The sequence below is a fragment of the Pholis gunnellus genome (genome assembly GCF_910591455.1).
Source record: "Pholis gunnellus genome assembly, chromosome: 2".
NCBI classification, from domain to species: Eukaryota; Metazoa; Chordata; class Actinopteri; order Perciformes; family Pholidae; genus Pholis; species Pholis gunnellus.
In genome coordinates, this window is record NC_136536.1 from 12,338,034 (window position 1) to 12,398,981 (window position 60,948).

General features: G+C 40.7%; 6 protein-coding genes across 10 annotated transcripts; 1 reads left to right on the forward strand and 5 right to left on the reverse strand.

Moving 5' to 3' along the window:
* Nucleotides 1-680: 680 nt before the first annotated feature.
* pkp1a (plakophilin 1a) lies at nucleotides 681-16,820 on the forward strand. Its single transcript, XM_079175340.1, has 15 exons — nucleotides 681-985; nucleotides 3,800-3,912; nucleotides 6,942-7,121; nucleotides 7,267-7,457; nucleotides 8,054-8,195; nucleotides 8,476-8,683; nucleotides 8,899-9,067; nucleotides 9,556-9,673; nucleotides 11,383-11,550; nucleotides 11,662-11,838; nucleotides 12,220-12,373; nucleotides 12,462-12,648; nucleotides 13,660-13,744; nucleotides 14,443-14,557; nucleotides 14,706-16,820. The coding sequence occupies exons 1-14, from the start codon at nucleotides 802-804 to the stop codon at nucleotides 14,515-14,517; spliced, it is 2,151 nt and encodes a 716-aa protein (XP_079031466.1). The 5' UTR covers nucleotides 681-801; the 3' UTR covers nucleotides 14,518-14,557; nucleotides 14,706-16,820.
* Nucleotides 16,821-18,213: 1,393 nt separating this feature from the next.
* tnnt2a (troponin T type 2a (cardiac)) lies at nucleotides 18,214-25,401 on the reverse strand. 2 transcript variants are annotated; one of them, XM_079170232.1, is made up of 12 exons: nucleotides 25,343-25,401; nucleotides 23,803-23,859; nucleotides 22,586-22,615; nucleotides 22,268-22,292; nucleotides 20,705-20,768; nucleotides 20,471-20,587; nucleotides 20,294-20,371; nucleotides 20,058-20,168; nucleotides 19,856-19,965; nucleotides 19,619-19,709; nucleotides 19,483-19,523; nucleotides 18,214-18,408 (listed from the first exon to the last, which is right to left on the reverse strand). In XM_079170232.1, the coding sequence occupies exons 5-12, from the start codon at nucleotides 20,756-20,758 to the stop codon at nucleotides 18,375-18,377; spliced, it is 636 nt and encodes a 211-aa protein (XP_079026358.1). In that variant the 5' UTR covers nucleotides 20,759-20,768; nucleotides 22,268-22,292; nucleotides 22,586-22,615; nucleotides 23,803-23,859; nucleotides 25,343-25,401; the 3' UTR covers nucleotides 18,214-18,374. The 2 variants fall into 2 exon arrangements, with proteins under 2 accessions (XP_079026358.1, XP_079026357.1); XM_079170231.1 differs by lacking the exon at nucleotides 25,343-25,401 and adding an exon at nucleotides 21,341-21,432 and having other exon boundaries at nucleotides 23,803-23,843.
* Nucleotides 25,402-27,898: 2,497 nt separating this feature from the next.
* On the reverse strand, nucleotides 27,899-34,891 carry lad1 (ladinin). The gene is made up of 14 exons (XM_079172266.1): nucleotides 34,739-34,891; nucleotides 33,812-33,997; nucleotides 33,032-33,314; nucleotides 31,645-31,718; nucleotides 30,903-31,074; nucleotides 30,471-30,563; nucleotides 30,015-30,058; nucleotides 29,887-29,929; nucleotides 29,630-29,673; nucleotides 29,440-29,506; nucleotides 29,186-29,320; nucleotides 28,992-29,081; nucleotides 28,507-28,617; nucleotides 27,899-28,412 (listed from the first exon to the last, which is right to left on the reverse strand). The coding sequence occupies exons 1-13, from the start codon at nucleotides 34,774-34,776 to the stop codon at nucleotides 28,534-28,536; spliced, it is 1,353 nt and encodes a 450-aa protein (XP_079028392.1). The 5' UTR covers nucleotides 34,777-34,891; the 3' UTR covers nucleotides 27,899-28,412; nucleotides 28,507-28,533.
* Nucleotides 34,892-36,388: 1,497 nt separating this feature from the next.
* Nucleotides 36,389-38,860, reverse strand: tnni1a (troponin I type 1a (skeletal, slow)). The gene is made up of 5 exons (XM_079167215.1): nucleotides 38,719-38,860; nucleotides 38,328-38,459; nucleotides 38,009-38,098; nucleotides 37,741-37,917; nucleotides 36,389-37,093 (listed from the first exon to the last, which is right to left on the reverse strand). The coding sequence occupies exons 1-5, from the start codon at nucleotides 38,773-38,775 to the stop codon at nucleotides 36,989-36,991; spliced, it is 561 nt and encodes a 186-aa protein (XP_079023341.1). The 5' UTR covers nucleotides 38,776-38,860; the 3' UTR covers nucleotides 36,389-36,988.
* Nucleotides 38,861-42,189: 3,329 nt separating this feature from the next.
* phlda3 (pleckstrin homology-like domain, family A, member 3) lies at nucleotides 42,190-46,070 on the reverse strand. The gene is made up of 2 exons (XM_079174537.1): nucleotides 45,429-46,070; nucleotides 42,190-44,349 (listed from the first exon to the last, which is right to left on the reverse strand). The coding sequence occupies exon 1, from the start codon at nucleotides 45,862-45,864 to the stop codon at nucleotides 45,439-45,441; it is 426 nt and encodes a 141-aa protein (XP_079030663.1). The 5' UTR covers nucleotides 45,865-46,070; the 3' UTR covers nucleotides 42,190-44,349; nucleotides 45,429-45,438.
* Nucleotides 46,071-47,089: 1,019 nt separating this feature from the next.
* csrp1a (cysteine and glycine-rich protein 1a) lies at nucleotides 47,090-59,724 on the reverse strand. 4 transcript variants are annotated; one of them, XM_079180951.1, is made up of 10 exons: nucleotides 59,678-59,704; nucleotides 58,553-58,634; nucleotides 58,215-58,412; nucleotides 56,753-57,006; nucleotides 53,137-56,571; nucleotides 50,811-50,920; nucleotides 50,097-50,265; nucleotides 49,885-50,017; nucleotides 49,697-49,793; nucleotides 47,090-47,645 (listed from the first exon to the last, which is right to left on the reverse strand). In XM_079180951.1, the coding sequence occupies exons 6-10, from the start codon at nucleotides 50,917-50,919 to the stop codon at nucleotides 47,569-47,571; spliced, it is 585 nt and encodes a 194-aa protein (XP_079037077.1). In that variant the 5' UTR covers nucleotide 50,920; nucleotides 53,137-56,571; nucleotides 56,753-57,006; nucleotides 58,215-58,412; nucleotides 58,553-58,634; nucleotides 59,678-59,704; the 3' UTR covers nucleotides 47,090-47,568. The 4 variants fall into 4 exon arrangements, with proteins under 4 accessions (XP_079037077.1, XP_079037074.1, XP_079037075.1 ...); XM_079180948.1 differs by lacking the exons at nucleotides 47,090-47,645; nucleotides 49,697-49,793; nucleotides 49,885-50,017; nucleotides 50,097-50,265; nucleotides 50,811-50,920 and adding an exon at nucleotides 58,027-58,113 and having other exon boundaries at nucleotides 53,142-53,328; nucleotides 55,424-55,559; nucleotides 55,695-55,835; nucleotides 56,449-56,571; nucleotides 59,678-59,724; XM_079180949.1 differs by lacking the exons at nucleotides 47,090-47,645; nucleotides 49,697-49,793; nucleotides 49,885-50,017; nucleotides 50,097-50,265; nucleotides 50,811-50,920 and adding an exon at nucleotides 58,027-58,113 and having other exon boundaries at nucleotides 53,142-53,332; nucleotides 55,424-55,559; nucleotides 55,695-55,835; nucleotides 56,449-56,571; nucleotides 59,678-59,724.
* Nucleotides 59,725-60,948: the final 1,224 nt, after the last annotated feature.

Sequence of the window (60,948 nt, forward strand, 5' to 3'; positions counted from 1 at the left end):
GACAAACTTTCAGAATGTAAATGTAAAGTGTAAAGTAGAAGTGGTCCATAAAGTAACTTAAAACACTCCAGTAACAGTGGTGGAGGAAGTCTACACATCCTTTACATACACATAAAAGTAAAAGTCCTGAACCATTTTGTATTTTTATGTAAAATATGTAAAGTCTTAACAATGGCTGTCTATGTAGAGGAATAAAAAGTACAATATATCACTTTGAAATGTTGTGGAGTATAGAAAGTAGCAGAAAATGTAGTACAAGTATCTCAAATATGTACTTTCCAACGCTGGTTATGATTATTAAAAATGTGCTATTTCAGCTTTTGCTATTTCATTCTACTGTACGTTGCCTATTGTCATAAGTATATATTGTATCTCTGTATTGTGTAGTCAGTTGTGACAGGTGAGGCACGGAGAGAGAAAAGACGCTAAAGCTCTAAATGTTCATCCGGAAGTTTTCCATTGATCCCTACTCTCAAACCTAAACGTATTTATGCTAATCACTTATTTCCCCCCTCAGTCGTGCAGACATAGCATTCTAATGCGTGCACTTCTCGGCCTCTCCCTTCATTCCGCACCTCTAGTGAACTTTCTCCGGTCCCACCTCAACGGGGCGCGGTCCCGAGGGTGGAGTTCGCCGCTGCTGCTCCAGGAACATTGAGCCTACTACATACTTGGCGTCTTTCTGCTGCTGCACTCCTCGCACCGCTGAGCCCGAGCCGCACGTCTCCCTCCGGGTCTGCATTTTATTTGGAAACAGATTTTAAACCGAAACGTTCTCGGTAAGGGCACCGTGCTGGGAAGATGATGGCTCCGGATCCGCTGCGTTCCGCGATGAGAATCGGGGGTGCTGACGACACGTCGCTCGCGGTGCCCTCCGACGGCAAGCTGCACGCGGGCCCGCAGCGCGTGCTGGATCAAGTGCACACCATCAAGAGGAGCAAGTCCAAATCAGGGAAGAACGGCTCACAGTCGCCCTCACCAACAAGTATGGAAAATTACTTTATACAACATCATAATACCAAATAATAGGCTACCGCTTTATTAATAGGCGAATACTAGGCTACCTCTTTATTTGGACAGTGCTGTTGAATTCCAGTACTTCCTAATAGGCTATTAGCGCGTTTGCACTTCTTGTCTAATATCAAGTTATAGCTGTTGTTTTGCTGAGAATAATACTTCATGCCACTTCCCCAAAAGTTGCATCCTTTTTTCTTTGTAAACTTGGTTCAAACTGGGGATAAACACTTCTGCGGTTAACTAGTAGCTACACTGTGCGACAGAGATGTTATGGGAAGAACCGAGGGAGGGGGGGGTCACCTTTAAGGTGACAGTAACCTGCCCATCAGAGGTGTGTTGGCAACGCCAAAACAGACATATCACCGTTTAGAAATGTGGTCCCTTGTTATTTATGAAGAAAGTGATTTTTGCTTGTGTGATGTCTGTGAAACTGCCAGAGACACATCCTACTGAGCATGCCACAGCGGTTTCTTTCCGTCATTTAGGAATGCAGCCCACGGGCTTATACGCACACACGTTTGGAAAACTAAATGCAAGTCTTTCAAAACAACTCTGGTATTTGGCTTTTGCTGCAACAGGCATTACAGCGATCCACCAAAAATTGAGAAATGAAATATTTGAATCTTGTGAAATGATTGCAGGTCTTCGTGTTGCGTTGAGATGAAGTGCATGGCTGTTAGATGGAAACGCAGGGATATATCAGTAGATTATGTTATCTATAAAGTAGGCCACACTTGAAGCACACCTTTGGCCAGTTTAAAGGTGGCCTACATTAATGATTGCATTTTACAGTGCAGACATAAAATGTTTGCCCATATGAGAGGCTTACAGCCAAACCAGCTAACATGTATTGCAGAAGACAAGATGTTTTACTTTAAACCTTAAAGGCTGTTCCTGAAGAATGCGTTATCATTTGTAGTCCACAAAGTGATGAACGTCTAAATGACCTGTTTGTTGGTTTGTCTCATAGGTTTTAATTTGTCATTCTGTCTTTTGTTCTACAGTCGTTATTTAAGAGAAACTCAATGGTCTAAAAAGGAAGTTACGCTAAAAGTAAGGTGACGATCTGACAATCAATACTTAGCCCAGGGCAAACGTCTGTCAAACACATGACAGTGGTCAAACACTGAAAATTAAGAAATTAACAACCACAATGTTAGTCTTCTACTATCAGTGTTGGAACATCCCAGACCACTTCTGTTCTGTCATGTTTTAAGGGGCAGGTTAACCAAATTACAAAAAAAGGCATATGTTATATTACTCATCCAGAGTGTGCCCTGACACTTCTGCTGCTGCCCCCAGCGTAATGGAAGTGATGGGATGTTTGTTCCTGGTGCTCAAAATAATTAAAAGGTAGAGGAAAGATAATATAGGCCTATACAAGAAGAGACTGGTCATCTATCTGTAAAACTGTCTTATGGATCAATTCTTTCAATTTCTAAGTTCAACACAATGGAATAGAAGGTTCATGATTTGGCTAGAGGCAGCAGAAGTTTCAGAGGCAGACATCATAAAACCTCAGCACATAAAATTGAAACAATCTGCGTGGCTAGACAGTTCTAGGCCCTTTAAAGCCTTTTTATTTAAGGATATGGTGCATTAGTCACTTTAGGAACATCTTTCCATAACCTGCACAGACTAAATAATGATAATGATGATGTGTGTGCCATTGTTTTGACAACCATAATCCTATAATGGTGAAGTCACAGACAATATACAGCCACAATATAGCAGCGAGTCACGTTCCTATGAATCACCCGACAAGACAGACAAACGAAGGTGCTAAAGCATGTTGGCTATGTGTAAAGGTTGGATTCCCCTAAGCTCACACACAAGGTGCAATGCAAAGCCTGTGAACTGTGACCGACATGTCATGTATCTCTCACTGTTTGATGAAAGGATTGCCAATCATTCATATAGATCTTTACACCTGTAATATGTGTGTGTAAAGGTCTTCTCAGCTATTTTTGATAACACAAAGAGTACAATTATTATTTCCCATTCATTACTGAACCACTAAAGAATGATTGATAAAATATGCTTTCAAGTGAATAATTATTTACAACAAAGCTCAAATGATTAACCATTTTAGCTTTTGATATTTTAGACAGAAATGTAATGAACTTAACTTAATACAACATATTTTATATTTCAAACTCAATCTACCAGTACATTAATTCATCTGATTATTAATAAGTTACTGACAAAACAATCATGGTACTATTATATGACGGTACATTTATTGCCAAAACAAAGCCATAAAAGATATACCTAATAACACAGTTGGAAAACCGAAAATGTAAATGTATTAAAATGACTCTATTATTGCTTCATACATTATTTGAGTATCGTGTTAAAGTTAGATTTATATATTTATGATGTATTTAATTAATTCATAAAGTCTTCAAATCCCATCTTTAATTGTCCAATTGAATAACATTGATTTAAATGCTTTCATACAACAATGGAAGGCTCTCTATTTATTTGACATACATTATAAAACACTAGTAATGAATAGCAGGTAAAACACACTTTGCGAAACAGAATCCCGCGAAAAGATTCACATTCTCAGCGACACTCTCATGCTTTCTGGCCTACGTGTTTGATGCTCCTTGAAGGGCTTATCACCCTGACAACATGAATCTGTTTAGGCGTGTTTCCAATGTCTTTCCTATTTGTCATACTGGCCTTGGTAACATCTTGTGGTTAATAGAGTGCCGATCTTCTTCTCTGTATGACTCTGTTGTTTATTTCGGCTCTCGTACTTCTTCTCTTTTAACAGGCCTGTCTCCCCAGACTTCGAAGACATATGAGTTTGGAGCGTTCAAGTTTTCCCCAACCAAAGCAAATGGCACCTTCAGCCGCTCCACTGTGTCAACAGGCTACAGCAAAGTGGTAATTGTTTCCCTCATGGATAAGCCCTGATTGTTGTTTTACAGATAGTCACAGCACAAGCGCTTTTTCCTTTCACAGACTCAACATTGAAGGGGCAGTGTGTAGCATTTCGGGGGATCTATTAGCAAAAAATATTCATAACTCTGTTTTCATTAGTGTATGAAACTGAAACCTGCAGCTAAGAATCCCTCATATCTACATCAGGAGCAGCTCTTCTTCACAAGGTCCTCCATGTTGTACCGGCTTGTTTTTACAGTAACCAAGAACGGACAAGCCAAACGCTGGCTCTAGAGAGGGCCTTTCATGTTTTTATGCTACCTGAAGGCCACCGTAGTTCTCCAACACGCTTGAGAAAGGTGAGCCACAAAGTACAAAAGCTGGGTACCGCCATCTGACCTCTGTTGCTCCTGAAGTATAGGAGCAACAGGGGATGGAGGCTCCGGGCTCCCTTATGACCAATAATGTCCGTGGATTTCAGCTGGGGCAGATCGGACTGAGTATGCTCCTGAATGAGTGGCGGGGTATTCTGTTTGTTGCAATCTGCATCCACACCACTAGTCACTAAATCCTACACACTGTCTCTTCCACATCAGTGGCTTTACTATAATTACTATGGCACATGACCGTTGATCAGTGTTTAGGTTTTGAATTCATTTTTGTCAATAGAAATAGTTACTTTTGTGTTGTAATGCAAATTAGGCTACTTCAATGAAAATAAGAACTACTTTACCACTCAAAGATTACATAACTTTCAACAATAAAACGATGAATGCTTTTAATTGCATAGAAGTAAAGAACAATTTCAAGAAATAATCAGTTGTTGATGTGAGCTTGTCAGAAAGACTGGAGACAGGGAACAGCTAGCTATGTCCAACAGCTAAATAAGCCTCCCTGCACCTCTAAAGCTCAATAATAAACATGTTGTAACTAGGCAAGAGAGCAAATAAGCATACTTACTACAATGTCGAAGTATTCCTTTAAGAAAATATCAAACACTGGATTCTGCTTTGATAAGTTATTGGTGGAAAACGATGTATACTTTTGTTTTTGTCGATTTTGTCAGATATTCCTCCCTGCTCACTGTTAATGTTTTGAAACTTAACTCTGAGAAGTTTGGTTTTTGGTGAAATAATTATAAGTAATAATGGAGTCATGGATGGTAACAATAGGCCTATTAAACTGGGAGAACTGAAAATGGGAGGCACCTCTCAGTCACGGGTGATTTATGACATAATCTTATGCATTTTCAATTTCAGTCTTGTCACGAAGAGACAGGGTGAGTTCAAATTCCACACAGGAGTAGTGTTGACTGTAACTGTGTGCGTGTGCGTGTGTGTATGTGAATATGCATTTACTCTGGGTTGGTCTGGCCTGACCTACTGACAGTGAGTTGAGGCATGTCTAGAGAGTGTGGCGACCCTAACAGTCTGTCGCGTTGTGTTTTCATTGTGTTACTCTGATAAACTACTAAAGTGTACAAACGACAAGTTTTGGTTTTACGGTTATTTTTTGGGTCGCTTGTTGCATTGACCAAGAACGGATTGTGTAGCTGGAGAGGTGCGAGTTCATCTCCTGGCCACTGCTGAGGTGCTCTTGAGCAAGACACCGGACCCCCAAAATGCCCCCCTGGCGCTGCATAGTAGCTGCCCACTACCCCTACTGATGGGTTAAATGTCATGTGTCAAAAATAACGTTGAACACTAAATTTAGTGGAAATGCCATTAGGTTAAATAACTAGATGGGAATGTCTGTTAGATACTTGAAAACATTTATTTATTTTTACATTTTTGTTCCTAAATGAAGCGCATCATGCTCTGCTGCTTCTTTTTGCTCTGCTGAATTTACATCTGTCTTTCCTGTCCGTCCTCTGACATAAGGAAGGTGGCTCAGTCGGGGGCTGTAGCCACTAAAGGAGGCATTTATCACTTTGAGAGTAAACACGCTGTCAGTTCTTATCAAACACGTTGTTGACAGAGCCCTCCTCCATCATGCTTTTGCTGCTTAGTAGCACGGCTGGCTGGTAACTGAGCAACCAGTCCGGTTTGAAACGGGAAAGAGTCACACAGAACCTACTGTGTGTGTGTGTGTGTGTGTGTGTGTGTGTGTGTGTGTGTGTGTGTGTGTGTATGTGTTCTTCTCTGCCAGACTTGTGATTTTACTGTAGTTATTCAAATAAACCAATAAGAGAACACGGTTTGAGAATGACTCATCATTAAAGCATTAGCACAGCATGTTCTGTCGTTTTGCTCTGGCCCGATGCCAAGTTTCTTTCTTCCTCTCTCTTTTGCGGTAAAGCTTGAAAAGCGTGCTTTGTACTCACAGACAAAGCCAAAGCGTTAAAGTCAAATTATATTGATACATAAATACGGCGTAATTACGTGGGATTAAGTTGCTTAGTGACGTCAGGATTGTGAGGAACGGTTTAATGGGTGCTGTGTCTGACTTGCACACACAAAGATCCTCTGTGAGAAACTGCTCAACTGTGCCAGCAGTCTTTTAACACAACAGCTTGAGTTGGTCTCCAATGACGGATCTTATGTTGCTTTGGTTTGTGTGATGGTTTGGTGCATTCTGTTGCTTTCAGCATAAACTGAGGTAGAGAGAAGTCATGCAGGCTTTGAATCAGATCAGATTCCTCTGTCTTGGTTTACTTGTTTGAAAATGGTTCTAGTGGAAAGTGTGTTACCTGCTTTCTGTTTTTTTTCCTGTGACCTGGATTTTTGTTACAGAAAAACATGAAGGTGATTCAGTGATGTAGCATTCAGTGGTATTTCTGTTTGTCATTGCCAGCAAAGACAGTTTTCCACGACTGGCTAGTGTATACTGATTTTGTCTTTTTCAATCTAATCTGTCATTACGTATATCCACATTACTGATGATTATTTATCAAACATATCATTGTGTAATTGTTTTGTGAACAATGGTTAACCCCACCATATTGGTGCAATGTCAATATTGAGATATTTGGTCATTAACTTTGGATGTTAACTTTTTTGTCCATTACTGAGCCATTCATCTCTTCGTTTTAGGTAAATGCTCAGAAGAGTCGCAGTCAATCAACTAAAACCACGGGAGGAAGACATGTCAGCAACTCAGGCGCATGGGAACAGCAAATCAACGCTTCCAACTGGTCCCAGGCTCCCAATGGGTTGAAATCCGCTCGCAGTGACCCTGCTTTGGCTCGTTCATTATCTACTTTACCCGTTATGGTGATCAGTTATTTTTATGTTAAATTATAGTGTCACTTTCATGTTGTTTTTCAGGAACCAATTCCTCAAACAAATAACATAAAAGTTCTCCACAGTGCCATACTATACAAGCATTGTAAAATGCTCTTTATTTGTATTTTTTTAGAGAGCCAAAGGGCAGGTGGTCCAGAGCCAGGGCAACGTCCAGAATCGAGGAAATAGACACAGCTCCTACTCTATGGCCAACAGCACTCAGATGACCGGCAGCCAGACACGCATCCAGCCGCCCTCTGCCCAGATTCACACTGAGGGCAGGATGGGCACCATCAAAATGTCCAACATAAAGCAGCAAGAATCGTGAGTTCACCCACTCCCCTGGCTTTCATCGACATTTTCGGGCAATATGAAGAGGTTGACATGGATATGGGATAAGAGTGACATCTGAATGGGTTACATCTTATAGGCACATGTATAGTACATTTTTCCAGTATTTTACATTTTTTACATGTCTTAAGGTGTCACCCAATTTCAGCATAAAGTTTATTTCATTGATAATTGCAGCCCAGTTATCTAGAGCCTTTCACAATTGTTATTAATCAACAGATCAGTAAAACTGAGTTTCTCCGCAAAGAATCACAGAAAAGCTAGCTTTAAAAATTGTGTTTACCAGAGATGTGTAGAAAATCAGTTGTTCAGCTTAAAAAAAAGCATGAAAAACAACTCATCGACTAAAAGAAAACCGATTAGTTTACTAACTGACTAAGAGTTGCTGGAGGGTTCGTCTGCAGCCTTTTTGTTCTGTGCTTCTACTTGCAGCTGAGCCATGAATTTATCTGGTATTTTGTGGTATTATGTGACTAAAGAACATCTCATTACCTTTTAAATCCATCGAAAACTAACTCCTAGTATCTAATTTCCAACTTTCTCTTCTATTTCTGTGCCTGTTACTGCAGGATGAACACTGCTGTGAACATGTCAGACATGACACTAGCTCAGGCCGTAGAGTTCCTGTCTCACCCTGAAGAGAATTACCAGCAGTGTGGAGCCACCTTCATCCACCACACCACCTTCAAAGAGGAGGGCACCAAACAGGAGGTCCGAGCACTCGCACTCAAATAAACTGTTCAGACACGCACCCTCCAAACATGCACACATGGATGTTGTCTATTTTTACATCACATTTGTGTGACGGCTGTCTTGTAATTGTGGTGCAAGCACTCGGTGAAGACCTTTGTGTAACCTGTCTTTCCCTCAGGGAAAGGGAGAAGAACGCATTTATTACGCACTTGGCAGCTAGTTCTGTTTGTAACGTGTAGTGTTGGAAATACATTGCCACATTTTCAACAAAGATTGCCTCCACATTTCCACATTACAGGTTTTCGAACTAGAAGGTATCCCCGCTCTTGTGACCCTGCTGCGGAGCCCCAACCATGGGGTGAGCCAGGCCACTGCTGGAGCTCTGAGGAACCTGGTGTTCAAACACAAGCTGAACAAGCTGGAGGTTCAGCACTGTGGCGGCATAGCTAAGGCCCTGCAGCTACTAAAGGAGACAGATTCTACTGAGACCCAGAAACAAATCACTGGTAGGATATTGTTTTTGGGACAGGCCCTCAAAATATTGGATAGAAGACTGACCTAGTTTACTAAACCAGCATGTCCTATCCCTAAATATAACATAGACTGAGCAACCAAGAACAAATTCAACCTCAAAGGGCAACAACATGACGCATGGATGAAATACTTCAATCAGAAATATTTATTTCAATGCTTGTACTTTTACTGTTCTTGCCATATGAAGGCCTGCTGTGGAACCTGTCCTCGGCCGATGAGCTGAAGGAGGAACTCATAGCTACAGCTTTGCCTGCCCTGACTGAGAATGTGGTGGTGCCATTCACCTGCTGGTCAGAGAGCTGTGCCAACAACAACATACACCCCGATGTCTTCCACAGCGCCACAGGGTGCCTGCGGTGAGAACATTCTCATGATCGGTGATTCTGATGAAAGACGTTTTGGCTATTAGAATAAGATAAAATGATGACAATTTGGACAGACATGGATGTAAACTGCAACCGAGTGGTTGGTTGAGTCATACAACTGTGAAGCTGTAATTCTCTTTCTTTTTTTGGACCCATTACCTGTTCAAGTTTTTGACTTGATATGCGTGTGATACACAGCTGAAGAATTGACTGAATTGAAGAATTTGCATCCTCACTGACAAGTTGGCAGTTATGTAATGTAAATGTGTACACCATAGTTGTGACTACTTATTATTGGCACTGCTCTTGGAACTTCTGTGCAGCTCGTGCCTCATCTCCTTGATCAAGTTTGCTAACAGGGTGTGATGGTTCAAGACATGTTTGCCCTCATAGTCTACTCTTATAGTTTAGACATGTTGTGTCTAGAATGTAATAAGTGTTTCCTTTCGGATTGCAATGAATGATTTCAATGTGTGTAGGAACCTGAGCTGCGCCAAGAAGGAGGAGCGGAAGGCAATGAGAGAGTGCCGTGGCCTCATTGACTCCCTCATGAATTATGTCGAGTCCTGTGTGGCGGAGGAAACCCCCGATGACAAGGTAAGGTACCTTTTCCCATCCACCACTAGTATTTGTTTAAATTCAAAGGCTCTGCACACAGACTACATCAGAGTTGGTCGGTAGACTCATTTTTAACCCAACACCTTTGCCCTCTGATGTACACCACCACTAACATTACTATTGATATAATTGATGCTGTCTAGTATTGACGGAAATTTAAAAAGCAACTTTATTGATAGTCAATGATTGTTTGTGTTTATTTTCTTTCCAAAATGGTTGGCTCCACCTTCACAATTCACTGATTTTCTCTGTTTTATATCTTTGTAGACCGACTATCTTCGGTTTTTGACAAAACAATCAATTGAAAGACCTAGTTTTCCAATATGTTATAGAACAATTAACCAAATAATTAACGAGATAATCGTCAAGGGCTACAGAGAGCAATTGTCATTTTTATTACATTACTAACAGAGAGACCTGAGGTTTAATATTGAAAGATGAAACTTTGTTATTTTAACAATTTCTTCACTGGCCACTGGATTATTTGTCTGTTTATACTTGTTTATCAGGCCAGCGTCTCAGCGTTGTTGTTTTTTCCCACATTGTCCCTCTAACACTGAATTGTGGATGTGTGAGCAGGCGAGAACAGCTATGGTTGGATTCTGGTGACATATTCTGGTTCACTCATTAGAGCATGTGTCTCTCACAAAGAAATGTGTTCAGTCCAAATACTAAAAATATTCAGCACATGTGCACACACACACGCAAATACAATGCAAGTACACAAACTGACTCACACTTCTGTAAACACACAAAATGTATGAGCAGGTCAATTCAGGCTGAGTCAGCATGTTTACAGAGTCAGCCGCCTGCTCGTATGTTTACCCGCTCATTTGTAGAAGGTGTGGGTGTGACTGTGTGCTTAATTAATTCTATGTCTGTGCTAGTACTCTGTAACACATGCTTCTTTTAATGAAGTAGTGGAGTATGACTGGTGTTGTCTGTGTGAGAGGCAGAGCTGAGCTCAGTAAAGTTATCTTCTTGTAGTAATTATGGTTGAGGACATTTGATGAGCTTTATGCATGTTGATGCTGTGAAGGTTTCAGTAATAGACACTGTATTTATTAAGCTTTATCTCTATTTTCATCCTTTCATTGTGTTTCATTCACTTTTTGACTAAGATCATTTTACTGTTAGTCAAGCCTCATTAACTAAGCTCGACTGAATTAACTGAAACTTGTAGAAGTGAAGTATTACTTGTAGTAAAATAAACATGCAAACTGACTCTTAAGACCTTGATCGATGTTTGCTTAATTAATGGGAAATATGAGCCATAAATTAAAAAGACAGACAGTTAAACGCGTTTCCTTTGTGGGCTTAACAAATGGACTTCAAGGGAAATTTCAGTAATTGTCAATGTGGGTATTAACTTTTTTGTCCATTGATTATGATAACATTTCACTCACTGCCTCCATTGTAGAGATTTGGGATACCCAGAGTTCAGATTTGTTTTTACATCAATTTTTAAATAGTTTCAAACGTTTGGCTTTGAGTTTGAATGGGATTAAACCCAGATATTAGTACCCTTGATATCCAGATAATAGATAGAAAATAATCGCATTTGCTAAAATGTCTCTCCAAGCACACTGGCAAATGTACATAGATATGGCAGGTAAATTAGAGCATAGATCTGCTGTGCTATGAAGTGTCGTAACAGTATAGTTAACCTCTCCTTCCCTCTCCTCTAGTCTGTGGAGAATTGTGCATGCATCCTCCATAACTTGACCTACCAACTGGCGGAAGAGTCCCCTGAATGCTTCAAGAAGTTTCAATCTCTGACAGAGGACCAACCTGGGGGAAGGAAAAGCCCCACAATCGGATGCTTCAGCCCCAAGAGCAGCAAGGCTCAAAAAGAGGTGGCCATCGACCACCACACCCTCCACCTCATGTTTTTGACTAAATCATGATGTTCCTTGAATCGAGGCAGCCTTCCCCTTTCTCACTTCTTTCTCTTCCTTTCTCCTCAGTTTGCATTTGACGCGGTTCGGGGAATGCCGGAGGACGGCCCCCCATCAGGTGTGAAGTGGTTGTGCCATCCCACAGCTATGCAGACCTACCTGTCTCTGCTGGGCTCGTCCCAGAACGATGCCACCCTGGAAGCCTGCTGTGGTGCCCTGCAGAACCTCACTGCCAACAAGGGACCGGTGAGTACCAAGGAGATAATTATTAGGCTTACCATTTGTGCGTGGTGCCAACGGACATTCAGGATTACCTCAGATGGGCTTAAGAAATGGGAGAAGCAACAGAGACGGAGATATGGTGGGCGTAATGACACAACGGCACAACTCATAATAAGAACTGACTTGTTTTGTCAGAAAGGGTGGAGTTCTGTTCCCAAGGATTCAGAGGTTACTTGAGAAAGAAAGAAGAAGTTAGAACAAGAGAAAGTGGGATGCATACAAAGTCAGCTGGATTTAGTGTCACCATGCATTATATTGATACTATTAATATTGACTGCTACACTGAAGTGGGAGATACAGCTAATGTGTTTCCCTCCCTCTGTATTGTTTTTGCTTCCATTCCAGGGGTCGAGTGCCATGAGTCAGATTCTGGTTCAAAAGCTGGGGGCTCTGATGCACATACCCCGTCTTATCAAGTCTCCTAACAAGAACCTGCAGAAGACTGCCATGTCCCTGCTGGGTAACATGTCTCGGACCAGCAGTCTGCAGACCTCCATGGGTAAGGAAAAGCATGAAATATTGATGCTGACGTTTGTTTAGTCCACATAAAACTGATTAAGTGTATGTTTCCTTTGTCTTCTCTGTAGCAAAGCAGATGCTGCCTGACCTCACCAGCCTCCTCTCCTCTGGCCCCCGACAGATGGGAAACTCGGACGAAACTATAACGACAGTTTGCAACACAGTGAGGAGTCTAATGTTGGCCGACACTGAGGTCAGCAAGAAGCTCATCAATAAGGACCTGATGACATCAGTGGCTGACCTCAGCGAGAACAGGTGAGTTTTTATTTATTCATCTCTGTGTTAAAGATTAAAAAAAAAGAGACTTCACTGCATTTGTTTGTGTTCGAAAGCACTTTGAACAGCCTTTGTGTCTGCTACACAAATAAACTTGCCTTGCTTTGCCTTAAAAGGAACAGTGTGTAGCGTTTAGGGGATCTGTTGGCAGAGATAGAATATCATATTAATAAGTATCTTTTCTTTAGTGTATAATCACCTGAAAAGGTTTCATTACTTTAGAATGAGACATTTATATCTACATATGGAGTGAGACCTCTTCACAGAGCCGGCCCCCATGTTTCTACAGTAACCCAGAACAGACAAACCAAACACTGGCTCTAGAGGGCTGTTGATGTTTTTGGCCACTGTAGTTCTACTGCATGTTTGGCACAAAGGAGAATTTTCAGTTGGTTGCGATCTGAAACCGCAGGGCTGGATGCCGCCAAATCCTACACACTTCACCTTTTAAAGGGTGGGTTCATCCAAATTCCTCCCTCAAAAAAACAAAACAAATGCAAAGGATATATTTCATATTATTTATTTTAAACAGACAAAGGCAAAAGGCAAAGGCAGACAACATCCTCTAGCTGGGGAACAGAGTTGTCATTTTATATTGCACTGTACAAACACTTTCCCAAATAAAAAAAATAAAAAAACTTGCCCATTAGGAAGAGTGTTTCAATTACATCCTCTATGTAAACATTCAAACCAAAACATTTATGTATTTCTGTATTAAAATATCAACAGACATCTCTTATCAGAGAAAATCTGAAATAAATTTCAACTGGAACAAAAAAAACAAACAAAGAGATCCTGGTGAAAAGAATGTAGCAGCATGTTCTGTGGATATGTAATGTAATGTCTGGCACAGGAAACAGTTTCTGGCATTCTTCCTCTCACCAATAATCTTTAGTGCCTAAATTGCCCCATTTCCTTACAATTGTGTGTGGTTTGCCTTATTTCTTCTGCTCTTTTTTAATAACCTCTGCACTTCTCTCTGCCCCTTAGTTCTTATCCCAAAGCCAACAAAGCAGCGTCCGTGCTGCTCTACAGCTTCTGGAACGAGAAGAATTTTCAAGGTGCTGTGAAAAAGGTAAATCAGAAAGATCTGAAATGCTGTGTGACTGACTATGTGTTTGAATCTGTAAGGCAGACACAAGACGAACCTATTGTATCCGTGTATCGGGTTTAAGCTTACCACCTGCACACGAGCAGAAGGAGGGCCCAGCTGAAATGAGTGTGTGTTTATTATTACGCCTCTGGCGCACACAATCACTTTCCCTTCCCTCTTGCCACACCCAGAAGTTTAGCGGCTACAGCAACAGTCACAATGGAATCTTGGCGGACTGGTTTTCGATACTCACTGTCTAATATGGGAGGAGCAAAACATGGAAGATTTGAAGAAGAGTTCAAGACAGTGAGAGTCATGAAAAGAGTGGAGGATAGTCAGAATACATGAAATATGTACATATATATTGTACAATATATACATGAAGTTTGTATATGAGTATGAGCAAGTGTGCGTACATGTATGACATGAACGGTAACAACACAGGAACTAAAAGTGACAGCTGGCAAGAGAGGGAAAACCCCCCAGTTTTCACACTGCCATGATTGGCCCATGGCTCCTCTAAGTTGCTGACACAGTACATTTCCTTTTAATTAGAGCAGTGGTGTCCGTGTGTGTGTGTGTGCGTGTGTGCGTGAGTGAGTGAGTGTGTGTGTGCGTGAGCTTGCTTGCATCTGTGAGACACTTTTAACTGAGATTCTTTTTAACTTTTCGATCAACAGCTGGGGAAGGTCAAATCTGATTTTGTCAACTACAGGACCACAGAAATGCACAAGTCAATGCAAGATATTGAGTGAGTGTGCTGGACGAGTGGAACGGCAGCACAGAGTCTGAAAGGTACGATTTGTTTCTGAATGCTTGTATCTGGATATTTTCAGGTTTAAAGGCTCAAAATGAACAGAATTTGTGTCATGTGGATTCAAACTTTTCCCTTTGTGTTTCTCTTTTCCTGCATGTTCTCGTGTGTGTGTGTGTGTGCTTTCAGATGGAAACCAGCATGTTAAGACACTTCTGTGGCCACACCCTTGCAACCAAAAGAGTAAAATTACATTCTTCACAGAATGACTTTGTTGAAAGAGCATATCAATTAAGAGTGAATCATACATTGTATATACTTTAGTGAAAAGAGAGCTTTTCATTTCATGAGTAATCCTGCAGCGTTTTATGTATTTAATTTGGATATGTTTCTTCTGTCTGTGTATATAAAGGGGTGAGTGTGTTTTTGTTAGGTGAAGTGTGTGTGTGCTGCAGTTTTTGGGCCTGAGAGCTGCAATACACCAGACAATGTTATCTGCAGTGAAAGTTACTGAAGGCATGCAGTGATTATTTAGATTCATGAATGGCATTGTCGTCAAACGTGTCTACAGTGGCTAAAAGATCAAATATCTTTTGTGGCCTTGAAGTCTGATCAGCCAAAATTAAAGTAATGAGAAAAATATATGAAACGCTAAAAACTAAAACGAGAGCTATTTTGTATTTGTGAAACTTTCGCTACTGGATGAAAACTAGATTTCTTTTTGTATTTTGTTCTGTTATCTGTTTCATTGTGTGATTCAGAGTTTAGTTTTATAAAAAAAAAATTAACAAACAGCTTTCTACTCCAGTGCCAAACTAGTTAAAAGAATAGTTCCACATTTTGGGAAACAGGCCTGTTTGTTTTCTCGCTGAGAGTTGATGAGAAGATTGATACCACTGTTGTGTCTGTACATTGAATGCGAAGGTGCAACCAGCAGCCAGTTAGCTTAGCTTAGCACAAAGACTTGAAACGGGGAAACAGCGAGCCTGGCTCTGTCCAAATGTAACAAAATCCACCTGCACCTCTAAAGCTCAATACATAACACATAATACCTTCTTTGTTTCATCCCCTATCCCTGAAGTGTTACAGTTTGTCGTGTTACAGGGTTTACAGGCCCTGGAAAACCACAGTGTCTCATTACTGCACATTTGTTTTTGTGTGGATTATACAAACAAGATATAAGGTGTTAAGAACTGGAAATATGTTACCTTTGGACAGAGCCGGACTATCTGTTTCACCTGTTTCTAGTCTTCGTGCTAAGCTAAGAACCAGCTGCTGGCATTAGCTTTATATCAGACAGACATGACAGTGGCATCAATTATGTCATCTGACTCTCAACAAGAAAGTGAATAAGCATATTTCCCAAAACATCAAACTATTCCTTCACAGTGCAGTACTAAAAACCTTGGTCTTTTCTGTTGCTTTGTCATAAACTTGACTATTGAAATGTACAAACTGTATGCTCTGTTTGTTTCGTTTTTTTTTCATTATTGTTTGTTTTCTTGCATAAACTGAGGAATTGGAGAAAGAGAAGTATTGGGATAGTGTACACAACATGTAACACCAGCTATGCCCATTCACTTTGACTATGTATAGAAATATGGAGTAGTCATCCCCCTGAAAACCATTTTTAAAGTCTAATTTTAAATGTATCATCAGTTGATATAGCCTGTCTGGCCACACACTGATAGTCTTTTAAGTGTTCTTTGATGTAATTTCACAGAAGTCACCACGGAGATAATGAAGGGGCTGCGCCCTTGAACATACGTCTAATGAATTATGATTTGTATGCACCACCTCAGGCGAGATGAGCAGTACATTCCAATATACAGTATGTTCAAATGTTTTTTTAATATAAAAACAAACTGATACAAAAATGTAGTTCTTCAGCTAAAACTATTGTATTTTTGCTACTTTACATACACAGTTTTAAAGTCGTATTACGGGGTTTCTGCTCTCATAACCAAACTACAGACTTATTTACTGAAAACCGGTTTTAAATCCTCCTAAAACTCCAATATATTTTGAAGACAGCATTACAAATCACTAAAGCAAGGACATAAGATGGTTGGCCTCCGTGGGGATTCCCCATGGCTCCAACAATACACTGCAGCGGACTGTTTTTACAGTTGAGACATATACAGTCTTACTGTACACATATTCCTGCTGAGGCTCATTTGCCTCGGGGAAGGTTGATGTCAGTATTGCTTCGAATGTATTTTTGGAGAAATGTTTGTGTCATATAATAAGGAGCTTTCCCTGTCACTCAGTCTGTACATAGAATAAATAACAGATATGAAGACAGATTGTAAGTGGTGGTCTTTTCTTCAACAGCACACGTTAAAGTACTATGTGCATACTATGTGTACATACTATGTGCAAATATGCAGTATACGAGCCATTTTGGAAAATATTGGATTCTCTGTTCATCATTTCTTGTATATCTCTTGAAGTAATTAAGCTCCAAGTTTTCATTCCAGCTGGGTTTTTGTGGTGTGTGTGTGTGTGTGTGTGTGTGCATGCAGTTGAAAACAACTATGAAGGCTCAGTGAGAAAGCCTTTCAGCTCCATTTACAGAATTGGGTGTGAGGGTCTGCCTGAAGCAGGTTTGGTGAGATTTAAATCCCACAAGTTGATCATGAATGTGCACTGGTTTCACAAAAAGCACATCCATTGTTCATTTCAGTTTTTTTGTGTTCTACATGATCTAGATTTGGATAGCTTTGCCCCGGCAGCATTATTCCACCATTGCTTTTCACTGGTGGAAGGTTGACTGAACCAGTGACAAAATTAATATACGTTATTGTTTATTTTTTCATACTTTTATCCCTCAAATGACAAACGGCACTTCTCCTTCTACATAACTGTCCAACATTAACACCGATGAATCACTTGCAACTATTGTGTCTCGTATTTTTACAGAGGTATAGCCAATATTTGTGTATTGTTTCATTGATATAAATCAATTTGAACCAGAAATATTCTGTGTACAGCTACATTTGAATTATTTTAGGATATAGTAGATTTGCAACTTGTCCCTCTCCTGAGTGGTGGGAAATGATATAGAGCATAATAAGACACAGCAACTCCACCCTTAAACCACAGCAATTTAACTAATTTAATTAATTTCTAAAAATCTGGCCACAAATTCATAAATCAGACTTTCTCTGAATGGTATGCCTGCGGATCTGGTGCCACATCACATACACACCAATGGCTTGATTAGTATTTGGTTTGGCAACTTTATGTCTGATCAAAACCAAGAATGTTGACAAGAACCTTCACTTTGAGAGGAGTTTTTGATTCAATCTGAAGAGAGGTTGAAAGAAGTTGAAGGAAGAACATCCGTTTTCTGTTTGTTTTTTTAAAGGATTTTCCCACCTAGCTTTCAGTTAAGTTGAAATGATTCATCGTCTTTCAAGTTAGCGTGAATGTGTCTGTTGGGTGGATGTCTGGGCGTTAACCTGCGGAGCATCATGACAGTCTCAGTCATGTCAGAGCCTGTCTCTGAATAGGAAGATGTCTCTTCCTGGATTTGCTCTAGGCTTTCTGCATTCATGTATGTTTACTGTTTGTGGAGTTTCGAGTGCCAGTAAACTCATGCACTGAAAAGTCTGAAAGAGCAGAGAATCATTGATTGAACTAAGAGTGTTTTATTTACACCCTTACACACAGAAGATCTAATTTAATGGTTGGTAATAAAAGGAATACAGCAGAGTGAGATATAACTGGAAAACTAGGATATAATTGGTAGGTGATGGTACAGGGGAAACAGGTGGGACCAGGGTGGGGCTTGGTTTGAGGCGGTGGCTGCAGGGTGGGGCTGATGGTTACACCGCTCACTCTGCACGTCTGCAGTTATTTCCTCAGGCCTCTTTTGGCCCTTTTGGATCTGTTGAAAACAAGAAAGGGACACATGAGGTAAAAGACAACATGTGTCTGTCCACAAAGAACATTGAGAATGCACTTTTACTGTTGTGAGGTTGCAGAATCCTCTACCATCCATTCCAAGGATACCAAGGCAATCAGCACGCTGACAGACATACAGGTGTTCTTTCAGTGTCTGTGACAGGTGTTACACTGACCTGCCTGCCACACCCAGCCACACAGCCAGCTCTCCCAGTTTGAGTGAGTAACAGAGCCTCAGGGGGCCTGTGAAGCAAAATGAGAGCTGGGCTGTGACAGGGAGGGGAAGGGGTGGGGTCACATGCTGTTACCAGTGGGTCAAGTTATAGATTAAATTTGACAACTTAACTGTTGTGTCTGTGACTCTACTACAAGTAGTTATATTATTCTTGATCCTTTATTCATATTTTTCCAGTCATACTGCAGCCTGACCTTAGGGAACCATTTGTGTTCTTAGAACATGAATTCCAAGACATATTTACACAATTTGTGAACTGAGCATGCAAGGTCTCTTAAAACGTTCAATAACATGTCTTTGCATATTTAAACAATATTATGGCTGGTTATTCACTCTGCCATCGAGTGTCGACGTTTGTAACAGCTACAAACACTTTTGAATTTAGTCAAAAGTACAAAGGTTTAAAGGTGCACGTTTACATTTTACACATAAAGTTTAGTTTATTCGTTATGGTAAATACTACCTCAGGAGGATGTTTGACATTTTACATTTTGACTTCTCAAAGCAGGAAAAGCCTTAACAATGGTTTCATTCTATTAAGTGCCCCTGTAAACCACACCAGTGAGGGAACTTGCACAATACCAGAGCCTTGGAACTGGCTCACCTAAATGGAATGCAGCCCTCATTGATGTTATCAATTCCACCTGTGCTTTCCCTGCTCTGATGCCCTGCTCTCATGTCTGCAGCCTATAAGCGAGGCTCTTCAGGTTTTGTTGTTGAACATAGTCTGTGGGCTGACGCCCATGAGCTTGAAGCATCTGCGTAAAAAGCGTGTGTGGCACCAGAGAGAGAAAATATTCGATATAGAGAAGATATTCTTACGTTTTCTGATGGTCGCTGACTCGGTTCCTCAGCACATTAATCTGGAACAAAGAAAACATGCAAATGTTGCTTGAACGCGGTCCATTATACCCTGTGCCTTGTTTCAACAATAGTTGTTGTGTACTGTAGCAAACACCTCATATTTCTGTCCGGTGAGCTGGTACTGCAGTTCAAACTTTTCTGCCTCCAGCTCGTGCATCCACTCCCACAGCTCTTTAGCTTTCTCCCTGTGAAACACAGACACATAGACATGGGACAGTATGGTTGTGTAACGTTACGTTGAAGGATTATTTTCATTGTCTCATGTGCATCAGAAATAATGTCCCTACTTCATCTTTCTTGTAGTAAAATGACACAACATGTCTCCACCTACTTGAGTTTGTCCTGGCTCAAGTTCTCAATGTCCAGAGATTTGCGTCTATCACTCAGGATTTTCTTTTTCTTCTCTCGCTCAGTTTGCCTCTTACCACTCCGTTTTTCTGTCTGTGGAAAAGTGAAATGAAACACAGCTCTGGTCTTTGTCCTTCACATTTGAACTGTTTTAACCTCCCACTATGAACCCACCACCTGCTCACCAACTTCTGCATGTAACCTCCAAAGTGGAGGCTGGTGAGGGTTTTCTTCTTCTTAGCATCCTCATCTGCTCTCCTCTTGGCCTCCTCCTCCTCCTTGCGAGCTCTCTCGTCCTAAAAAAACATGAATCCAGAGAGAGAGAGAGAGAGAGAGAGGACCAGGAGTAACATAGGCGGTGGCTCATTCAGTAGATGCAGGAAGTATGCATTACATTACAGCAGCTTAAACGTGACTATACCTCAAGACGCTTCTGCCGCTCTTTATCTCTCTCACTTCGGATTCTTTGCTGCTCTGCTCGCTCAGAACGGCGCTTGTCCTGCACAACAGATCATCATCATAGCAGATCTTAAATCAGATCTTTAATGTTGTGAATTATCACAATTATGTTTGATTTACTGTCGTGTGAGGCTCTCACAATCCTGTCCTTGAGATGAACGATATCATCTTCTTCCTTCTTTCTGCTCTCAAAGTGAACCTCGATCAAAGTCTGAAGCTCCATCAGGTCTTTCTCTATCCTTTTACGATGTATATCCTACAGAAACAGGGGTTCAGTGCGTCTTGTGCTTTATGGTATGGGTCTATGTGTCACTGGCTTTACATCATTAGGCAGAAACCTGTAGATGGTATGTACTGTAAGTCTGTCACTCACATCAAAATCCACCTTCTCTCCATCTGGGATCTTAGGAGGGATGAGGTTGGGCATGATAAATGGCCTGGGGATTTAAAAAAAAAAAAAAGAGGAAATAACCACAGGACAGTTAACGAAGAACACTCAGAGTCATAAGATAAAGTAAGGAAAAAAGAGCAGAAAAATATCAAAAGTCACTGTGGATGTCAAATGAGCACAAAATGCAATCAGCAGGGTCAACATGCCAAACAAATGTCTCTCTATGTATTCATGCATGTCTTTGCATGTTGCGAATGCTTAGAAGCAGCTTTTTTTAAATCAATATTTTGTTGTACTCTTTGGTTTTGAATAGTTCATATTTTATTCTATTCCACAGTGTTACATAATGAACTTGAATTAACCATGACAACGTAGACAGCAACATTTGCAAGTCTTACATTATTCATATTCAGCACTCTTCACTATATTTAATGGCATAACTCACATAGCATATTGATCATACACTAATATAGGGTTAGACCAAGGGCATGTGGTTTAGAGCAAGGGTGCGGTTAAAAACAGGATAATTCATTTTGAATGTGCTGTACCTACTTAGTTTACTTTTACTTTTATAGTAAAACGTATTTTATCACTCCTAGCTGTTATTCTTTGCCTTACCTCTATTTGCTATTCAATTGTTTAGGACCGGGGTCTTCAACGTTTTTCAGGCAAAGGACCCCCAAACTGATAGAGAGATGGAGCAGGGGCACCTATATATTGTATAAAATTGTGTTTTATATTAAACTGGGCTTAGTGCCATGTATAAACATACCTCTTTATTGTGCATTCAATACTAAGCTATTCAAATAATACACAGGTTCATATATTCATGTTTTTATTTTAAACATGTGCAAGGTAGAGTGAGTAGGGTGGCCGTGCCACTGCCATTTATAAACATACCTGTTATCTTGCATACAATACTGAACTATTAAAAGAATGGACAGATTCATGTTTGAAAAAACAAAATAAAATGTCAAATCAACCAAAAATGCCGCGGGCCCCTGCAGTACCTCCACGGACCCCCTAGGGGTCGTGGACCCCATGTTGAATACCTCTGGTTTAGGATCTACCACAATGCTTCCCATAATGCTTTGGGGGATGTCAACAGGAAGAATGCTATGGATTCGATGTTGTGGGGTAGCTACAAGCCCCGTCCTACAGCCTATTTGTTTACATGTTGGCAAATTAGCATTTCAAGTGTGTCGAATTAGCCATTAGCAGTTTGCAATGTTACGTTACCGACGCATGTGCAGACAACTGTCACTGGAATGTTTTGATGCTGAAGAAACTATAAAAACGTGTAGTAACAGGCTGAGAAGGAGCGTCTGTTGTTCTGTGATTTCCAAGCAGAGCAATGGATGGATGGACTTTGGACATACTGGTGTTTTCAGGACATGAAAGTCACACCGACCCTTCAAATGTATTGGCACAAGTGGCGACAATCATAAGGGGGGGAAAGTATCTTTGCCTTTAGTTAGATGGCTGTGACACATGTTCTATCTCGTTTGTTTAATCCATACAAACGCGTCAGTGGGTGTTACTCACTTGAATTTTGGTTTGGCCTCCTCCTCTGTTTAGAAAAAAAAAATAGAAGATTATATTTGAAAGACAATAAGCTACTCCAGACTACACATAGTCATTACATTCACACAAAAACGCATCATAATCCTACCAGGAAACGGCAGCAAGTTATGACAATGGAGCCTGTGTATGTGCTTGAAACAGCTGGAGGGGGGAATTTAATTCAGCAGAGAGTTCATCTCAGGCAAACTCTGTCATGCCTCAGGTTAATGTTGAGTACATCCAATAACACAGCTCTGCAGTGAGTAAGGCGTGCCAACATTGATTGTGATGTCATTTTACCTTCTCCGTCCTCCGCTTCCTCTTCTCCATCTGCAACCAAAATAAGATACTTGAGAGGGTGGTGTAAGTTTACGAGTGGGGGACACCAAATAGTTTATCAATTATGTGTCGGAGTACATGAAAAGAAGAGAGACGCCAACATAGAGCGCTGAGAAAGTCAGATACTGTTTGCTTATCTGTGTTTGGTGGGTGTGTCTGAAGTGAAGTGTTGTATGTGTCAAATGATTAGCATTCTGTCAGAGAGGTTGTCTAGCTAATAGCTCACTCACCAAAGAAGGTATGGCGTCTGTAACCTTTGAATGACACCCAAAAATTGTATTCAGATTTAGCATAAACCAAAATACTGGACAAATACAAAATTTGAGCTGATGGATGCTCTAAATTAAAAGTCAGGGTATCAGCAAAGTCATACTAGTATACATCGTCTGAGAAGCTTGCATTCTGTGTCTGGTTTCTAGATGTTGAGGCATTTTATTGGATGAGTGAAAACTTTGACCTGCTGGTAGGGCTAGAGGAAAAGTCAAGGGATCACCAAAGTCAGTAGGATTCACCATCTGGACACCATGACTGACTGCAAAGATTTACATGACAATCCAAACGATGATTGTTGAGATATTTCAGCCTGGACTAAGTGGTGGACTGACAACACCAGCCCTAGCATGGCTAATAAAAACTGCTCAGTGTGTAACACATCAGGTGACAGCTTACAGGTGCCTCACAGGGCGTTTGCTGATTTGAAAGCATAGATGAGACAGAAAGATGACTTGGAATCTGACTAACATTTAGCATGAGAGAAACGCCTGAAGATTGCTGATTAGGCTCAACAGAAAATACCAGATGCGGACGACTAAGCAAAAGCCTTAGGGATGGGAGGCCCGGGGATTACTTTTTTCCCCAGTGGCTATGAGTGGTGTGACTAAGAGTGAGAAAGACAGACGGAGAGAGAGAGAGAGAGAGAGAGACATGAAGACGTTTTAAAGTTGCTGCAGACTGACACATACCAAAGCAAAGTGAGCTATAGCAGATACTGTCTGTCTCTGTCTGATAGTGACAGATAGAATATATTATTCATAATTGCTGTGTTGTCAAAACATACCCAACAATAGATGTCGTCTTGCTGGGTAACCACAGAGACGGTGACAACATGTCTGCACTCAAGACATGTCTGCACTCAAGACAACAATGTTTTCCCCCCCCTCAACCCCTCAACCCCTCACCTTGTCCTTCGTTGGCCTCCTCTTCTGCAGCAGCTTCGTCCGTTTCCTGCACGGCCTCTGTCAGAGGAGACAGTTGAACAGCAAATAGTTGCATATCAGTGAGACCTCTTGACACTCACAGGGTGTGATGTTGACTCATTGCCTTATTGAACCATCACTCTCCCTTGTCAGTGACACTTTCATAAAACCACGGTGAAAGGAATTAAATGAGACAACCGCTGCTAAGCCTTAATTAAATGACCCTTTCTCTCGTTTCCCTCATTCCTGCTAATGCAGGAGCTTGTTTGCATTCTTTGGAGATGTGTCCACATTAGTTTGGTTTTTAGATTGACCCGGTGTTCCAGAGTGGAACGCCTTGCAAGATAACGAGGGATCATTTCAGAATGAGCTACCCACCTCTGGTATTTAGAGCAGACAGCACTCAAGAGCTGTTGACGTGGTGAGTGTGTGTGTGTGTGTGTGCCATGCATGTGTGTTTATTTTAGTGAGATAGATGTGATGACACAATTTATTCTTAAACTCTGACATGTGATCTATGAAATCATGTGATGAGGCCCGCATTTGAACACAAAATTGCACAAACATGTTCCCGAGCAGTTCAGTTTGGGAACTTAAGAGAACAGAAAGTCCCAAATAAATGAGCTCATCAGGTCACACTTACAGAAACATCTACATTACTGACGGCAAAAAGAGACGGACTTTGTGGACTCAGACAATGTTTTGTTTGGGCTTTGGACGGCTTACACTGCTAATCCGGAAAAGTTGGATCAGAGACAGTCATACAGATAAATCGTGACAATTATTTATCATGAATAAATAAATACATACGCTCATAAATGCTGAAATAAATACATACATATTCATAAATAAATAATACACGTATAAATAAAGGATGAAACAAATACAGAATCAATATATTTATAAATAAATACATGTTTTTAATGCATTTCCTAATATCTGTACTCTTATGTCTATTTATTTTTCTATTTCTACGTCAAGACTTTAATTGGTGTCTGTACTTCTGTGCCTGTATGTTGATGAAGTAGGTGTTGCTAACCAAACACTAATGCAGAATTGGTCACAGGATCTGGTTCAGTCTTGCTGCCAGGTTTGCCCAGCTGACCAATCCTGCTTTAGAGTCAATTTAGTACCACCTGCCTCAATAATATACAGAAAAAAATTAATTAAGTAACAGAAATCCATGTCTATTCATTTATTTAGTTAATTCAGCATTTATTTATTGATGAATAAGTCATTTTTCATACTGTATACTACCCTTCTCCCATTGCTTGCCACATATATATTTTCAGCTCATGTATTATTTCTTACTAAATCTTGTATTTTGAGATATTAGAACCCAGAATAGTCGCCTAGAGCATTTTTATTTATTATTTCAAATTCAACTTGAATGTTTAAGCTAAGATACTGTGCCTGTGCATCGTGAGCATACAGAACAAAACCCTGGTACTTGCACCATGTCCTCAAAAACAGGCGACATTTACCGACTTTATGGAGCATCTTAAAAATGCACATGCAATACCTTCCTCTGCCGCCTCCTCCTCCTGCTCCTCCACCTCCTGCTCCTCCTGCTCTTCCACCTCCTGCTCCTCCTCCTCTACTCCCGGCTCCCCTGCTGAGCAAAAGCACAGAGCTGTTTAGTAAAGCCAGTCAGCCAGCAATATTCAAACAGAGAGAAAGAAAAAAGTCTTTCAAAGAATGAACGATTCTGATCTAATCATTAATGAATGTCAGTCACAGCCGGTGCTGGAATGTAACTTAGTGCATTTACTCAAGTACTGTACTTAAGTACAACTTTGGTACTTGTTCTTCCTATTTTACTTCAGTATTTTGTTTTCATGTAAATATTGTACATTCTGCTCTAATGATTTGTTACTTTTGTTACTCGTTACCTTACAAGTAACATTTTTGCATACAAAACATTTGAAGTGATTTTAAAATATGATGCTTTGCTATAAGCTAAATACCACTATATAATTAGAGCTGCTTACTTAATTAAATTCAATTAAAGTCAAGTTACAGAATATTAATTGGCAACTATTTCAATAATACCACTTCATGGTTCCAGCTTTCAAAATGTGAGGATTCGCTGCTTATTTTTCTTCAATTTATTCATTAAAATGTATTGTCAATCATTTTGAAGTCTGGACTATAGGTTGCACCAAACAAGCATTTTAAAAAGTGTCACTTTGGGATCTCGGTACTATTCTTTAAATTGAGAAAATTATCAGCAGATTAATCCATAATAAGAAATAATTGTTGTCCTTTAAAAAAATAGTTTAAAAAAAATAGCTCCCCCTCAACCAAGTCATAATAATCTAAGCATATAATATATGATAAAATACTTTTACTTACTACTCCTGACTACATACTTTTACAGTATTGCAGAACTTTCACTTGTAATGGAGTATTACTACTTTCACTTAAGGATCTTAATGCTTTCTTCGCTACTGGTCACAGCAATGTTATTTTAACCACAGGCACGCTGACTGTCAATGTTCATCACTCCCCCTGTTGCTCTCGTAAGTCCTGATGAAACATGACCACAAATCATTCATCGATGACCCAGAGCTTCATTTCTACATTTAATCCCATACCTTCAGTCGTCTCCTCTTCTGAATCACGCAGCCGGGAAAATACACAAGAGAGGGAATTCACAAATGTATTTATCACAATGACGAAGCAATGCATGTTATTCACATCGAAATACTTCTGTAATGCTTAAACTAATTTACGTTTTGTGGATTTGCCCCACAAAAAAAAAATCAATCTTTGGCTTAACAAGTACGTGTTTTAGTACAAACACACTTTGTGCTGCATTATGATGAACCTCAAACATTAGAAGAACGCCTGACCTACAGTTATGGAAGCAGTAAGCTTAACAAACAGGCTGAACATTTACATTCTATTCATCGATCAATTTGACACTGCCATGAATAACATCCATATGAATGTCTTTACAATCCTTTGAAATCCATGTAATACTGTGTATATGCAGAATAGTGGTGTCACTGTCAGGTCACTATATTAAACTCACTGGATTACTTAAAGACACGTTTGTCAAAGCCGAATTCTGGCTTTAGTTTCAACCATATATCACATATTTCAGTGCGGTAGTGATAGTGAACATATACAGTATGTGGTGAGTTATGATGGGAGTTCTTACCTTCCACCTCCCTGTGAAAGTCAAACACATGCCTACATTATAATGCTGTTAATCAAACACAAATATGCAGCAATCTTTCATCACATAAATTACAGCTCTCATTACAATACAATACAAGAAACTACATGTCTGTCAATTTAGAGTACAGTTGTGTAACAGGTTATTTTTACGGTTACATAAGACACGTGACCAGTATATTCAAGCAGAATCATTGAGCTTTTATGTGATCCATTAAAAAAAGCTTTAACCTACTCCTCACACTCCTCCACCACTTCCTCGTTGTCAGACATGGCAAGAAGCGTTCAGGCGCGCAGCGGGGAATCTGAACATTAAAACACGAGTCCATAAATTCACCTAGAAATCATGTCCCACTTCTAATTCTTTACAGCTTCATTATAACATTTTATAGCATGAATACTGCATTGTGGTTGCACACACAGGTAACATTATAACCAGTAAAACTTACCAGAGTTAGAGTGATGAGGAAAGAAAGCTGAGGGAGAGACTCAGTGTGCAGCAGAGGAAAGGTGACTTCTTTTACTAAAGGGACAGTGAGGTGGCTCTCAGAGGGTAAAGGGACGGACTGAACAGTGGGAAAGAGACTTTAGGACCCTTTGTTGTGTTATTAATAACTTTTTAGATAGCATGTACTCTTCATTATCACCATTCCCAAAAAAGGCCGCTTGTGTGTACGAGTGTGGTTCGCAGTTCCAAAAGGATCCAGATAAAGCCACAGTTGCTCACCGACGGTGCTTCAGTGCCACACACACATTTTCTCGCCCTTGTATCTCAACCCGCCGCTGACGAAACACAGGCATGCAACTCTTATCTGCATCCTCCCTCTGCCGCGATAAGTGAGAAAGTGTTTCCGTGTTGTGTAAGTTCGCAATTAAAAGACATTTACGACAGACATTTGTGGTAATAAAAGCTTTTATTTCTTAGACAAGCAGACTCTTGACCACAATGACACAGAATAAAATATATATTTTGTCAGATTAAACAAAAACAAAATCACTGCTCCAGAATTCTCACTACTAAAAATAAGGCATTATTATCCTCAAGACCTTCACCTGCGTAAAGTGCTTGAAATATTACATTAAGTTAAGGCAAATAGAAAAAGAGCTTTAAAACAAATATATCAAGGTCTACTTTTCTTTTTACTCTTCTCTCACACATTAAACCGTTTTGATGTTTGAAATAAGACATATTTGTACTTCAAGAAGCAATGCAGGAGTGTATGATTGAAGCATCCTAACTTTAAAAGCACTAATCTCCATTTAAGACCTTTTAAAACTAAAACTTGTTTTATCTATTTGGCATATCGGTTCCTCCAGTGTGCTTTGGCAGTGAAGAAAAAGCATGAAGAAAGAATCAGTCAGTCATTGCATCCATTAATCGTCCAGTTCTCGTCGTGTCCTCTCACCGTCTAGTAAATCCATACAAATAAGGGCACAGAAAAGGTTCATATTTAAATTTAAAGTTATGTTAAAGTGCAGTGTGGGACAGTGATCTAATCTTACCTGTTGAGAATTATAAATGGACATCTTTCACTTGCAGATTTTTCCAGGGCTGGCTTCTGGGAAGCTGCCCCCCTCTCTGCTCTCGAACAGGCTCCTCTTACCGGTGATGTCCTACATATAGAACATGTAAGAATTTCAGACTTATTTTTCTACAAGACAATCAACAGTGAACAGCCAGTTATCCGTCTCTATTCACCACAAGTCAAACTCTCTGACTAAAGGAGAACAAAAAAAAAAAAACTGACGTTTGCAATGAATTTAATCATAAATAATCATAGTTGCTGGAACTAGAGAAAGCCTATTTTTTTAAACAATAAGGAATGTTATCTGAATGTTATCAGGGTTTACTGATAAAAAATATCCTGCTCAGAACACTTGAGTCACAGCTGATAGAGTGCTACTGCCCTCTAGCTGCCAGATGCTACTTGCATACCTCCTTAGATGACGCAGTTTTGACAGACACGTAACAATGCAAATGGCCTTACAGTTGGATTGTGGGTAGACCCAGTATCGTTGGTCTTGGTCAGCCAGCGGTTGATCCGGTCTGACATTCCTGATGTGAAGCTCCTAAATTCCTGTGAATTTCCAACAGATATGTGAAATAATGATAACCCATCCGTGCAAATGATATCAACGGCTGCATTGATGCCACATGCAGATCCGATGAGTGTAAATGTACCTGTCTGGAAACTCCCGGGCTGGTGGGGCTCGCTGCCTGCTGCTCCTTCTCAAAGAGGCCTCTCTTCCTGGACACCTCATCCAGCAGGAACAGAGTCCTCTGGGTCACGTCTGGAGATCGCATTATTTCTGACTTCTACGCGCGTATAGGAAGCAGAGAAGAGTTGAGGGGGGGAAAAAACATCAGTGTCGCTATAAAGTAAGAAAAACGATTGTTACTTGAGTTGACTTCTGTTTTGTTGCAGAGAGTCTGACCTGTGCAGCCTGAGCCAGTCTCTCCATCTTCTCCTGGATGGACCTGGATGAAATCCTCTGCTTAGAGCTGGACAAAACAGAATGCACATAAGCCTGGTTCGATCTGTGTACACTTACTTTGACTCGAATAACAAAAATTAAAACTTCAGAAAGAGGTACTAAAAAAAATAATTTGGCTGAACAAACTCACTTTCTCTGGAAAGAGGATGCTTTGTCTTCATCTTCATTTTGGCCCTGGATAATTAACATTACACACACTGTTAATCATCTATGTACTTTAACACAAATATCATACATTTTAGTTTCAATGATACTTTGGTGCACTATTGTCGAAGTAAACATCTGCGATCTCTTTACTCAACCAATAATGAAAGAACACCTTCCTGTGCAGAGTGATGACTGTAAATCTCACTCAGAAATGAGAAACTATAAAGCCAAGACTCTTACTGTGTGAAATTCAAACTTCTTGGAGGCCATCCTCACACTCGCACTACAAGAGAACAAAGCAGTCATCAATCAAACCGAGATAGACGGAAATGAAGAGCCTCAAAATAAAGACAAGAGTGTTTTCTTACCTCCTCTGCAGCGGCGCACTCTCCTCTTCTTTCTTCTTCATCATCTGTGTTAAACCAAGCATATGTGAATGCTAGCAGACAGTCGTCCGAATATCAGCAGCTGATGACTGACACAGTCATCCCGTCTCTTGTGATCAAAGCAACTAGTCAGCAGTAAAAGCTGGTAAATATTGCTTCAGCTATTAGCATAAGCCCGAAGCTTGACTGGCACAAGCAAATTACCCTCGACTGATAGTCTAACAGCTGATGCAAGATTAAATGGTGTTTTAACAGTCAAATAGGCAACAGTTAATGTTGGCATTTAGAAGGGAGAAGGTGTGCCTGCATGTGTGTGTGTGTGTGTGTGTGTGTGTGTGTGTGTGTGTGTGTGTGTGTGTGTGTGTGTGTGTGTGTGTGTGTGTGTGTGTGTGTGTGTGCGTGCGTGTGTGTGTGTGTGTGTAGGTTAGATGTGGTTACCCTGAAAGATATGGTCCTGGAGCTCTGTCTGCCGAACGCAGGTTTGGCCGTCTGTTCAAAGTTGCCGTTGGAGGGAGAGCCATTCATCCCGGTCTGAGTTAAAGTAAAATATATCGTTTACTTCTGCTTATGATCAGATTCAACTCTTCATCTTCAGATGAGGATGAGCTCCAGCAAGCATCTCCTCTGTTTACCCAACACTGTTTACTTTGTGCAAGCTGCAGGTAAAACTATGGAGCCAACGATGCAGTAGCTGTTATAGGCACTAAGACTGCGACATGTACTCTTTTAAACACCAGAGGGTGCTGTTGCTTTATTGAATTGATGAGCAGTGGCGCCAGCACTTTGCAGCCAAACTCCATAAGACAAGTAAAGCATGAAGCACAGATAGTTATGTTGTAAATTATATCGTCTGACAGTGTGTTCAAATACCTCCTGTGTGTGTCCATTCTGAACAGGGCTTTCGGGGCCACGAGGAGAGGGGCTCTGGCAAGGCGACGGCCAGTGTTCTCGAGGTGATAAGGCGGCCGTAGGGGAGCGAGGGCTCATGGGACTTGCGGACCCGCTGGCCGAGGGGCTTTTGTCGAATGAGATGGAGATAGAACTGCAACATCAAAACGAGTGAGATGAGAGGTCAGTTGAAGATGTTAAGGAGGAAGCAGCAACTGATCCAAATCACAGTAAAGCTGCGTATTAAGAGTCTTTACTGCAACCTTTTCACCGTTGTCACCTTTTGAAATGTTGTTTTCTACAATCTGTGTTCACTCATAACGCTCATAATACATCAAACCAATACAATTATACCATGGGGAAGTTGTCTGTATCCAAACGGAAAACCAGAGGTTACCAATGCTGCCTCAATGTCTTGTTATCCAATCTTCTCAGAGAATATCCTCTCCAGCTATCCTGCCAGCAGATCTGGAAATATGTATAAGTGTGTGTGTGTGTGTGTGTGTGTGTGTGTGTGTGTGTGTGTGTGTGTGTGTGTAGACACATATTTGACTTTCGGTTGCTTTTTCACTGCTCTACTAGACTGTTGTTTTGTCCCGCTGCACTTTAACTTCCCTGTGTGGAATAGATAACCTTATCTTAAAGAAAAGTTTGATCTGCATTTGATTCTTCCCGATGACTCATATACGAAAAGGAGAATAGACATTAAATTGTGCTCATTAACCTGACAAACTTGCGAGCCGGGTTGGACGATGGCTTGGGATCAGGGTCTTTGCTCGTCGACTCTTCATTTTCGTGCTAACAAAGAAAGAAACAGGAGAGACGTGAGTGCACAGCATAAAAGCGTTTGAACAGAGCCACCTGAGACACGCCTCACATTACATAACACTGTACGGTTATGGCCTAATTTGCAGATACACTGAATTATAGACGCCTGAATTAGAGCTGCCTGTGAGTGTAATAAAAGATAAAGTTCATATTATGACCTTAAGCACGCCTTATCAAAGTTTTATAGATGATTTGCATGGTCATTTGATTCACGGAAAAGAGTGCGAGTCCAGTCCAGTAATAAGACAGGTGATGATCCATACAGTATTTCCACAAGTTCTATCATCCTTTTTTATATTCTGATGCCTTCATATTGAAAGAAAATGTACCAACGTTGTTAACAACTAACGCATATATTTAGCATGCATGTGTGTGAGCCTCTTACACTCTCTTTGTCTGGGTTTGTTCACCTAAATATTGTTAATAATGCACACTGGGTCTTTCCATCGTAACAGGACTTGCAACACCAGTATACCCTGAGCGGAAAAAAAGTTGTTGTTGTTGTAGAATGTAGAAAATGATTAACGTGACTCTCTCTCTCTGCGTGGGGTAACAGTTAACTGTGTTTACCACACTGCAGGGTGGCACTATTGGCAGCACTGTGTTGTGGCTGAGAGAAGCATTAATAGTTGTAGGCTGTGAGTGTTTGTCTACCTGTCTCGTCAAACAATTTGTCTGTCAGTAAAGGCAGTGTATTCAATTTCAGTGATGGCAATGTGGGTCGGTTAGTCTAACACTTTGATCCAGACTGAATCATCTCAACAACTATTGATGGTCTGCTATCGCAGTTTGCTCAGACATTCGTGGTCCCCAGAGGATGAATCATAATGACGTTGGTGATTCTGTGACTTTTCCTTTAGCATCACCAGCAGGCCAAAGTTTTCACTTGTCCCCTGACATATTTCAACATCTACTGCCTAGATTAGCACAGCAGTTGGTTCCCAGACAATGTGTCCTAATCCCTTTGGTGGTCCATCATGTCAAAAGTTTGTCTAAACCAAATATCTGCAAAACTCCCATCAGCCTCAGCTGTACTTGTTTTATAATAATTAGCTAATGCTAGCATGCTAACCTATATATGGCAATCATTACACCAGCTTAACATCAGTATATGTTCGCATTTTCATTGTGAGCATGTTAGCATTTAGCTCAAAGCATGTTGTGCCTTAGTGCAGCGTTACCGAACAGCTTGCATGGCTTTAGACTCTGAGTTGAGTTATAATATATTAACCACGATAACAAAACATCTCTTTCACTCTGCTGAAAGGCAACTCCGGTCTTACTTCTCTGTTTGTGACGTTATTGCTGCTGCTGGTGGTGGTAAGGCTGTAGGAGGCGGTTCTTCGGGGTGGTTCTGGTCTGGATGTGGATTTCACAGAGGGCAACACACTACCCTGATGCTCATCCATGTCCCCCAGTAGCTCCACCCGGGCTCCTCCTTTGCAGGCCTCCGCTTCATCCTCCCCTACTTCCTTCTGCCGTCTCAGCGTCTCCAGGTGCCTCATCCTCCGCTTTTCATCTCGGACATGCAGCATGTTCACAAAGTCTAGCTGCACCTGGTCCACACTGAAATGAAACACACACGTGAATGACCGATAGATATGACGGATCGTCTCAAATGAGGGAAAGGACCTGTCAGTCTTGTGTGTGTGATCAGGTTTCTTTAATGAAAGGCTCTACAGTTCCACTCTCTCTTTGAAGACTACTTCTGCTCCAGGATCTCAGCTGGTGGTGTTTTTGATAGCTTTTCATACTTTCTACACATGGTGTCGGGATTCACATGTTTGAAAAGTATACAGATGACACACTCCCATGAGGGCAAAAAGGCTAAGAATCCTCTCTCCCTGCCTCTGAAATCCATCTGCTGACAAGGCAGCATCTCTATGGTCCTCTAACAAGCGAGAAAGATGGAGAGAGTGAAATGGAAAGATAGAAGAAGAGAGAGATACTAGCGATGTGTAAACAAGCAGAGCTAAAGCAACAGAGTCCTGTTCAGACGGTCTTTAAATCAAGCTTTGACAAGTTCAAATGAATAAAGCTTTTCATTAAATCGTGAGAATAACCTGCTGAGGGACTGAGACGTCCCACTTGTGGAGTCGGTCCCAAAGGTGCTGTCACTGGTAGGCGTGTCTCCGGTTGTTTGGCTGAAGTCATCATCAGATTCTGTGGGGCCGCTCGAGCTCTTCACCCTCCTCCTCTTCTCTCTTTCCACCTCCTCGTCATCCTCCGCTGTCCACTGGCGCGCCAGGCTGAGGACGGAGTCATAACGCACACAGGAGATGTTCACAATATTTAGAGAACGTGGACGTAAAACAGAAAGTTAAATGGAGGCAGAGAAACACAAAATGGTTTTCATGAAAACTACAGAAATGAATCCAATTTACAGCTGATTTTGGTTGTTGGAAGAGAGACATTGCTGTTATAACGGTTACACAGAACCTGCTTTACTTGTTCATCAACTGTTTATGGAGTAGAGTTACAGTTGGTTGCTTGTCTGAACAACTTCAAATAAACTAAAAGTCAGTCTAGTATTATACAGGGATGTATGTAGAAAACACAGCATTTAGTAGTCTAGTGGTGCGGCCAGTTACAGTGGGCTGATGTTTCCTCTGGAGGAACACCTTAATTCAAGGGTAAGACCAGTTATCTCTAGACTTTAACCTGAAAAAAAAAGACAACTGTGACTTTATAGCATAGTCTTCAAACATAACAGCAAAGATAAAAGTACCTGTAATAACGTTAATGACACCAAAGGAGAAAATAGCTGTTTCATTATGCTACTGTGTATTTGCATATTAGATATTATAATGTTCGTAAATAAATATAAAAAACTGGCTTTTGTTCTACTTGACTGCAAGAGTGAGCTACATGTATTCTAGTTCAGTAACTAAAGTTAAACTTTAGAACGTCTACTGTCATGAAGCAGCAGCTACTCTGAAACACAGGCTTTCATATTCTCTTCTTTAAAACAACTCCAGATGATATCTTACCTGGACAAAGCCGACCAGTTCTGCCGACTGATGGACATATTGCACACAAAAATATAGAAGTTCCCAGCAGAGCTTCGCTCACAGACAGAAAAGAGTCGACTGACTTTGTGGAAGTCAAATTACAGTCAGTGCGGCACAAAGCAGTCCACCTTTACCCCGGTGCACCGAGGCGTCACATGACCACAAAGGTGTGTGTGTGTGTGAGAGAGAGAGAGAGAGAGAGAGAGAGAGAGAGATAAAGCTAACACAATACGCAGTAATAATGAAAAGTCAAGGAAGTGATATGTAAATCAATAGTTATTCAGCAATTACTAAATAAACTAAATTTAAGAGTGTAAAAAGGTTGTATAGTATTTTCAATAGCACTTTAGAAAGAAATTTGCAAACTATCAAACACACAGGATATTAACAACAAAATATACTTTAAATAGAGATAAAGATACTATAGCAACAAAAATGAGTGAAAACAAGTGGGTTTAAAAAAAAAAGAAATGGCAATAGGATTTGGATGTTCCAATAGTAAAAGTATGTAACTCTGTTTTGTGTCCAACTGGGTTTAGATGCTTTGTTGCATTGAGCAGTGAGTCTCTTTACAATGTGATTCAGACTGTTTGCTCTGCTGTGTGAGGCCACACCTGTCCTCTCCTCGGAGCCCGGTGTGTCGGACTCTGACCCAGGCTCGGGCTCAGGCCAACTCACACACCCTCCACCTCACCTGGCTTTATTACCAAACCTGTACCTGTTTCTTTTATTCTGTGCAGAGTGCATGCCATGAGGCCACAATGAACAGGATGAGCTGCTGTCACATCCACAGATGTAGCTCCTTAATGCTTATCCAGATCCGTTCTTTTGTGTGAATGCTGTCACTCATGCGGGATTTGGAGAAGTCTAGCTTAAGGCATGTCACGTCACTCCCCGGCCAAAGAAGCAAAGCGTGCATTAGTGCTGTCATTGTAAACACGTTTTGTGTTGCTGCAGTGAGCATTTGGATGAAAACATTGAGTGACACATGAATACTGCAGGCACTTTGCATCCAGCAGGACTAAGTCAATAATGATTGAAGCACCAATACGGAAGCACTTGTCAGTGCATGTGTGCTTTATGTATATGCAAAACAGATAGCAGCCGGAGCTGTGGACAGGATGCTGGTGTGGACAGCTGTCAAATGCATACAGTACCCTATCAGTATGCCTATCTCTCTCGCAGAAGTTCCTCTGTGTGAAAGTAGCATATCTTAGAGTCACAAGTTCATATTTGTCCTTATGTTGCTTTTTATATTCCTCCAATATAAAATGTCTGCAGAGTCCCCAGCCCATGCCAGTTGCTTGTCTGGCTGTGCTTTGTCACAGCAGTGCTCGGAGCTAAATGATCATATCGCATGCTAAGACACTAATGCTGATGTCTAGCACGTGTAATGCTTACCATGTTCGCCATCTTAGATTCGCATGTTAGCATGCTGACATTTTCTAATTGGAACCAAAAATAAATTTCATCTGAGGCTGATGAGGATGGCATTCTCAGTGAAAAGTCGTGGAATTATTACCAAAGTGATTCCAATGTGTCCTGAGTGGAACATTGATATGTATTGATGTGTCTCTAACATGTGAAGCTTGCACTACTGCGAAGGGAAGACAGCGGTAATGAGAAGACTTTGATTACCCTGATCTTCTTTGCCTTTATTTAAAGAAAGCCATTGTTCATTTAGCACAGTTTTACAATGAGAAAAGCACCAAGAAATGAAGACACATTTGGTGTGTTTAATTGTTGTTGTAAATCCAGCCGATGACGCCATTTTGTTACAGTTTACAAAACCACAGACAATGCTTACAGTTTATCACCCAGCAATAATATCAAAGATGCAGTTGAATTTGGTCAGGACATATTATTATCAATATTATTATTGGCTATAATTGGCCTGCTGATTAAGTTACATTACTATCCACAATTGCCTTCTGAAGATACAAGCTGCCTTTTTTTAAACTTTGCTGTACAAATATACGCCTAAATCTCTGGGGTGAGAACAATACAAATAATAGAAAATGGCACACAGATAAAGTCATTTTTAACACCATATCAAGCAACCGCAAACAGATCAGTTCTTGAGGACAGTGGAGAAGACCATTCAGGAGTGTGGGGACATGGCAGGAGCATACACAAGAATGACAGCATTAACCAGAGCTGTAGAAGCTGCAGTCGATGCAGTCTACGTGATACCGCTCACATGACACCAGCCCATCACCTTCTGGGTTTTCACTGGGCGGGACCCTTTGCAGCATCGAACATCTTCTTCCTTCCCTCCATCCCTGACATGGCCTCCACATTCTTCCTCCAGTCGCTGTCCTCGGCTGGCCTCTTCTGCAGACGGATACAGTGGAGAGTTAGATGGTATAAAAGAATGAGAGCAGTCGTTTTCCTGTTGTTTTTTTTTAAAGAGACTGCGAAGTAGAGGAGGTATTATCATCATTGTTGTGTCAAAGCCTTTGAGGCCCAATCTTGTCAACTGGGAATCCCCTATGAGAGTACTTTATAACCATGCTAGTATAACTGGTTTACAGCACCTAATACAGACTCGCATATCCATGCAGACACACACACACACAGATACACACCTGCATTGGTTAATCTGAACATGTACACACACGCACACACACACACAGACACACACTGACCATGGAGCAGAACCGCTCACAAAAGCTAGTCTTCTCTGTACAAAGGGATCATTGTCTTGTGTACCGTACTTCCTCTCACACACGCGCACGTCGCGCCCTGCACTGACCTACCGCTCGGTATCTCAAACACACCCTTCAGACACACAAACACACACTTTTCAGATGTTTTATGGCACTTGAAGCGCTGACGTCACGTGTGTATCTGAAACTTCACACTAGCTACCTTGCTCGCTTGCCCTAAGGAAAGGTACACATCTCGCTTGCACTGGTTTGCTTGTGTTTTGTACGTGCATGCCCGAGTGTATTTGGTCTTTTATTTCCCTCTGCACACACCTTCTCAGTGTCCTCTTTCTTGACAGACTTGAGGTTGGCCCGGAGGTCCATGGAGACTTTGTGCTTGGAGCCCAGCAGCGAGCGAAGGATGGCGTCAGCAGACACACGAACGCGACGAAGACTAGGTCTCTTGAATTTCCCCCTGAGGTCCAACACTTTAATGTTCAGGTCTTTAATCTGGATCAAAGAAGGATAGTTGAATGGCAATTACCATCAGTACTTGAAGATTTTCTCATGGGGACAGTTGTGACACTGCATCTGCTTATACCTCACGTGTGTTGAGCGTGACTTTAGCTTCAATGTCGTATCGCTCCTCATCCACCACATCTATCTTTGAATGGAGCTCGTTGCAGAGGTCCTATACGTATACACACACACACATAAAACTCAAAAGGTAAAAACTTGTATTCTATAAAAGTTTTCAAAAGCAACCTCAAATTTGTGCATCTGGAAAACTTTCAGTTGCAGGGCGTCATACTGTATATCCTGTATATGAAGGAGCTGCAGTGCCCTGAATTCCTTTGATTTAAGAGAATTTGCTGAAGTAGAAAACTATGTTTGGTGGAGTATTGTTCTATGGGAGTTACCTGTAGCTGTGCAAGGCTCAGGCTGCTGGTGTTTAGCGGAGGAGATCTCTCTGACAGGTAGTTCTGTTTCTCCTGCTCTTTAACCACAAGCTCATGCTCCAATTCCTCCTTGGCTCTTGTCACCATCAGACTCTGCACAAATATGAATGGACACATAATGCAATGTAATGCTGGATGCTTTTACATTGCTCTGGTAAAGCACATTACGTTTTTAGTTTTTTTTTACTTTCAGGTCTCACAGTAAGGTACGGACTCTAGATGTTTAGAAGAAGTATCAGAAGATAAAATACAGTACAGCTTTTAAAAACATGACCTCTGCTGCTCTCCTGTGGTCAAACACATGTATTACATTACAGTTTGGCAGAAGAATTCGGTCCATGATCTCTCTTACCTTGAGCATCAGCTTCCTTGAAGCTGAGATCTTTGGCTTCCTCTGGATGGAGAGCATAATTCATGACATTACACACATTTAATACACACATATATATATGTATATAATATACTGTATATAAAAGATACATTTTAGCATTTAGAAATACTTTAGTAGGGATAAATATGGTCTTACGTCTTGCCTGTAAAAGAGAAAGAGAAAAGATTTATTGGAAACGAAAGACCAAAATTATTCCAAGCCAAAACTCAAAAATATTTGTTATGTGTGTGAATGAATAAATTATCTAAAATAAGAACACAAAGCCTGATCACTCACACATGCTCAGGCATCCTGCTGATGAGATCTCACTGGAGGAGAGACGGAAGAAATTAGAAACACACACACACACTGAACAGTTGTCATTGTTTGGAGGGCCAGATCATCTTTCCACTCTTCTCTATGAGCGCGTTTCAATGATTGTAAGCTGTCAGCAGGCCAATCATAAAAAACTCTACTGACTTCTACTCTCCTGCTTCTAAATGCTCTCTTGACACTTGGTTGTCACACTTCATAGAAGTGGGGCGTCTACTTTTCATATCTTATAAAAACTAATTTGTGCATGTTGTAGAAACATCATAGTTTCACATGACTGAATTTCTTGTGAGAGCAAGAAAGCCTTTGACTGATGAGATTTAAAGGGTCAAGTCACCCAAATCACACATTGGACTGAGCCATTGATTCCCAACCAGGGGTGCTGCATTCTGGAGCTGCATGGGGGTACGTGGAAAGATTGGGAAGTAGCTCAACAAATTAAAATTAAAAAATGTTGGTTGAAATAAATGGCGGCGGCACATCTGACACAAGGGTTGGGAACCGCTGTTGGACTCAACCTTAAGTCTAGTATTAAGGTTAATGAGATCTCTGCTGTTAATGCTTGTATCCCCCCCACGTGCAATGGAGGTGAACAGCATTTTCTCTGTGTTGCTTAAAAAATATATATTAGAGAAACTCACATATTCTCAGACTTCACTGTGGACAGTTTTGCTTGGAAAACATTGTTGTCTACCCAATGTAAAATACCATGAAAGGTATAACAAGGCGTAAGGTGAGACTGCCTTTTAAGTGGGCTTGTCAGCTCATAGTGTTGTTTTCACATTGTCTTGCCCCTCCTCATGAGCCTCATGGCCTTCTGGCCTTTATCAAATCAACAAGTGATTTACAGGACTCCGCCCTTCTCCGTCTCACCTCTTCTCACCCTTTCTCTCTTAATGTCCCTCTTCCATTTCACTTGTTGAGTCCAGTTGAGAATGACGGCACCTAAGACCTCCTAGCATGATGGGGTTACAAGCAGCTCCAACGGATTAGGGAAGATTCCAGACTGATACCCATCTCTCCCATTTCTCATCCCCATCTTTCTCTTCGGGATTATCTCGGGGAGAGGAATTTAGAGTGGCATGTCTCCCCAAATAGATCAGGGGACATCTGATAGACAGCTGTGGAGGATGATTGTGTGGGTGCCCAGCCTGGATTAAGGATTCATCGGCAGTAACTCATGGATGCTTATGATGCTCATGAGCCTCTGTGGTGCAGCCAAGTTGGCAATGAAAAAACCAGCCCACGGTGCTGTGGAAAGTTCACGTCAGCCTTGGATTTGAACAGAGTTGCTTTGGTGCAGATTTAAACCAACCAGCTTGTATTATTTGAATTAATTATCCTGTTCTGGCTGATGCACTTATGGTTTATGTACAGCCACAGCCCCAAGGATGAAAAGCCCCCTGCTATCGACAAATTAACATCCAAACACTTCATATAAGATCGCTACTAATATCCATGTTTGCTGAATTGGCATCATATACTGTGCACTCATCCTCCTGTTAGTCTATATTTCCATTGCAAAAAAACAATAGATCCAGGATATTTTCAAAACTTGGAAGAAGGCTACAAATAAATGGTTGTACCAGACAAATGTATATTGAACTGCCATCCATTCGGTTTGTGGACCATATATGCACGAAAGAAAGAAATAACACTAAACCTGAAAAGATTTACAGACAACACCATGAAGGGACCTTACCTGTGTCAGAAGCAGCGGGCAGAAAGACGTGACAACAGCAGAGGTTGGATGATCAGAGATGAGGCCAACGAATTGATGTCCCTCTATTTAACTGCACCCCCTGACCCCTCCCCACCCTATTGTAGCGCTTGCTCTTTTGTTAGTGGAGGCTATAATTAGTCAACCCCATCTCTCTTACTGCCTAATCTTGCCCTGTCTATTTGTCTCCTCGCAGATTCATTATAAGGGGCCAGCAGTTAGAGCTTAGAGATTTGGCCTGTGCACGACACAGGATGATGAAGGCAACCCAGATGATGAACTATAAGTGTAATTTAGAACTATAGGCAGGAGCTTTTATGTTTATACTGGTCAAAGATGGCCTGCAAAGGGAATTCACGCCAATTGACGGAAAAAAAAGTATATCATTAAAAAGTGCTTGAAGAGAGAGAGAGAGAAACAATACTTTTTCCTCTAGCTCCAACATGAGTTTTATATTTTTGTTGTTTACTTAAATGCCTTGACGTCTAGTAAGTGCATTCAATTCTGCACAGACATTCATGATGCCCAGACGATGAATCTTAATGTCTTTGATTATCACCTGACTTATCCTCTCGTGCCTCCGTGAGCTTATCTTTTGTGGTTTTTGAGTGAAATGTCTCAACGACTGTTGGGGGCATTGCTGTGAAATGCGGTGCAGAAATGTGTGTCTCTCTCGGGAGTAATTGCGGTAACACTGGTAATCCCCTGACTTTTTCTGTGTCACATCAACGTCAGCTGTTTACTGTGTGCTTATTGCTAATGAGAAAATATTGGCAGGCTAACCTACTAAACTAAGATGACCAACATAGCAAACATTGTCAGGTGAGCATATTAGCATGCAGACATTAGCATTTAGCTAAAAGCACTGCTGTGCCCAAGTACAGGCTAGCAGAGCCGCTGGCATGACTGTAGACTCGTGTAGTCTTGTTTATCCACGCTTAAACCTCGAAGGGCAGATCAAAATGCTAGACATGCTTGCAGGAAGGCCCCTGGGATTGTTATGCCTTACATCAAGCCTTCCAGAGAGGCACTCTTGACAGACAAATTGACACTTCTCTGCACTGTCTGTTACTCAAATGAAAACAAAAGTAGAGCCCCGCCACCAAAGCGCAGAACACAGAATTGACACTTGCTAATAATTCCAAATTGACTGGTAGATAATCACCAGGGCAAATGACTATAATGTTATTTTAAAAATGTTTACATGGTATCTTACATTTTAGGCATGTGCTGGCAAGACAAGTCTTCATTCTCGATGTAAGAGTATTGCATCTAAAACATTAAGACACTCAGATCGCGGTCCTTTTAAAGGAAAGAGAAGAGAAAATAAAGTGACCATTTCACACAGTAATATGGTATGTCAGGTTTATACAGTATGTTGGAAAGTAAGTCAAGGTGGATTGAAGATAATATAAACCAAAAGAATAACGCACACACACACAAAACATATGAGATACACAAAGACAAATTATATTTATCAAAAAAGCAATTAGCAGCCTGCACTTCATGAAAACTTGCCAAAAACGTTCCCACACACAACAAGACAACAGTGAATAGAGAAGCTCTTCTTCACTCAACAGGAGGTCGACAGACCTCTAGTGGTTTAGCACTCACACAGCAGACAGCAGAAGCCTGAGGAGAAGATTTGCAAAACATTTTTGCAGAGTGATTCCGAGTCTTTGTCAAAGAAGTGCGCACACATGATTTTTCTTTCTTTCTCTTCCTACAAGCACTAATACACTAATTACATTTGCCATAATGTCTGTCCTGTTCTGACTAAAAACCATTTCACCTCTAGATCAGCTCATGCTCCAGGATTTGGTTCATGAAATCGCAGGTCACTGTCTGTGTGTGTTTATCTGCTGAGAAAACCAGACACCCTGGACAAAGGTTATGATGTTTAGACAGGGCATTCCACTGAGTAGTGTTAGCATACACACTGTGGAGGACTGGACCTTATACTCCACCCCTCATACCATAGACCCATTTTGACTTTTTTGTAAGGAGGGCAGGTGGTCTTCCAGGGTAGATGTAGCACTTCAGCAGTAGATACATATAAGTGGTATACATCATCTTATAAATCTTCAATAAAAATTGTGTTGTGGTTAGGCGCTTTTCAAATAACGAAAGTTTGAAACTAGTATATAACGGCTTTGACCATTATGATGGAAGTTTATGATGACCGTTCCCATGATCAATCATGTATCTTAAATGATGTGTTCACAGATTTCCGGTGGAAATTCCTTAGTTTTGCATCAATATAACTTTTCAAAGTATCTCTAGAACATTTTGTGAATGTCTTTGTTTGTTTAGACCAACGCTGGGTGTATCCACTCCTTGTGGTGCTCCTGGTCCCTTGCTGACTCATGCGGTGTGGCTAGCTTTGGGGTTTTCCACAGTAACGGGAGAAGTCGCTACACAATCAACCCTTTATTCCTGACCTGTACTGCGCTCCACAGCCACACACACACACTGCTATGTTCTTGACACATACACACAGATACACAACACACGCTTGAATGAACAATATACTGTATATAGGCCTCCGCTAACGAGAGTCTGCTGATCCTGAGACCTTGCTGAATTTCATGCTGGGTGTGCACGTAAGGCTTGTGTAGGTGAGTATGTGTGGGTGGATGTTTGTGTGCACATGCCTCAGGCTCACTGTGCTTCTCATTAGTCCTCCACAACGCTCAGAACAAAAGCTGTCCTGACTTCGGCACACACACAAGAGCAGGAGTGTGTGCCACAGTGTGTGTGTGTATCTGAGGATGTGTGTATTTTCCAGAGGCTATAACAGCAAGGTTACACACCACAACTGGAAACAGATGAGCTTAGCAATTAATGGGCTGAACCTAAAATAAATTGCAGCTGACTGTTTTGCTCCAAGAGCCATTAGAGAAAGGAAGTATTGTTCTAAACTAAAAACACTCCAGGATTACTGACAAAAATGTATTTCATTGGTTTAAGATTTTAATACTGTACATGGTTTCAGCAAATATATAGAATAAAATGTGCAATGAGTATGAGAAAAATATTTCTTCTTCATGTTCAACTTTAGAAAAAGCATGCAGATCTGTTTAGTCTTTCACAATTTATTTTTAAGCCAGTCAAACAGTGATGTGTTTCCATCAAAAACAAGAATTAAGAAATAAAGTGACTCCTGTTTCAGCAATGTTAGAAAACATCGGAGAAAAATGGAAGATATTTTTCAAACCTCAAGGCACAAGGGTTAAACACTGTCCCGGCTCCATTGTCTCTTTCCAAACAACCCTATGTTTATTTCCTTACGCAGCGGTCTCCACAATGACCTCCGAAAAATACTTTTTTCCATGCTGCTTACGCAGTACATCAGATTCCTAGGCTTTGTATAACAGTGTGAGTAAGCTCATGAAGGAAGACAAGAAGAGTGTCTGTGACACTTGTTCACGGCCTTTTAATCCATACTGATGGCCGTTCTGTACATCCCATCATGCTCTGTGCGACAGAATCAAGCTGATGGACCCGGCGTCCTCTACCCTTCCCCACTCTGATTGGTTCACTCCCAAAAAGTAGAAAGCCTGGAGAAAAAGAAAAGAGCACATTTGTAATATTAAATTCTTACTTCATATATTAGACACTGGGGCGGCTGATAGTGTTCTACAAAGTGCATTTGTAGTGACTTGTTACACTGTTACCACAGCTACTGAGTTAATTTGGGCACTTGACTACAGCAGCTCTCTTAAGGAAGCATCGCTGTGGATTCCTGGACCATGAGCTCATAGTTCAGACTTACACACTCAGTTCCTGCTCATTTGAGACGTCAGTGACCAGTTTTCAGTAAATAACCACTGATTGTGTTCTAAATGTGGAAAAGCTGAAAAAGATGTCTGTGGCGCCGAGCTCTCATAGCCCCAAATGTCCAATTGTCTATGTCAGCTAAATACATAAGAGAAGGTTGTAGTGTTTGTGTGTGTGAGTGTGTTTAAAAATACTTGGCTGCCTAGTGAGGGAGAGGCAGGCAGATGTTATTTTGGAGGCTCACATTGCATCTTAATTATGTCCTCAAGTGAGAGAGTGTTTGTGTCCTAAGACGACTGTGGTGCAGTTAAGGCCGATGACCATATAATGAAAGCTGACACGACCTTCACACTAGAGTGGAACATCTACATTGATCTACACACAAACACCGGTACTACTTGTAAATGACCTTTAGCTTGAGTGCCTCTCAGCCTTGTGCCACCTCATTTCCCAAGAGTCTCTGTGTTTTCATTCCATCCAATCACTGCACCTTGTCTCAACTTTGACCACAGGAGGGGAGATGATCAGTGGCTGAACTGATTGAAGACCTTTGGGGGGGGGTTCATGGAAAATGGTTCAGAACATCTAGCAGTTTTCAATTTATAAAACCTATACATTTACCCTTGATGTGTCTGAGTGATACTTTGACTTGGGTTTCATGTCAATCTCAGTGACACAAAGTTGGTACTGTGAACCTGAGACACTCCAGCTATGGGAGGGTGTGGTGCCACACTGTCTCCCACACCCAAAATAAATGTATAAGTCTAAATAAGTTAATACAAAGAATAACCTTGTCAAACCTATTTTCTAAATGTTTATGACAGCCAGTCTAATTCACCTCCATCCGAGGAAGACTTACCTTCACCAGGTCAGAGCTCCTCATCCTCCCCAGTGCTGCCCAGGTGTGCTGTGGACAGGTGCCTGTTCCGTCCCGTTTGCACGGCCTGCAGGTTCTTATAACGCACCAGTGCCAAAGCAATCTCCGCGTTCCACGCCGTGCCGTCCTGCGGACACCGAAAGTCGATCTCCTTACCCGTAGCCATGACCACGGTGAAATACACCAGCCCTCGCTTGTACTCCACGCAATCCACTGTGTCAATGCGCTCAAAACGGAGCTCCTTGGCTTTGGAGCTCCAAGCCGAGCTCGGAGCATCACCTCCCCCGCCGCCTTTGCAGTTATGCAGGCGCAGTCCTTCCTCGGTAAGCACGCAGCGCTTCTTCTTCCACAGCTGGAGGAGCCCGCTGCTGCGCTTCTCCAGCCGCCCGTCTCTCATCACTTTGGACGGGAAAGACATGGCCACACTGAGCCAAAAGCCCGAAATTTAGAAAGTCTTCAGCAGTGATGCGTCCCAAGATGTATCCATTAAACACACATCGTATGTGTTACTGTGTCAACTCAGGAAAACATATCGGGTTGAGCTATCTCATTAATAATAACAGCCAATAGAACAAAGCTCATATAGTCCGTGTTGGTCTGCCAGGCTGGTCTGCCTGGATATGTTTGAACATGCCCGGCTCCTCTGTGGACCCACCCCGCCTCCTCCTGGTGACGCCAGGAGGAGATCCGGGCTGTTTATGAAATTCCCTACGCGCGCGCACGTGTGTGTGTGTGTGTGTGTGTGTGTGTGTGTGTCAGTGAGCGCACGTAGACAGGGTGATTTTACAGCACTGTATGTTATTGTTTTTGTGTGAAATACAGTTATAGTTTTTGCCACCTCCCACTTAGGTCATGCACCTGTTTAGCAAGTAAAAGTAGTTTTAAGTCAACTTAAAAAAAAAAGAATCAAGTTAAGCGACATTAGTTGCATTAGCTTGTGTCTCTTTTGAGAGCTGGAATGCGAGTGGGTGGCAGGGTGGATAGAGAAGTCATGTTGCAATATGGGAGTGTGAGAGAGAAACACAGTGTTAGAAATAAATGTCTTCATTCAGCAGATATAAACCGATGACTAATCAGTCAATTAATCATTTTTTTAAAAACCATTTACAGTTTAGTGTATTTGCACCTGAGCATTCTCAGTTCTGATAAATTATTTTATATTTGTATACATTATACTGTACATAAACGACCTCCTGAAATAGGAAGGAATGTTTGAAACCAGCCAACTGAAGAATGATGAAGTTAAATTAAGTGGAGAAACTGGTTAACAAACTTCTAAGCCTTGCTGATTCCTCTGAAGTTTCATTGTTCTCATAGGAGGTAGTTTAATTATGGCACCTAAAAAACGTTTTGGCATTCTTCACATCCTTGGTGACTGCATGGCATGTAACAAATGAGCGTTATGGGTGGAGTGAAACTGGAATTCCCTGAACTTTAAAAGATAATGGTTTATAACAGCAATGTGATGCGTCACTGCTATTTTATGAAACGAATGGATAGAATGAGTGTGGGACATTTATTCACACACACACACACACACACACACACACACACACACACACACACACACACACACACACACAACTTCCGTAATATGTTCTTATGTATTTTCTGCCTCAATTAAGAAGAAACAGGCACTAAAATCTTTGAACTTTATTTATTATCATTCTGTTTGGAAAGCATAAAATACAAAAAAGCAGCATTTATTTTTTACATAGAATATTGTTAATAACATTCTGAGATTTCATTCAAGGAGGAAAACAACAGGGAAGGTGCAAATCATCAATGCAGCGTTAAACAGTAATGTTTCAGTATTAAGTGTGGGTTATGTATCAGGATTTACTGTAACAGCACAAGTAATCATCTTTGTCCTATATGAGGCAGAGATGGTGTTACATGTCTCACTGTTGCATCTTATAATGTAGCCCTTTATCAAGCGTGTCTGTCAGGTGCTATTGTCGCATAGCCACACACCATACCAGACTATAGAAGACCCAGAACCTATCTCCACATCGCTGTAGTCAGGTGTATGATTACAGGCAGCAGTCTGCCCTCTGCAGTAAGAAGACAGTCAGCGCAGCTTTCTGCAGAAATATCAACGGAGATCTCAGTGGTCTGCTCTCTACTGAGTATTCACCAGCGCGCCAGATCCCAATCCGTACCCAAATCCCTTGGGACCAAAGTGTTTGCCATAACAAGCTGTTAGAAGGAGAAAACAAAGTTAATTAAAAAAACACTCCATGGCTAAAAAAAAACACTATGGTTATATCCTTCAGGTAACAGCAGTTTAACATCGTGTTTTAAGCATTTGAGTCGCTAGCTAGCCTTTGAAAACGTAACTCGTTGCCCAAATGTGGCTATTGCTTTTAGCGAGTTATATTTTTAATGGCGTAGCTACGAAGCAAAATCAAGGATTTGCGTTTAATCCATTATTTCCACATTTCGCGTCAACCCGATACAGATTCTCAACTGGAACGTGACGTGAATTTCACGCTACGTACGGCGGAAATAACGTCACTGAGGTCTGAACGTCTGAACATATATTTACAGGTAACGGTAGACATGACTTATATGAAGGTATAACGCAAACATAAATCGTTGCTGGATAATTGGTTAACCATTTTCTTTTTAATTGCTGTGCGACAGTGCCGTGCAGTAAACAACTGTGTTACGGTTTATGTTACGTCTTCATTTCCCTTAATGATCAGTTTGGGATGCACGTGCATTTCTTTAACCACATGGACAATAGAGTCCTTGAAGATTCTTTAGACCTTTTGAAACAGACATTTTGACTTAATAGCAGGAAAAACACAAGTGGTAACGTCACTAACGTTAGGGTTCTGTTCAATTAACGTTGTTAGCCCAGGCAGGTTCTCCAGGGAGACAGCATGTACAATACTAAACCCAGGAACTGGCCGAACTGGCTCACCTAATTAACGTTAATGAACACCAGCCGTCATTAGCGTGAATGTTTGTAATTCCACATGTGGTTTTCCTGCCTCCTGCCTTTGTTTTGTTGTTTTTCTTCCTGCTAAAGTCACCCTATAGTGAGTATTACTGAGTAATGTAACATTACGATTCCAGTGCTGTGGTCACACATTTAGAATGGGGCTTAACGCCACTGCCTCTATGGAAATGGGGGTAATAGACCCTTTTCACAACTCGTCAAAGCAAGAAAGTAAAGATGTAAAGATGGACCATAGTGTCCCAGTAGGCCATATCAGTGAGGGAGCATGCACATGATCAGAGCCCTGGAACTCACTCCCCTAAATGAAATGAAGCCATTCTTAATGTTTTTCCTGCTTTGAGAAGTCAAAATCTCTTCCATGAAAAGGGTTTATTGAAGATGTTTGATGAACTTAAGTTATGTATAATGCTTTGAATATCAATAACTGGGCCTGGCATAAATTCTAGAAAGATAAACCCAAGTTTCAAACAACACATGGGAAACTAGAACTTGAAGTAAATTAGCACCCTGCAAAAATGCTATGTGAGGCAGAGAAGTGCACTTCAATAATCACCGAAGTCTGGTTTGTAGAGTTCTGAGCCTGTTCCTTTTTAAATCAACAAAAACATTAATGAAACAAGCTTTTGCGCTATTTTTTCCTATTCCTGCTAATTTTCTTGTTGTGCACTTTAGGATATCTTTGTGTATTGCGGGGCCCGCTGCTGCATTCTTGTGTTTATTCAACTCGGTCACCCACACACGGGCCATTAACAAAACATAGCAGTTAAATTTCTTTTATTTAATTAAGACTTTAAAACTGGACATTTGATTGTTGCATCCAATCTTCCCCCCTGCTTTCAGATGTGCAATCTTGTTCTTTTAATAGTCACACTGTATAGTTTGCGGTTGTATTGAATGGTGTATCACAAATCAGTCTCTTTCAGACAAATGCAGCCTGAATGGATCATGTCATGCCGCCTGGCTTCACTGCTCTGGACCAGCATTGAAAACAGGTCTGACATGAGATTACGATACAATTACTATCTTGTTGGCCCCGACTTCTAGGCCTCTTGACCATTAATTAAATCTCAGCGTGAACTTAAACGCGGTTGTAAATGTATGTAAGAGACCATATTTGGTCTGGTGTGTTTATATGTTTTAGCAGTTCAGCAGATGTGTATGGAACCACAGTGCAAACCTTATTCTTGTGTTAAATGTGATAGCATGAACAGGTTAAATGTGGATTAAAAATTGCATGTGCAGTACCAAACACAGGGTTTCTGTTTAGGAAGTGAAGTTTTACCTTTGCAGTAGATTTCTCCATCCTTATCAGCTTGTGTGGTTGACTCAAGGCTCTTATTACACGTGGCACAAGTGAAACATCCAATCTTATGCCATGCCTATAAATAAATAAATAGAAGATCCATTTTAGAAAGGGATGTATTTTTTGCAAGCATGAACATGCGTGTTCATATTTGTGTTTTTCCTTACACTCCCAGCTCCAATCACTTTCTCAGCAGCGTAGACGGCCTTGCCACAACGAGAGCACTTGTCTGACCCTCCAAACTTCTGAGCCAGACTGGATGGGTTTGGGTTGCTGCTGGTGGGACGATGGGGAGCAGGTCTGATGGGGACAGAGATAAACCGTGGATAAAGGGCCTTTAAGAAGGATCGAGAAGTGTATGTGTTTGTGTGTTACTCACTCTTCATGTTTAATACCCAGAGACTCTCCCTTGTCCATGCTGAGTGTCCCTGCTCCCTGGCCATAACCGTAACCTTTTGGCCCGTACTTCTTGCCGTAGCACGACTTGCAGTAGACTTCATCCATATGAACAGCTACACTTGTGCTGTCCAAGTTCTTCCTACACACCACTGCGAAAACAGTAGCATGCACACAAACACACTTACATGCATATTATTCTTTTGCATATTTGTGCTCATGTTTTTGAGCGCATTCATCTATTTAGATAGGCTCCTAACAGTTTCCTTTTATGGAACAGTTCTACTGAAGAAACATATTCTAATCTAAATTCCATCACAGGAATGTTCGATTACAACGCAGTAACACAAATAACTCCAGAAACCTACATATTTTTCATATTGAGTCAGAGAAACACTTTGTTAGTGTTTCTATGACAGGAGGAAATCTGCCATAGAAGAATGCAAGTTACACATTTATGCTTATAAGTATTTACATTATCTTGAATTTTTTGCCCCCTTCTTTAGCAACCTTGCATGGTACCTATTGCAGCATTTTGTTTTATTATGCCATGCCACTTATGCATTTACATTTTTTTTTTAGAGTAAATGATCAACAGTTCACATTCGGTTCGTAGTACTTGTGACTGTAGTGACAAGTCATAAGTTCAGCGGTTTCCACGTTGACAATGACAGGAAGAAGCAAAGAGTTTACTCACTGCACAGGAAGCAGGACTTGTGGAAGCTCCGCCCATCGCAGAGTACCTCTTCTGCAAAGTAGACTGTCTTCTGACAGCGGCCACACTTGTTTCCTCCTCCTAATGGCATCCTTTAGTAATTGCATGCAGCATGAGCACAGACACACAAAAACACACTGTGATAACAGCTTTCTAATTGTCCAGAATCTGTCAATAAAGATACAGAACCTTAACAAAGAGACTGCGATTAACTGCGTTTCAGAGAGGAATAGCTAACAGTGAATGAGATGGTAAGAAAATAGTAAAATGCGGTGACCGTTTCTTAAATAGTTTAGAGGTATTCTTTCAAGGCATGCAGTTAAAATGTTCATTTCATGACCTGGTTTAAAAGCCTGTAATTTACGTGTGTAAATAGGCTTTCAATACAAAAACAAATGGATCAATGAACTAATTCCTTTACACAACCATCAAGCAAACACATCTACAAGAGTTTCTGTTCTAGGAAACCTGTTTAAACATTCAGATTTGGTGGCCTGTAATTTTGGCTTTGTAATACCTAGAGACTGTAATTTCACTCCTGCCAGTTCTTTGTGGCTTCTGTAAAGGACCAGCAAGCCAGCAGTGAAGCAGAAAATACAATAACAATTTTCTTTTTTTTTGTTCTTTAGCTAGAGACGATATTAGCTCTCTCTTGAAAACTGAAGACATTCATGTGGAAGTAATGTGAAATGTGACTTTCCTGAGGAGTCTTAAAGTTGGTGGAATGTGAAAGACCCTGGCATCCTGTCGGTTTCCCAGCATGACCCTCCCATTCCAGTCTCGTGTATCCACATTCCTGATCATGCAAACCCTCCCACCTCCCTGACGCCCACCATCCTCTCCCTGCCTGTCTGTCTCATTGTGCATCACTTCTGCAGACTTCTATATCTGAGTTGTAGGTTTGTTCTATTAGGCAGGAAATATTTTACTATAATCTATTTTTCTAGTGGCCAGAGGATGGAGCTGAGCCTTTCAGAGCACAATATGGAAGTGTCACTTCCCATCACCCGTGGACACACTTCCTGTGCCTGGCCGCACCAAATTATCTCGCTCCCTATTCTTAAACAGAAAGTACAACACCAACCCCAAAATTAAACATCTTTACTGCTGACACCACAATGGTGACGTACTGGTGATGTGCATTCAATATACATGTTAATGTTACATATATATCACGTATACAATACAATAATAAATAATCACTTTATCAGGATTGTCACATATGAAATAACTTCTGTCTATCACATACCATAGTTCTACTGGAATCTAATGAATTAATATATATTAATAAATACATTATAAGCCAATACAAAATAGAGTTAAGGTTCAGAGAAACAGTGCTGAATCAGAGGAAGTAGGATGTGAAACGCGAAAGGCCTTGATTATCAATGTTCTGCTGAATAGAATTTCCCAACTGGCATTTTTAGGATTGTTTTTTTGCAGTCTGTGTATTCTATAGTCCTGGAAACAGGACAAGAGCTTTTTTTTTTTGTTCCAGGCTTTTTTAGAAAAATATCCTTTTAGATTTTTCCAGCAGCCCAACTTGGAAAACATGAAGTGGTCAGAAGTCTCAAATAACTGTAACTCTTTCATGTCGTTTTACAGGCAGGACAATCAATGAGGAGCAGAAAAAGAAGGTAGAAGCTGAGACATGAGACAAGAGTGTCATGATGTAAAGATTACTCCAACTCCCAGCTAAAGGACAAAGTACGTTAACAAAGGGTGAGAAAAAAAGTCACTTTATCAAGATTTACTCAATGATATGCGCAGTTGTCTTGAAGATGAATTCTGGTACATGTTGATAATTGTGGCTCTGCAGGTTTAGACATGTGTGGACACAGACTGGTGTGCAGGAATGTTCAAATAGAATAGAGTGCATGAGAGGTAAGAAGTGAGAACAAATCAGGAAGTTTGTTCATCAAGTAAATGTGACTGCATGTGACATCTGCGAGATTTAGGTGTTGGAAATCAGTAAGAGGTGCCTACTATTCTGTATCAACCTCTGCACTTTGTTGCCGTCACCAGAGAGCATTCAAGATCTTTGCCTAATGTATTTAGTTTTCTTGTTCATGAGTGTTCCACATTGTGTTACTGTTTAACTGCACGCTTTGATACCGCTTTGCAAACTGTAATGCATGATAGCTATTCAAACAAAGGCGTCTCCTCTGCCCTGACTTACACAGAAAACACATTTGTATTGTGGCAGATTCCTTTTCCCGTCATGCATCGGCACAAAGAGTAGGAAATTAGATGCTGTAAGAGGCAAGCAGGAAGCGTAAGCAGGCTGTAATATATTAACATTACTCACCTGCAGTTAGTAGGTGCTGTCAGTCAGTGATGGACAAGTTGAAGGTTGACTTTATCCTGGTGAAACAGTTGTTGGTTGGTGCCTCTCCAGATCTCCACTCTGCCAGATGTGCTGAAACGGAGGAGCTTCTGTTGTTGCTGCTTCAGTCCGCAAAGTTATGGCGTGTTGAGCAACAGGGGAGTTTCTGACTGACTGGCTGAGCGAGAGAGAGAGAGAGAGAGAGAGAGAGAGAGAGAGAGAGAGAGAGAGAGAGAGAGAGAGAGAGAGAAGTGAATGGGGAGGGAACTTGGATTGAAAAGCTGTGTGATGACTTGATATGGAAACATCTCGAATTAGCGCCAGAAACACATTGAATAAGAAAGATAAACTATATCCAGCAAACATATAAAGTAGCAAAAATATACAGTTATAAGCACAGAAATATAAAAGTAGAAGCTAGAGTGATGCAGAAGCATTTTCATTTCAAATTACTACTTTTTCTTTGTTGCAATTTTCTTCCCTCCCCTCCGTTTCCTTTTGTTTTGGATTCCTGCAGGCCTCATTCATTATTTGACTTGCTGGTGTTAAATTGCAGGATGCTAAAAGTAGGTTCATGTATGAAATAATGTCTTTGGGTGCAGGCTGGGCTTTACATTAAATCTTTCAAAAAGCCTCAAAGCCTCAACATTTTCTATCTTTGTCTTAGATTCTCATGTCAGTCCTGAAGTTTCATGGTGAGGGATAACATACAGTACCTGCATTGTGTGATATCCAAACCTGAGAATAGAGGATAGGAGACAGACAAATAGGGAGGATACTTCCTTCCTGGATTACCTTGGTCTCCCCCTAGATTTCTTTAAGCAGGCGTAAGATTAGGTGGAAGTGATTGTTGACACTTCCAGCTGACTGCATCAGTGTTTTATGTTATGAGCCAGTAAATTCATCACACAATCTTTTTTTTTTTTTTTTTTAAATCTGTCTCTCCAGAGGTTAACCCTTTAACAGATAATCAGTTTGAGGAGTCAAATAGTAAAATGTTTTGCCTCTTACACATTAAACAGGACGCAATCTCAAAGTACTTCCAGCCTTTGTACTTTATCGCCACAACCTTAAATGACCTTTAGGGACTAGCTGGTAAAGGTCAATCTGCTATGCTCAATGGATGAGAAAGCAATAATTGAGATGGATTAAGGAGCTGCTTGACGATGTTGACAGACGAAGCAGAGGGAATGATAAACATTCAGCTCTACTATGATTGAGCTCTGCTACCACCATGTGGTCATTGTGGCTACTGAACACCAGTAAAAAAGGAAGCTAGAAGGTCTATACAAACAGTTACTCTTTATACATTTATGTAAATAAAATAATAAAGACCCGAAGGGGAACTCCACCGATTTTACGCATCAAAGTCTGTTTACAGATCCTGAATATTACTGCCTCAACTGAAAATGAAAAGAATCTGTGTGTGTGGCGTTAGAGATAAGTGAGCATACCAAACCTCTGTAGCCTGCTCCTCATCTCTACTTAAGGTTAGCGAATGGAGGCTACATTAGCAGCTACGAGAATAACTCGCTCAAGTCTCTGACTGAACAATCAGCGATCAAGTTGCAGGTGCCATAACAAAGACAATTCCTTCTTAGATTTTTTTTTAACGGAATCGACAATGATATAGGAACACAATGCTAAACCAATGGAGTACTCTTTTAAACAAGTAATTAATTATCAAAATGGTTGCCAATGGACTTATCAATTAAATACTCATTCCAGCCCAATCTGAATTTGTCCTTACAAATGTGTTAGGTGGAAACTTTGTATACAGGACTGTCTCAGAAAATTAGAATATTGTGATAATCCCCATACGTGTGATTTAGTTTACTGAACCAAGCTGAGTGTTTTTCAAGGCTCAGGAAACCCTTGCAGGTGTTTCGAGTTAATTAGACGATTCAAGTGATTAGTTGAATACCCTACTTTAATGTACATATACATTTAAAGTAAACTTCAGACACAACCAAAACCGCTGTAACATGTTGACGTGCATGCACACAAATCCTGATGAAATGTTTTGTACTCTGTATAATGCCTCGGCAGCCTCAGCTTCTCAAAACATGTTAAAGCTGTGGGAAGTGTGGCCTCAACTATTTCCACCTTCATCTCTGTGGCTGGCACCTCCCATCCTATCCAGAACTTTATGAGGCTCTTTAGCTCAGCTGGAGACGCTGTGTTGAAGAAGCAGCTGATCAGACTCTGCTAAGACGGCTTCATGCAACAGTAGCTCAAAGGATGTCCCTGTAACAGTAGTCGTACATACCCTCTTCAATAAATGTTTTCAAGTAGCCAGATACTCGACGTACATCCATGACATCGGACTCGCCATCATCTTCAATTTTGTAGCTCTCAAAGACGACAGTTATACACGATGGCCATATGATGCAATCCAAGAACAGCTGAAATCACATGGAACTCCGGCTGTATCTTAGTATTTGAATTAGGTGCAATTTAAAGTCCCGAGGGAATTCATTTTTGTGAAGGAAAATGAGAGCAATAAATTGGACTACTTAGACGTGTCTGTGCTGCTGTACCTGAGGTGTGACTTGTGCTTCGGATTCCCTGGGAAACAGGATCGGGATTACATCTCTTCTGTGACTGAGAAGCGGCCACAGTCCCGTCTCTTTTAAGCCTTTTTGGAACTGATTGGTTTGACGCCTCGTTCGCTCGATAACCTTCAAGACAGGAGACACGGCACATTGTACACAAACTCATTCATCAGTGAGTATTCTCTGACCTCACCGCAGTTGTAGATTTTGGTAAGCACTTAATGGACCTTATTATACGATGCCAAAAATGGCTTAAAATCGGAGACATAACCGAGTGATGTTCCCTCTAAAAACAAAAAGCCACTCAGGCCTCTGGTCTCAGATTATTGGAAGTTGAATTATTAAGATTTATTGTTGGCGATGCAGAGGGACATCTGATGGTTTTGGCAAAAGATTCATCTCAGAGTTTGCTTGAGTTAACAAGTACACCGATTCTTGCTGACAAGTAGAAGTCAACTCTGCATCTTGGTAACAACACAACATTTGCAACAAATTGCTGAAATGGCAGACAGCAAAAAAAAGTGTCTTTCTGAGCCTTTGTCCAAATAGTTTGAGAGAGATGTTTCTGTAAATAAAAATATAAAAAGATAAGGATGTGGGAGATGCGCTTTGGAATACTTTTGAAGGACATAGTGAAGTTATACTGTCTTCAGTATAATCTCTTTAGTGTGTTCAGCAGTAGCGTGGAGAAAATGAGTTGAGAAACTGAAGTAGAGTGAATAAAAACACATGACATTACAGCATGCAAGAGAAGCTGTTCAGACAGCAATTTCCTGTTGGTGGCATTTGGTGCTGGCAGCCCACAGGACAGGCAGAGCTGATGGATGGCGTCAAATTCTTTTAATTCATTGTCTCCATCAAGCTGGAATAAAACACAATGAAAATCATGTTTTTTTCATGCAGCACGCATAGAATGAATAACGTTGATTGTAGTTTTATGAGGCTGAGTTTTGTGTGTTGAGTGACAAATAGAGAGGGTTTTTAGGTAGAACATATAATATATATATTTTATGTTATGTGTTGACGTTAAACTCAATGCTCACCATTTTCACAGTGTCTCGGATGTCGAGGTCAGGGCAGTCTCGTATAGTCACAGGAGCGGTCTCCATCGAACCTCCAAAGAGAATGTGAATAATGGCTGGGCTAAGTCCTGAGAGACTGGGGCCGCGATGCAAGAAGGAATGGCCAATCATCCGGCCCGCGACTGTAAACATGTTGTTTTCAAGCAGTTCAGCTGAAACTGAGGGGATGAGGTGATCAGGCTCACCTTCAAAGACTTTGGCGATGGCCGCACTTCCTGCAACAGTGACAGATTGAGGATGAAGAGAATATTTAGAACACAAGTTTAATGATCAGAGAATGAGGAAAAATCCCATTTGTGTGTAGAGTATAATCAATAAGTAGATTTTGATACTCTTTTTAGACCTGTAGCTCACCTTTCCTGACATTTGATAAACAGTCTGTTAATCATCTGTTCTGTCAATTATTTGATTACTTTATCAAGATTTAGATTTTTTTCATTGTTTTTTGATAGAAAAATAGAGATTAGTTTTCCTTTTCTTTAGATTATCCAGATTTTCCAGATAAAATGAAATAATGGAATGAATGGGTGCATCTCAGAGCTCAATAAGGCTTGCCTGTTTTCAAATGTCATGTCGGGCTAGTAAATCTAGCAACTTGTTGGCCCAATTGGGCAAGTGGGAAAAAAACGATTAAAACACATTGTTGTTTTTTCCCGGAGCTGATGATGAAAGTAGCTAAGGAGTGAACCATCTTGCTTCCTTCTCATCTCTGTTAAGAGTTGAACAAGACACAGTTCATGAGCTGAAGCTCAAGACAGCATTTAAATTATCCTGGAAATCAAAAGTTTTGTTGGGTGGCGTTAGAGGATGTGAGAGAAACTATGTATTGCAGTTTGCTACAAATTTGAGAGCAATGCGAATAAAACATAACCATTAACTTTAGTCCTTGTTGTTATTTAATACTCACTAATAAATAAAGCAATTTATACTGGGGCAAGTAAAGATTGACTTCTGTCAAGTAGATTTCTGACCCACTCACCCAACGTTGAACCCTGATGATATTTGGATACTTTACGTTTCTTAACTTGATTTAACAGTAATTATTTGCCTTGCAGGTGGCTACTTGCAGTTTCACTCCTTTTGCATTAAAGCATTAATGGTTGCAACAGTAGACAGCAGAAGTCATTTCTATAATGACGTTGTTATTACTTGTATTTAGTGATCTGTAGGCATGTAACTTCTGAATGTAGTCAGAATCAGCATTGTTGTTGTATGAGTATGTTGTAGTGTCTAACCCAAGTTTATATGGAATCCACTCCTAAGTTTGAACATCACTGTCGACATCATGTGACGGTCGACCCCACTTCCTGTCGCAACGTCGCCTGTGTAGAAATGTTTTTTTACTTTTATCACTTAATTGAGCAATAAGGTCTTTGTTTGCTTTTCTAGTAAAAGTAGTCCTGATTCATTTGCCAGTTACTACCTTGAAGTTTGCATCGAAGTGGCGACGTCCACCGAACGTTGTCTGTCTTGTAGAATGTGACTAAAGTTCGGTCTTGCTCCTCCTTGTCTTGTCTGACGTCCACACTAAGAAATAGGCTGTTTGAGTCTCTGTTGCTGTGAAGAAGGTCTTGTGAAAATAGCCAACCAGCTTGTTTTGGATCTGACACTGTTATCCATTCTGAGACAGCAGCAAAAAGAGCAAAGCATGAAAAATATAATATTAACTATTTGAAATATACGGTGTCCACAAATGACGCTTTAAGGGACTATAATGACTAGAAATCCTTAAAAAAAAGATGAAAATGTAGAAACATGTACCTGTGCTACTTGACGTAACTTCTTCTGTTTCTTCCATTTCTAGGTACTGACCCGATCATAATGGGCAGTCGGTTCCAACAATCTGAGAGAAAAGGATTTATAGTAAGGTATAAGGCAAATGCCAAATGCTGTTGACAGATCCACTGTGCATCAGGTCAGTGTAACAGTGAGCTCACTACTAGAGGATGTAAATTACAGCCTTTTGTGTTTAAGCAAGCCTTTACTTGAAACATGTCAACTTTCAGGGCGGCTATTTTGGAGGTATGCAGCTTTTCTTACAAGTGACCCTCAGGCAGGAGGGGAGAGAGAGTCATGTTTACTGCTCCTCAAACTTCAACCTACTTCTGACCATTAGCTTGAACATTTGCTTTTCTATCTACAGTAAATTGCTTTTGAGTATTTCATTTAGTCATAGGGATTGTCTACATTGTAATTTGAATATGTTGGTCCATTATGTACACATCTATTGCATGTCTGTCCATCCTGGGAGAGGCTGCTCTTCCTGAGGTTACATGGGTTTGTTTTTCCGTATCTGAAGCGAGGGTGTCACATGCTGTGCAGATTGTAGAGCACCCTGAGGCAAATTTGTGATATTATGTTATATAAATAAACTTGATTTTACTTTTAACATTTTGATAATGGATGAATTTACTTAAAACTCAACACTTCGTTGATTATACATCAAACATATTGTTTCCCTTATTATTCAAAACTTATAAAAATGAATTCTTTCAATTCATAAAAGTTGTTCAAGGTAAAATCTAGACTTAAGTGTATATCCATTGAGTTGAAACATGCATGGATTAGGACCTTGTACAATATCGTTTTTTAGCAGGGTTAACAGGAAAAATGTGATTCTGAACGGTACCGCAACTTTGAAAAAATATGAATTAATGTGAACAGGAAGAGGTTATTTTGTATTGCCAGGCATGTTAACATAGTAATGATGGGTTTGGTTCATTTTCAAGAATTACAATTTACACTGTGCTGTTAGCTTTACATTTTACTCGTATGTTAGACAAAGAGAGAAATCAATCAGTAAGGCAGATTCATGCAGGACCTGGACAACAACATGGAGAAAGAAAGAACAAGCAATGGTCAGAAGGAGGTTGCAGCTGTGCTTACCTGTGAAGGTCTGTGACTGTCTTCTCCGTTTCTCGTGTTTGCTGTCATTGGGGCTGTGTGGGAGTTCCAACTGCTAGTAGTCTAAGCTGGTTTAACTTGTCTGTACAGGTATTGCAAACTTTGAAGCGTCTAGCTTAGTCTACAGCAGCTGCATTTTTTAAACGGTAACTTTTTAAAGGGGACAGTCAACAGATTCTGCTGGCATTACGGGTCACATGGTCAAATGGTTGAAATCTAAATTACAATATGAATTACCTAATTATGTTATTTTATACAAATAACAGACAGTAAATGTGCAATTTTGGTCCACAATTTAGGTGAATATTAGTAAATGCATACTGTTATAATGAGGAATGGCAGCTGTATTTATATAGCACATTTCAATCCGAGTCAATTCAAAGTGCTTTACGTAGTCAGAGTAAAGCATTAGAATTGCACTTAAAATAATATTTGTTAATAAACAATAAAAAACTGAATACAATTTTTTTCAGTTACAGTGCAAGTGCAGTTACTGTCAGGTATTACGTTGTAAGTTGCCCCAAATGCAAAAAAGAAAATGCCAGTGCCATAGAGAACAGCAGAGTTTTTTATTTATATTTGAAAGTGGCTAAGATTTGGGCGCATTTGAGATCAACAAAAAGTTGGTTCCATCTGTGTTAAGCATAGCATTTGTTCTGACTCACGCTTTTACCAGTTGACCCTACTGGGTTTATAATCTTCACGGAGATCAGAGATGTATTTTTGCCCAAGAATATTGAGTGATTAATGAACTAGCAGCAACACTGTCAGATTGATTCCATAAGTAACTTAGTGTAAAAGATGCAATAACAGCAGTAATGTGCTCCGTTCTCTTGGTTCTCGTTAGAACCTTGGCAGCAGCATCCTGAATGAGCTAACATTGTCTAACTGTCTTTTCGGGAAGACCGGACAAGACACCGCTAATAGTCCTCCCTGATGAAAATGAAGGCACTCAAATGCTGATTTAGTTGTTGCCTTGAGGGGGCTGCTGAAGCTCAAATATTAAAAAAACGATCAACTAGCATCAAGATGACCAATAACATTCATTCTCTCCTCCTTGTTGGCAAATTCAATGATCTCCGTCTTGTTTTTATTTAATTGAAAGAAATGTAAACACATTGATAGAGTGAGTCTAAGAGACCATAGACTTAATAAAGCCATGCTAGTGGCTGTATGTGAGGATGTACTAGTGTACAGCGTGTGGTGTGACTTTCCGTTTTATGACAAGTATTTTGTCAGATATCAAGTATTGG

Excerpts from the sequence above, each read along its gene's own strand:
- pkp1a (XM_079175340.1), top strand. The coding sequence starts at position 802 with ATGATGGCTCCGGATCCGCTGCGTTCCGCGATGAGAATCGGGGGTGCT. Across the intron at positions 7,122-7,266 it reads TATCTACTTTACCCGTTATG|AGAGCCAAAGGGCAGGTGGT; the intron begins GTGATCAGTTAT and ends GTATTTTTTTAG. Across the intron at positions 11,839-12,219 it reads TCACTGCCAACAAGGGACCG|GGGTCGAGTGCCATGAGTCA; the intron begins GTGAGTACCAAG and ends CTTCCATTCCAG.
- tnnt2a (XM_079170232.1), bottom strand. The coding sequence starts at position 20,758 with ATGCCCAACCTCATCCCTCCTAAGATCCCAGATGGAGAGAAGGTGGAT. Across the intron at positions 20,372-20,470 it reads TTCATCTCAAGGACAGGATT|GACAAGCGCCGTTCTGAGCG; the intron begins GTGAGAGCCTCA and ends TCTGTTGTGCAG. Across the intron at positions 19,966-20,057 it reads GAGGTTACATGCAGAAGTTG|ACAGAAAAACGGAGTGGTAA; the intron begins GTGAGCAGGTGG and ends ACTTTTCCACAG.
- lad1 (XM_079172266.1), bottom strand. The coding sequence starts at position 34,776 with ATGTCCATCAGTCGGCAGAACTGGTCGGCTTTGTCCAG. Across the intron at positions 33,998-34,738 it reads AACTGGTCGGCTTTGTCCAG|CCTGGCGCGCCAGTGGACAG; the intron begins GTAAGATATCAT and ends CTCCGTCCTCAG. Across the intron at positions 33,315-33,811 it reads ACGTCTCAGTCCCTCAGCAG|TGTGGACCAGGTGCAGCTAG; the intron begins GTTATTCTCACG and ends GTTTCATTTCAG.
- tnni1a (XM_079167215.1), bottom strand. The coding sequence starts at position 38,775 with ATGCTCTCCATCCAGAGGAAGCCAAAGATCTCAGCTTCAAGGAAGCTG. Across the intron at positions 38,099-38,327 it reads TGAGCCTTGCACAGCTACAG|GACCTCTGCAACGAGCTCCA; the intron begins GTAACTCCCATA and ends GTATACGTATAG. Across the intron at positions 37,918-38,008 it reads TCACGCTCAACACACGTGAG|ATTAAAGACCTGAACATTAA; the intron begins GTATAAGCAGAT and ends TCTTTGATCCAG.
- phlda3 (XM_079174537.1), bottom strand. The coding sequence starts at position 45,864 with ATGTCTTTCCCGTCCAAAGTGATGAGAGACGGGCGGCTGGAGAAGCGC.
- csrp1a (XM_079180948.1), bottom strand. The coding sequence starts at position 58,589 with ATGGAAGAAACAGAAGAAGTTACGTCAAGTAGCACAG. Across the intron at positions 58,114-58,214 it reads ACTTCGATGCAAACTTCAAG|GCGACGTTGCGACAGGAAGT; the intron begins GTAGTAACTGGC and ends ATTTCTACACAG. Across the intron at positions 55,560-55,694 it reads AAGCACAAGTCACACCTCAG|CTGTTCTTGGATTGCATCAT; the intron begins GTACAGCAGCAC and ends ATGTGATTTCAG.